Source organism: Phoca vitulina, unplaced genomic scaffold, assembly GCF_004348235.1.
Source record: "Phoca vitulina isolate PV1807 unplaced genomic scaffold, GSC_HSeal_1.0 scaffold57, whole genome shotgun sequence".
Classification (NCBI taxonomy): domain Eukaryota; kingdom Metazoa; phylum Chordata; class Mammalia; order Carnivora; family Phocidae; genus Phoca; species Phoca vitulina.
In genome coordinates this window covers 3,373,397-3,445,485 of record NW_022589760.1, presented here as the reverse complement: position 1 = coordinate 3,445,485, position 72,089 = coordinate 3,373,397, and positions in this window count along the sequence as shown.

Genomic DNA, 72,089 nt, shown 5'->3' with positions numbered 1-72,089 from the left:
TTTCTTTCTTTCTTTCTTTCTTCTTCCTTCTTTCTTTCTTCTTTCTTGCATTTAGTTGTATGAGTGCTTTATATATTTTGTGTTTTAACCCCCTATCAGATAATATGATTTACAAATATTTTTTCCCATTTAGTAAGTTGCTTTTTTTATTTTGTTGATGGCTTCCTTTGCTGTGCAGAGCTTTCTGGTTAGATTCCTTTTTTTTTTTTTTTTATTTCTGCTTTTTGTTGCTTTTATTTTTGGTGCAAGATTAAAAAAATATCATAAAAAAACTATGTCAAGGAACTTACTGCCTATGTTTCCTTCTACAGAAATTACTGCTTTTATTTCCTCTGTTTCAGGTCTTACATTCAAGTCTTTAATACATTTTGAATTGATTTTTGTGTATGGTGTAAGATAGTGGTCCAGTGTCTTTCTTTTGCATATATTGTCCAGTTTTCCCAGTGCTATTTAATTGAAGAAACTGTCCTTTCCTCATCGTATATTCTTGCTTCCTTTGTCATAAATTAATTGACCATATAATTGTGGGTTTATTTCTGGGCTCTGTATTCTGTTTCATTGATCTATGTGTCTGTTTTTATGCCAATATCATACTGTTTTAATTACTATAGCTTGGTAATAGAATTTGAAGTCAGGAAATGTTGATGCCTCCAACTTTGTTCTACTTTCTCAAGATTGCTTTGACTATTTGGGTTCTTTTCTGATTCCATTTCATACAAATTTTAGGATTGTTCTATTTCTGTGAAAAATGCAAGTAGATTGTTAATAGGGATTGTATTGAATCTGTAGATTGCTTTCAGTAATATAGATATTTTAATATTAATTCTTCCAATCCATGAGCACAGAGTATCTTTTCCTGTATTTGTGCTTTTAATTTATTTCCTTAATGTCTTATAGTTTTCATTATACAGGTCTTTCACTATTTTGATTAAATTTGTTCCTAGGTTTCTTTTTCTTTCTTTCTTTCTTTCTTTCTTTCTTTCTTTCTTTCTTTCTTTCTTTCTTTCCTTCTTTCTTTCCTTCTTTTTGGTATTTTATTCTTTTTAATGCAATTGTAAGTGTGGTTGTTTTCTTAATTTCTCTTTCTCATTATTAGTGTATAAAAATGTGATAGATTTTGTGTATTGCTTTCATATCCTGCAACACTACTGAATTTGTTTATTAGTTAAAACAGTTTCTTTTTCTCTTTTTTGTGGAGTCTTTAGGGTTTTCTCTATATAATATTATGCCATCTGCAAATAGTGACAGTTTTACTTCTTCCTTTCTAGTTTGGATGCCTTTTATTTATTTTTCCTAATTACTCTGGCTAGGACTCACAATACTCTGTTGAATAAAAGTGTATTTCTTAATATACTAAACAATATGCATCTGAATGAAAATCTCAAAAGGGTTTTTGTTGTATTTAAAATTTTGATTCTAATATTTATCCTGAAGAAAAATGCACATTAATTGCTAAGATATTTAAAAAAGAATTGAGAGTGGAATTTGCACCAATAGATTTTAAACATGCCATAATGGTATAGTAATTAAAATAGTGTAGTATGACAATAGACCATAAGGATAGACAAATATATAATAAAAAGAAATAGTGAGTCCCAAAACAGACTTATTTATGAAGATTTAATACACCACAACTGTGGCATTTTGAGTCTCCACAGAAAAGATGGACTCTTCAACAAAAGATATTTGATTTTAGATAACTATGTGAGCAAAAATCAAAACAAAACAATTAGAGGCATCTCTCATACCACAAATAGAAATAATTTTAAGATGAAATAAGAAATTTAATATAAAAGAATATTTAAAAATATCTGAAGAAAATCATGGAGAGTAGTTTTTAAATGATATCTTGGAAATGGAAAGCATGTTCTTAAGCAAAATACAAAACTTGGAAGTTATATAACAAAAGTAAGGACAGATAATACTGCAAAAAAAAAATGTAAATGTGAACTCCAAAAGATATCATATTTAAAAGAAGCAATAGACTAGGTAAAAATGTTCATGTTCTATATCACAGACAAAGATTTGAAATCCGGAATAGAGAAAGTGCTATAAATATAAGGTGGGGAGGGGGAAATCAAACAATAAAATAGAAAATAATGACAGAAAATATCAAAAAATAGTTCACACAAAAGGACATGTAAATTGTCAATAAATATATGAAAAGACACTTCATGTCATGAAAATTTATAGAATTAAAATTAGAATTAAAAATTAGAATTAAAACAATGATTACCTTTTGCTGTTTCCATCAGAGATGCAAAAAAAAAAAAAAGAGTAAGAAACAGAAAAAGCAAGGGAAGCAAAGTTCTAGCATTGGTAAGAGTGTGGGGAAACAAATACTATCATACACTATCATACCTACTATTTATACTAGGAGTTTAAGTTGGAACAGCCTTTTTCAAGAGAAATTTATGGTATCTATCAAAACTTTAAATGTGCATGCTCTTCCTTTTCTAGGACTGTATCCAAGATAAATATTTATTGACATATATTCACAAAAAGCTATTTACATCGAGGTTCACTCTAGCATTGTTTATAGAAGAGGAAATATGGAAACACTTAAAAGTCCATGATTATGGAAATGGTTAACTAGAGTAGTATACATTTTTATTACAAATACTTATGCAATAGTTAAGAACAAAGTGAAATAGATCTACAAGCACTGCATGAAATGGTCTTATATTTTATGGAACAAAGCTAGTTTGTAGAATAATACATCAAGCAAGATCATACAATCATGCATATTTGCATGCATATGCATACAAAAAGGGAAGTGATAGCAGTGCTTATTGTCAGGAGTGGAGGGGAGTGGTATGATAAGGAGGCTCAAGAAGGATACATCACAGTTTTTACTCAATGCTTTTCTATAATATTTGACACCTTTATTTGTTCCTTCATTTATTGTTGTGTCATCTAAAAAATTAACTTTTAATTTGCAGACTGTCTTGTAGTCAACATCTTTCCCTCATCTCTAAATTATTATAATTATAGGTAAAATTTCAATAAAATCATTGTTATTATTATAACTAACATTTTGAGCATTATACATTAAAGGAGATACTATGTTAAATGCCTCACTTGCGTTATGCATGTAAATCTTTCAAGGGCCACCTCAGTTTAGTACCATTATTGTATGCCAAGCACTTGCTAAGTTCTTTACTTATATTCTCTCATTTATCCTTCTAACAACTCTAGGATGTGGCTACTGTCATTACCCTCATTCTCAGGTCAGGATCGAAGGGCTTTGAGAGGTTAAATAACTTTCCCAAGGTGGTGCAATTCTTATGTGGTAGAGAAAGGATTTGAAACAACATCAACCCCATACATCACTAGCATTCTCTTTTGTCCTTTTACATTGTGCTAAACTTCTAGCTAAATACTATTTTATAAGATTAAAACACTTCTATTGATCATAGCTTATTTTCATCTACTATACCTTGTTTTACAATCAATTCTTACCAATACATCTTTCCTTATCACAAATTAAGTTTCTTTAATTTTTATTTATTTATTTTTGCCTTAATAGATCAGTTTCCCACCATTTCATTCTATTTTCTAGGTAATGTTTTAATTCTAATACAGTGACATTTCTTGCTTCACTTGGTGAGTTTCCTCATCAATGTTGATCAATTCTCATGCAATAGGTTATTTTTGTATATGCCTTGCTTATACTGATTTGGCATCATAAGCTTTAAGCTTTGTGGTGTAGGTACATTTGTTGCCCTTTATTTCTCTTATGGGTCTTTTTTTTTCTTTCATTAACCTTATTGTCAGGTCTGATTTTCATATTTATCAATGTTTGTCATTTCAAAGGTAAATGTTTTTGTCCTTTCTACCACTGATGTTCACATTTGTCACAACATTGTCAGCCAAAATAATTTTTCTTAACAAATCATTAAATATTATGAACCACAGATCAGATAAGCTCATAAATATTCACCAAACTAACACACATACCCAGGAAGACATGGCAGTGGAGATATCAGCAGTATGTTCAATCAGCAGCAAAATGAACTTGACTGAATAACACAAAAACAAAAGATTTTAGGCATAAAGACATATATGAGTACAGACTATCTTTCCACAAATGAAAATTTAGCAAATTATTAGCCACCCAATTAAACCGAGGGCCAACACTGAGAGATAAGTAAAAAATTCCTAAGAAATTATATCCATGAAATTGGGCTTGAAATCATTCATCTGAATTGTTACATAAGATATCAGCTATGCAAGATTGATGACACTGATTGTCTTTAACCTCAGTAAGGAGACACTATGATATATAAAGTCAGCTTCATTTTGACTCCAGATTGTATTTATGTGAATTGTATTTCCAGAGTAGATTTTTATGTAGTAGGAGTTAAGGGAAAGTCATGCATGTTCCACCAATCCTGCATAAAGCAAATATGAAATACATTTTTAAAACTATATGGCAATTTTGTGACTTGCCAAGATGGATGAGCTTCTGGCCAAAATGAGGTCTCCTACAATTAATGTATTATTATAAATATGACTCTTTATTTTGGTTAACAGTTGACTTATGTAGTTGGCTGCTCCCATGTTGGGGGCATAGATATTTACAATTGTTAGATCTTCTTGTTGGATAGACCCTTTAAAAATGATATAGTGTCCTTCTGTGTCTCTAACTACAGACTTTAGCTTAAAATCTAATTTGTCTCAGAATTGCTACCCCAGCTTTCTTTTGAGGTCCACTGGCATGGATGATGGATCTCCCTCCCTTCACTTTCAGTCTGGATGTATCTTTAGGTTCAAAATGAGTCTCTTGTAGACAGCATATTGACGGGTCCTATCTTTTTTATCCCATCTGCAACCCTGTGCCATTTTATGGGAGGATTTAGGCCGTTCATGTTGAGAGTGATTATTGAAAGATATGAATTTATTTTCATCATGTTGCCTGTGAAGTCCTTGTTTCTATAGACTGTGTCTGTAAATTTCTGTTGTATATCACTCTTGGGGTCTTTCTCCTTTTATAGAACCCCACTTAATATTTCTTGCTGGGCCAGCTTGGTGGTCACATATTCTTTCAGTTTCTGCTGGTCTTGGGATCTCTGCATCTCTCCATCCATTCTAAATGACAGCCTTGCTGGATAAAGTATTCTTGGCTGCATGTTCTTCTCATTTAGTACCCTGGATATGTTTTGCCAGCCCTTTCTGGCTTGCCAGGTCTCTATGGATAGGTCTGGCATTATTCTGATGTTCCTCCCTCTGTATGTAAGGAATCTCTTCCCCCTAACTGCCCTTAAGATGGTTTCCTTGGTTCTAAGATTTGTGAATTCTACTATTACATGCTGGGGCATTGGTCTGTTTTCCCTGATCTTGGGAGGGGTCTTCTCGCCTCTAGGACACGAATGTTTGTTTCATTCCCCAGATAGGGAAGTTCTCAGCTATGATTTGCTCAAATATATCTTCTAGTCCTCTCTCTCTCCCCACCCCCTCAGGGGTCCCAATAATTCTGACACTGGAACGTTTCATGGTGTCACTTATTTCTCTAATTCTGTTTTCATGGATTTTAAGCTGTTTGTTTCAGGCCTTCTCTTGTTCCTTCTTTTCTATCAGTTTGTCTTCTAGATCACTAATTCCTTCTTCTGCTTCATTTACCTTAGCTGTTAGAGTATCTAGATTAGAGTGGATCTCATTGATAGCATTTTTAAGTTCTGCCAGTTCAGCTCTCATTTCTGCCCTTAGAGACTCTATGTTGCCATTAATCTATCTCTCCATTCTAGCTATCATCTTCATAACTGTTACCCTGAAGTCTATTTCTGACATCTTGCTTATATCTATATCCATTTGTAAATCTGTTGCAGAAGACACGGTCTCTGAGTCTTTCCTCTTTTGAGGGTTCCTCCTCTTAGTCATTCTGTTGAGGGGTGGTTGAAGGAATGTACAGAGTCCAAATTATTGGCCACAACCCAAACAAGATGCACCTGTTTTATAGGAACCTTAGGGTTGTTGGCCCCTTGTTCTCCCAGCCTGTCTTTTGGGAGAGGGGCCTTCCGTGCTGTTATTCTGGCAACCCTGTTTGGGCAGACTTGCCCTGCCCCCTGTGGGGGGGAGGGGATAGGCTCAGTAAAAACCGGCTTTGGGGGGCTTTTGTTCTCTAGTGGTTTTCCCTGGCAGCTTTCCACATCTCTTCCAAGAGTCAGAGCAGAAGGGACCATTTCCAACTCTCTGCCTCAGAACAGAGAGATTGCAGTCTGTTCCTCAGTGAGCTCTCCAAGCCACACTGTCTCCATTTCTCTCTGTGCTGCTAAAACCACAGCATCCTGGGTTGTGCATACCACAGCAGCACTCCAAGCCCTTGCGTCCAGGTCCAGATACATCTCTGCCCTTTGTGCTTCTAAAACCACCAGCCACCCTCAGTTCCCATGTGTGCCCCTGTAGCTCCAGGTTTCAGTCTGGGGGACTGCCCTAAAGTTCTTTCCCCACTGCTAATGGTCTGTGAGTTTCTGCCCAGTCCCCAACGTGGGAGGTTTTCATGCTCCAGCAGTGCAGGATCCCAGAGGCTCCCTCCCACTTCCATTTATCTTCTGATATCTGCCTGAGGAATCACAGCTCCCCGCTTCATACCTCAAAACCAACCACTGGAGATATTCTGTTTGTGGAGATCCAGATATATCTTCTTACACCTCAGGCTGATTTCATGGGTGTTCAGAGTGGTCTGGTAGATATCCAGCTCAATTCCAGGGTCCGGTTGAATAGGGTTCCCTACTCCTCTGCCATCTTTGCCCCTCCCATTTCTGGCCAAAATGTACACAACGTTATGAAAACTCCAGAGGCTATGTTCATGATTTGCTGCCATGAAAACTAAGGTTTGGGCCAAAAATGAAATAGTGAATTTTATAATATTGCTTTTCTCTACTAATTTAAAACTTTAACTCAGGATGATTTGCTCCTCCCTTTGATTGGTCTAGCTGGTATCTCCTAAGCTTTAAAAAAGTCTCTCTAGGAAGTGGCATCCTTACAGGACTCAGGAATTTCAAGTTTTTAAATGTATAATAATATACCTGGCAATCAGCAATGCTTGGGAACTCAGGCTTTATTTATTCAAAATCTCAGAAAAGCAATTCAAAATGTCATATATAGGAGAACAAAAAAGTTTAGAAATATGTACACTTTACATTAGAATACTAAAGTTGATCAAATCACAATATTTTTTAATAATTATGAGACAGAAGCTCTTAAAATATTCATAAATTCATATATAGCAATCTAATGGCTTTAGAGAGGGTTTGCAGTTTTTTCATCCAGTTACAACATTCCAGCCATATGTGGTAGGCAGTCTCTAAGATGAATCTTGTTTCTAAACATTCTTGCTTTTGTGTCATCATTCTCCCCATGAGTGTGGGACAGAACTCATGATTCCCTTTTAAACAACAGAATACAGCAAAGTGATGAGATGTCGCTTATGAGAAAAGGTTATCAAGAGATTGCATTCTTGGGGTCCCTCTCTTGCTCTCTTGCTGTCTTCTTTTCCTACTCACTCTGAGGGAGGACATTTGCCTTGTTTTGAACCACCCTGTGGAGAGTTCCACATAGCAAGGGACTGATGTCTCCATCAAACATCCATTGAAGAACTGCAGCTTTTCAATAGTTATGTATGTTTGGAAATGGATTCTCCCCTGTCATCCCCTTGAGATGACTGCAGCTTCTTCCCGTAACTTAACTGAAGTCTTGTGAGAGACCTCGAGTCAGACACACCCAGATGAGGCACCCCTGGATTACTGACCCACAGAAAATGTGAAATAAGAAATGTTTGTTGTTTTAAGCCTCTGCATATTAGGGTTATTTGCTACGTTGCAACAGACAACTAATACAGCATAGTTGCATCATGTATGATTTTATGATTTTTTTGTTTATTATAACTAGGGATCTTCTTATTTATTAGTAATGTAGATGAATAAAACGTAATGTTTTAAGTTAAAAACTCTATTGTTGACTTAGGAAAATATTTTAGACACAAAAACTTTGAATATTCTAGCTCCCTTTTAAAAAGTAGCCTTTTACAGCCACTTCATAGCATTAATATGATCTGGGCATTCACGTAGGGCTTGTGTCACAGAGAGGTTCAAACTGCAGATATGATTATTACAATGATATGTAACAAGGTAAGTATGAAAGTAGAGAAGAAATGATACTACAGTCTTGCTTTACCAGGACATTAAGACAAAATGATCCTTCAGCTTCTCCATTGAAAAATATTTCTCAACATTAAGTATTACGGTATATATCTAACTGATCACAACAGAGCTTAACTCTATACCTTGACCTAAGTAAAAATTAGGGATACTGCCATGCTTTTGTGTTCTCACACAAAGTGAAATTGAAAGGAAAAGCATTAAGAAAAAGAATTCAGTTCAGAGATATGACAAAACAGGGAGGGGAAACATCTTTTTGCAAGTTCACTGTGAGAATGTTATTGTTTTTTCTTTTGTTTTGTTTTGTGAGATACACTACAAGACTGTTAGAAGGCACTTTCAGATATGCAACAGTACCTGAATTGATTTGCAGGAAAGTATCTTTTCTTTGGCAGTCAGTGTGAAAGCTGAGATAGTCTAATCTGCACAGCCTTAAATATTAATTGACATCAAAGAGTAGTGAGTTATCATTAACATCCACTGCTAGTCAATGTAGAATATTCTCAAGTGATAGACCAATGGAAAAGATGAAAATATTGCAAGCATAGACAAGGAGAATTAACTCAAATGAATTAATGAAATTGTTGAATTAAGGAGTTTTCTAAATATATTCATGTCCTAGGATTACTGTAACAAAGTATGACAAGTAGGGTGACTTAACAACAGGAATTTATTCTTTCATAGCTGAAGAGGCTAGAAGTCCAAAATCAAGATATTAGCAAGAGTGGTTCCTTTTTGAGTCTCTGGGAGAGAAACCATCCAATGCCTGTCTCCTAGCTTCTGGTGTTTGCTGATAAGTCTTGGCATTCCTTAACTTATAGATACATCATTCTAGTGTCTGCCTCTGTCTTCACATGATATTTCCCTTTGTGTCTCTGTGTCTTGTCTGCTTCTGATAAGGACACTAGTCATTGGATTTAGAGTCCACCCTAAATCCCAAATGATTCCATGTAGAGATCCTTAACTAATCACATCTGCAAAGACCCTATCCGAATAAGATCCAATGGTCCCCTAAGGATATTTAACAAGCATGTTAGGTATTCTGCAATAAAAATTACATGAACAATGCAAAGGCAGAAATCCTTAATCTTAATCTTTCTACATGCTGTACCATGTTGCTTTTCACTTTATTTCACATATTGACCTCGGTAATGTTTTTTTTATTGGAATTTATATCACATGCCTATACCCTAATAAATTAATATTTAAAAGTTACTAAAACTATTTTGAAAGTATCATTCCAGCAATGAATGAAATGGATGCTCCCACTCATTGCTGGCAAGAATTTTACTCCATAGAGTCTTTCTAGTGACAAGTCTGGAAATATATGCCAGAAGTCTTAAGAATACCCATATTCTTGGGGCACCTGGGTAGCTCGGTTAAGTGTCTGCCTTTGGCTCAGGTCATGATCCTGGAGTCCTGGGATCAATCCCCGCATTGGGGTCCCTGCTCAGTGGGGAGTCAGCTTCTCCCTCTGCCCCTCACCCTACTCGTGCTTTCTCTCTCTCTTTCAAATAAATAAATAAAATCTTAAAAGAAGAATACTCACGTTCTGTATCTCAGAACATCCACTTATAGAAATTTAATTAAAAATAAACATATAAGTACACAAAAATGTGTGTATTAGAATATTCATTGCAGTATTGATTATAACAGTGAAAAATTAGAAATACCCTAACTGTCCCAAATAAGAGTTTGGTTAGATATATTTGAAGACTTTAATAAAAGGAATACTATGCAATCATTAAAAGTGATTTAGTAGTAAAAAATATTTAATGACATGAATGATCTTTTTGACTTGTGAAGTGAAAAAAAAGTAAGATATAGCAAAATGAAAAATGTGATCCCATTTATGTAAAAAATAGAAAAAATAAACACCGAAAAGCAAAAATGAAAGAAACCATGAATATCTACAGATTAAAATGTTAATAGGTCATTTATTTTAAAGGATGTGATTATGAGTATTTATTAGCTTTTTCTTTTTGCTAATTTGTATTTTATAATGAAAAAAATAAACACATTTAAAAAAACATGTCAATAATGGTAACAAGAGTCTTAGTCTAAAATGTGAGTTTATTAGAGCATGTATTTTCTATTTTCTTCTTCTCCTACAGACATTATTTACCAATCCACATCCCAATTTTTAAAAAGTAAAGCAAAGGAAGATTTTTCAAAACTTTAGCTGAACTGAAATCAATTTGTTTTATTGAGAGTTTTCTTTATAGGTCTATTTTGTTTAGGTGATTATGTTTTCCTGAGAAAACTTAAAAACAAAGGTAACTATCAAAAATAATAAAGCTTTCCAAATGCTCTTACATTGTCATTTATCAAACAATCCTTGTGAAACAGCCAGTAAATCTTAAGTCAGACCACTGTGCATTATAAGATCCTTCTCTTCTTTACACCCCAACATTGGATCATTGACTTCTTTATTAGATTATTATTGCAATTAATATTACTATAAGATCCCTAGTACATATAATCATTTTCTATCTACTTCCCAGACCTTTTCTTCCAGCATAAAGAAGGCTATCCTGAATGTAAAGCATGGGACAACAATGCATCAATACTCTAGAAAGCTAACTTATATTTTGTATGATTTGATTTTTAAGACATTATTAGATGACAGGAAGAAATTTAAATGACTAAAAAAAATAAGTCAGGCTACTGGAAAACAATTAGCTTACTTGAAAATAGTTACTAAGGAAAAAGAGTGGATTAGTCTCATATCCAACAAAATTCATATTTCAACAGAGATTTTACTGTAACAGTTTTATGCATTAATTGAACCTTTTCCTAAATGCTGGAGCCATTCTTTTTGGAAAAATTGGAAACACATCTACATTAGAGATTAAGTGCCATACTTTCATTTTTCTCACCGGGAAGGTGTGTAATCAAGCAGTAAAAACATTCATGCAGAACAACAGCTCTAATACTTGAATCATAATTAATTTCACTGTTGTAACTTTTCCAAATACAATATTCATTTTTGAGACATTCCCCAAAAATAATTAAAATATTTAGATTAACACTTGACTAAATTGATGGTTCCATTCTAAGACCTAGTAGGTATGAGTTCAAATTCCTAACAACTTTCCAATACAATAAGAAGTAACTTAGTCCCTCATAGAAGAATGAATGACACTTTCTTGTGTTTAAAACAAAGAACCTGAACATCATCTTTTGTTTCAAATTTCTCAACCACCAAGTGGAAGGGTGTAAAGACCTGTAATGGACAACCCAGGAAATATTCTCAAACAATAATGGGAAAGCAGAGGGTGATCATGACCAAGTTCTTAAGAATACTTCCTCGGGGCACCTGGGTGGCTCAGTGGGTTAAGCATCTGCCTTTGGCTCAGGTCATGATCCCAGGGTCCTGGGATTGAGCCCCACATTGGGTTCTCTGCTGAGTGGGGGGCCTACTTCTGCCTCTCCCTCTGTCTGCTGCTCCCCCTGCTTGTGCTCTCTTTCTCTCTCTCTGCCAAATAAATAAATAAAATTAAAAAAATAAGAATAATTCCTCATATAAAATGTATGTGAGGATACTTCATATGTAGGGTCTTTGTAAAAATTACATGAGATAATATATCCCTGTTTAGTCACAGGCTTAAATTTGGAATATTTTCAGCATGGAGACAGATAGAGACAACAAGTTTAGTCAATATTTATATCTATTTTGTAATTCTGACAGCTTAGAAGCAAGTTGCTCTATGAATCCTGTCAACCAGAAATCTGGCCACTGCTTTGATCTCCAATTCTTTTAACTCTCTACTGGATCACCTTCGACAAGGGAGTGGTATAATAACCTTTCTGTTTCATGGCTTCCTGTGCATAGAGCAAGCTTTCTGTTTCTGAACCTACTGCAAACACAAGAGATTTTATGATCATTAATCCAGGTCTACATAGTGACCACATTTAGATATTGTTTACAATAGAAAAAGAGACTATTTCTGGGGCTGAGCATATCAATGAGTCAAATTATGAATTATGATTATTTTTTCTGTCCTCCATGTTATAATTTTGTTGCTGCTTCTCAGGTTGTTTCCATCAAAGTGCTCTTGTAAAAAGTAGGAAAAGATCATACATACAGCAAGGAAAGGGTAAGAATGGGTGGGGTTAGTTAGGAGCTATTGTGGGATGAGGATTTCTTTTAAGTCATATGTTTTATCTAAGCAATCATATAAACTTTTCATTTCACTGCACAACATATCCAAATTCATTATAATATAAAAAATGTTTCATCACTGAGTAAAATCAAAATCTTCCAAAAGGTATTTTGGCTTTAGATGAAATATCTGAAGCTACAAGTACCTCTCTTCCTGTACACCACTGTATACATCAGTTTGAAAGGCAGTGTTAAAAAATACAATTTATCTGAGGGGCGCCTGGGTGGTTCAGTCAGTTGAGCATCTGCCTTCGGCTCAGGTCGTGATCCCGGGGTCCTGGGATCGAGCCCCACATTGGGCTCTCTGCTCAGCGGGGATCCTGCTTCTCTCTCTCCCTCTGCTGCTCCCCCTGCTTGTGCTCTCCCTCTCTGTCAAATAAATAAATAAAATCTTTAAAAAGATTTAAAAAAATACAGTTTATCTGAGTAAATTTTAAAGATCTTATTGGTTTTACTCAATGATTCATGAATGAGGTAGCATCCATCTAACAGATAGAAGGGAGCTCCAAAGAACTGTACAAAATGAAGACTTTTATAAGCAGAAGGGGATGACACAGGAAGTTACTAGCAAAACGTGTGTTGTTTCAGGCAAAGTCAACTACATTTGGGGGAGAATAGAGGTCTATCAGGTGGATTACTTCACTAGTGCTGACCAGGAAATTCCAGATAAACTGGTTAAGATTACATTTTTGGAAGAGGCTGAAACTGCAATTAAGTTGAGTATTGAGTCTTGATTTGGTGAGGTGGACTCCATTTGGGGTCTTTTGTCTCTTTTTTTTAAACACAGACATTTAGTGTTCCTAAGAAGTTTACTAAATTACATTGGTAAGGATTACATAAAATTTGATGTGTTATCAAAAATGGTTACTCATTAGGAATAGGTCCATTGTTACCTAAATTTTAAGGAATTACTTCTTCATACATGTTCTAAAACAATTTTGGCAAAAATTCTGACTGTAAAGTAGTACCACATGTTTATTAGTGATTAAAATGAGGTGTTGGAGGATAACTCTGAATGTTGTATAGCAAGAAAATCTTAAGGAAAAAAGAACCTTTCCATTTTAGTGTGCCTAGGAAAATGTAAGTATAGCAAATGTGTTTAATTCTCTTTTTATCTTCAAATAGTTTCCATAAGTAGTCAAGATTATAAACCTTTATATCTTGATTCTTTTTTTTTAAAGATTTTATTTATTTATTTGTCAGAGAGAGGGGGGAAGAGACAGAGAGAGAGTACAAGCAGGGGGAGTGGCAGGCAGAGGGAGAAGCAGGCTCCCTGCTAAGCAGGGAGCTCAACGTAAGACTCGATCCCAGGACCCTGGGATCATGACCTGAGCCAAAGGCAACCAATTAACTGACTGAGCCACCCAGGTGCCCCTCCTATATCTTGATTCTTTATATCTCCTGTATCATACAACTCTTTGAAGATATCAATTAAATTTTCATAATATCTCTTGTGCTCTAAGAAATAGTGTCACCACATTTATTTTTGTGGCCACTGATTAAGGTGCTCTTAGAATTATGTGGTAGTTTATGAATCAGTAATGAATAGTCAATAGGAACAGATGATGTTAGCTGGGATACAAGATTATGTTTAAAGGGATCTTCGTTTGAAAACACCAACTTTCCCACTGGGATAGAGTCTATACTTGAAAAGTCTTTCAAGTGGATTATTTTATAGTGTTCACTGCAAGGATTTAAAGCTGTTCTGATTAATACTCAACCCTTTTCAACCATCAGCTTCCCCCCCACACCCAAGTAGGTTACCTATACTTACAGAGAATAGCATTCTCAAGGGTCCAGGGCTGAAAGAGGCACTAGTTCAGTTTTAAATATAATTGTCACTTTAGAAATACAGATTTTTAACAACAGTGAAGTCACAGTAGCTGTAGCTTAACAGCTTCTAGTGGCCTTGGTTTAAACTGGCTCTTTAAAAATTACAATGCTATAAGAATTTACTGAAAGAACCTGCAGAAGGATTGACAATTTCTAAGTTTGTGAAGCAGTTTCATTTGACCCACTAAATTATGTGTCATCACACAGCGATCTGATTTATCAGGATTCATCAAATAGTATAAAAAAGAGAGTTTGGAGTTTTGTAGTCAAAGGTAAATATATTTGAATCATCTATTTTAGAAATAAAACAAAAATAAAAGAGCTGAACTTTGCTCAGGGATTGATTGCAATATCTTTCTATCCAAACTTTATCCTATATTGCCTTGCTTTTAAAGATTTTATGTAGATGCTATTTCTCATAGTAGATAACAAGTTCCTTAAAAGTGTTTGCCATCTTATCATTTTACATATCTCAGAGAAATTACCTCTTGCACGTGGTAACAAAGAGCTTCAGTAAATCATTTTTGAATGATGCAACATTTTTTCCTCATGGAGCTTCCAAATATGTGCACATATTCAAAGGCATTTTGGGAACATATGCTAATGACATAATTTTCTTATACACATACAAGTCATCTGCAACTGTTCAGACTGAATGAACTGAGTTTCAAAAATTACTGAGTAGTTAGAGGGTAATCAAGTTACACTGTATCTCAACAAAACAATTACAATTTCATTTGCTTATAGTTGGAGACTTGATTTTAAAAAAAGGCATTTTTAGAAGTTAATGATACTACGTTTTACTCTACTTTAAAACGTGAGCTTAACAATGTATCTGGGTGTAAAACTAAAACCAGATTCAGTCTTTCAAAAACCTAAAGCAGGTCTAATTGAGGAAGTAGCATCAAAATGGATTTTTCCCAACTTGTTAGACCGTGCTTATCACACAAAGCACCAGAGGAAGCCTGCAATGCATTGATTCTGTCCCACTTTAACTATGGGAAAACAGTCTGAGTCAATGTTCAAACAAAATGTTTTAAGATAAACTGTAACACTTTAGGAAACATTTAATTAGGTGAGTTATACTAAATAACAACAACAACAACAAAATACTTTCACTGCAACTTAGCTGAAATGAATGGATTCCCTTTTAGGATGGAAAAAAAAAAAAAAAGATTCCAAGATTCCTAGCCTCAGTTGAGAAAATTAATTAGGAAATTAATGTGCTAACCGTCTTCTTATCAACAATGGCTTGCATATCATATTTATCTCAATGTTTTAGTTATAGCTGAGTTTAAAAATAGAGATTGGAGCTACCTAAAAACCACTGTGCTGTATATACAATTTAGCTCATTAGACTGACACTAGGATTTTCTTTAAGACAGAATTCTCTCTAAGCTGGCAATTTAGATGCCAAGTTTTAGCCAGAAACAATTTAGACAGTTGTGAAATAGCTCAGAGGGGGAAAAAAAAAGAAACACTGATAATGAAAATGTTGACAGTTTAACCACAGAAAGCTGCCCAATGCCACCCACTAAAATGTAGACCTCCAAGTATGGAAAGATTAATTTCATAATATAAATGATTGTAATGAGAGATTCACTTAATACTCAGAAAAACTACTGCCTGCACTATGAATGTTGTTAGCAAATTGTTAGTTTATTAAAGAAACCATTTCAAGATTAAAATATTTGAAAAGCCCTTGATCTAGTTTTTGGTGTGTTCTCTGGAATAACTTCCAGATTTTATTTTATAAATAATGTCTGATTTTCTGTATGATAGAGTTGACTGGTTGCAATGGGCCTGTTCAGTGTTTCTGTTGGATTGTAATTTGTTCTCCAATGAGATATGCTTAAGCATTAACTTCTATGGTAAAAGAGCATTACTGAAAATAGTTTTCAAAGCTAGTGTAATGCTTTCTACTCACATTATAGGTAGCGTCAATGATGAGAGCAATATTTAATTTCCAGGTTATAGTTATCTTGAAATCAAAGGGGTAGAATGAGATCAAATGTGTTCTGGGATATTAATGTGGTTAGTGCTGTCAACAGTCTTGTCAAATGAGAGAGAGAATCCACTCTGCTTTCTTCCAAGATAGAATATTGTTTTTGCTATTGTCAGATTTCATGTGTCAGTTCTTCCTACTTAGATTGCGTTCAAGCCATCCTAAATTCTTAGTATCAAAGTATAATATTTTATCCATTTATATAAAATTGTACATAGCAAGTGCAATATAAATTATAAGTGCCAAATAATGTAGTAGGAAGAGTACAGGCTTTCAAGCTATATACATCTGCATTGAAATTCCAGCTTATACTCTAATTATGTGCTTATGGAAAAATCATTTAGCCTCTCCGAGCCTAGTTTCTTCATCTGCAAAATGGGGCTAATAATACGTATGTAAGCTTATTGTGAGATTACAGAAAACATGTATAAAAAATGCCTAACATTGCCAGAACTATCTTAGAGCCCATAACATGTCTTTCTCTGCTCCATTTGTGTGCCTTTCCCTCAGGTTCTTTCTCCCATCTGTTTATCCAGGATCCCCAGCTTCAACAAAACTCTAGTCTCAACACAACGCCGGCTTCCTCTCCTGTCCCTCAAAGTTTTTGGAAGGGAAGTTGGATAAGCACAGTACCTGGAATATTATAGTTGTCTGATAAATAGTTCAGATTATTATTATATGTTCATTATATACACTTTTGTATGTGTGTAAAGAACTATCAGTGTATACACATAATATGCATAGTGTATTGTTGAAGCAAGTATCTTTTCTTTTTGCCAGCCCAACATCATTAGTCACATACTTTTTTTTTTTTAACATTACTCTCATTCTCTATGAGGAAACAATCACCCACCAGTTCTATTAATCCATGGGGTCTGAGTGGAGTTTTTGGTCTCAGAAGAAGGAGCATGATCCAGGCTTGATCAGCATCACAGATATTTTTTCACTCACATGAACATGACCAAGGCAATTAAGAGTGAACTCCAGGATTTTTGCTGGGTCACTTATTTATGTTAGGGTTGTTTGCTTGTAGAAGGAATCCTAGGGTTGTTGCCATGAACTAGGAAGAATCTGCCTGCATGAAGAAACGTTGTCACAGAGAAAAGCACCTAAAGCAAGTACATAATAAAAGCTGAGTTAGATGTAGGGAGATCAAGTCTTGATGAAAATGTTTAAGATTCTGGATTTATACCTGCTTGTAGCTAGATATTCTTTCATATTTTAGTTGTGTAAATCAAAATACTTTATTTTTTAAAAGATTTTATTTATTTATTTGAGAGAGAGAGAGAGCATGAGAGAGAGAGAGCACAAGCTCCTCAAGGGGGAGGAGTAGAGGGAGAAGCAGACTCCCCGGTGATCAGGACCCTGGAATCATGATCTGAGCTGAAGACAGAGGCTTAACTGACTGAGCCACCCAAGTGCCCTCAAAATACTTTAAAATGTATTAGTATCATCATCATTATCATCATCACCATCATCATCAATATCATCATCATCATTCATTATTCAAGCTAATTTCACATGGGTCTCTATCACTTGCAATCAAGAGTCTTATTACACTTGTTTTTTTTTTCCACAGAAATACCACCCTGCATATGGGCAGAAGCATACTAGAATTGCTAACTAGAATTCAGCAGAATTGCTAACTAGAATTCAGCAGAAGCATAATTGCTAGCTAGAATTCTTTTCAAATCCCCAACAAACACTGAATGGACACTTTCTAAAGTGTTATCAACAACAATAATAATATAACAGACATTGAATGGACATTTTCTGAAGTGTTATCAACAAAAACAATAATGGTGTAACAAACACATATTTAAAGCACACATACACACCACTAAAAATCAGCATGATTCACTATCATTTCTGAAAACCTCATTTTAAAAATTTCACTACTGAACATTTAAATGGAGAGAAAATAGCTCTATAATAGTTTTGACTGGATCATGTATTCATGGTCTGCTTTGAAATTGTGACACTAAGTATTTGAATTCATGACTTCTACCAACTATTCTGTTTGGCATATTTTTGTAATTTAAAATGAATTAAAAATAATTTTGTTTTGAGAATTATTCGACAGCCCCTGATGTTCTTGGAGACAACTTGAATTTTTACACAACCAAGATTAGGAATCATGGCCTTAGGTTCTCTTTACACAATGGAAATTCAACTGGCAAAAAAAAATCTGTAAATGTGTTTTGGGCTATAAAAAATTGTATCATTTCTTGGGATTTTTTTGCCACTGAATATACTGGATGTTTGAATGAATGGAATAACCTAACCTATGGTTTTAGAATCATATAGACATGCCTTAGTTAAATCCATCATAAAGAGGAGCATGTTTTTTTCTTATTCATTTACAAGGAACCAAGTTCATAGAAGCCAAGTTTAAAGGTTTTAATCATTCCCAGCTGGTTCCCCAGACTGGAAGATGCCACAGAGCATAGATTTACACTGTCCTGCTGAGATGAGGATTCTCTTCTAGTTCAAATATCTCATTGGTTTGCATGTGTGCAACTGCTACTTTCTGTTTTGTTTTGGTTTTATTTTTACAGAAACATTATTGGAATGTGTACTGGGAATGAGATTTGATGTTGTAAACACTAATTTGGTGGAATTAACTTCATATATTCAAAGTGAGATATTGTAATTCATATATTGAATCAAAAATTCTTAACAGCAGGGGTGCCTGGGTGGCTCAGTCAGTTAAGCATCCCACTCTTGATTTCAGCTTAGGTCATGACCTTGGGGTTGTGATATCAAGCCCTGTGTTGGACTCCATGCTTAGTGGGGAGTCTGCTTCTCTCCCTCTGATCCTCCCCCAACTCTCTGTCTTTCTCTCTCAAATAAATAAATAAATCTTTTAAGAAATTCTTAACAGCAAGTTGACAATAGGAGAAAAAAAATTGAATTTAGCTTCTATGATGAGAAAAGCATTGTGCTTACAATTTTTTTTTGCTGTTCACCACAATCTTGAGAGTATTTTCATACTGATTTTTTTTTATTCTGAAAAATTGCCCATAAAAGTTATATTTCAATATCTGGAAAAAGCACATACTTCTTCAATATCTGAAAGACAAAATAAAAATTTAATGCATAACTGATTTATGAAAAAAATATCATACTTTTTGGAATACAGCTCTTTTACATCTTTGATTAGGTTTATTCCTGGCAATCTTATGGTTTTGGTGCAATTGTAAATGGGATTGATTCCTTGATTTCTCTTTCTGCTGCTTCATTATTGATGTATAAAAATGCAAAAAAATTCTGTATGTTGATTTTGTGCCCACACTTTACTGAATTTTTGTATGAGATCAAGCAAATTTTTGGTGGAATCTTTTATGCTTTTCTATGTAAGTATCATGTCATCTGCAAATAGTGAAAGTTTGACTTCTTCCTTGTCCATTTGGATGCCTTTTATTTCTTTTTGTTGTCTGATTGCTGAGTTTAGGTCTTCTAGTACTACATTAATGGACATTCTTGTCTTGTTCTGACCTTAGAAGAAAACTCGCAGTTTTGCCCATTGAGGATGATATTAGTTGTGGGTCTTTTGTATATGGCCTTTATAATGTTGAGGTATGTTCCCTCTATCCCTACTTTGTTGAGGGTTTTTTATCAGGAATCGTTGCTGTACTTTGTCAAATGCTTTTTTTTTTTTTGCATCTACTGAGAGGATCATATGCTTCTTATCCTTTCTTTTATTAATGTGGTATATCACATTGACTGATTAGTGAATATTGAACCAACTCTTGCAGCCCAGGAATAAATCCAACTTGATTGTAGTGAATGATTCTTTTATTGGATTTTTGGATTCAATATATGCTAATCTTTTGTTGAGAATTTTTGCATCCATGTTCATCAGGGATATTGACCTATAATTCCCTTTTTTATGGGGCTTTGTCTTGTTTTGGAATCAAGATAATGCTGGCCTCAGAATGAGTTTGAAAGCTATCCATCCATTTCTATTTTTTGGAACAGTTTAAGAATAGGTATTAACTCTTCTTTAAATATTTGGTAGAATTCCCCTGGAAAGCCATCTGGCCTTGGGCTTTTGTTTGTTGGGAGATTTTCAATTACTGATTTAATTTCTTTGCTAGTTATGGGCCGATTCAAGTTTTTTATTTCTTCCTGTTTCAGTTTTTGTAGTTTATATGTTTCTAGGAATTTATCCATTTCTTCCAGGTTGTCCAATTTGTTAACATATAATTTCTCATAATATTCTCTTATGATTGTATTTCTGTGGTGTTGGTTGTGATCTCTCCTTTCTTATTCATGATTTTATTTACTTGGGTTCTTTCACTTTTCTTTTTGATAACTCTGGCTAAGGGTTTATCAGTTTTATTAATTCTTGAAAAGAACCAGCTCCTGGTTTCATTGATATGTTGTACTGTTTTTTGTTTGTTTGTTTCTAATTCATTAATTTCTGTTCTATTCTTTATTATTTCCCTTCTTCATTTGTTTTTCTTTTTCTAGCTCCTTTAGGTATAAGGTTAGGTTCCATATTTGAGATATTTGAGATTTTTCTTGCTTCTTGAGGTGGGCCCATATTGCTATATACTTCCCTCTCATGACCACTTTTGCTGCATTGCAAAGGTTTTGGACAGTCATGTTTTCATTATCATTTCTCTCTCTCTCTCTCTCTCTCTCTATATATATATATATATATGTATAATATATATATATAATTTCTTCTTTAATTTCCTGGTTGACCCATTTATTCTTTAGTAGGATGTTCTTTAACCTCCATGTATTTTGGTCTTTCCAAGTGTGTGTGTGTATGTGTGTGTGTGTGTGTGTGTGTGTGTGTGTGTGTGTGGTTAATTTCAAGTTTCATAGCATTGTGGTCAGACAATATGCATGGTATGATCTCAGCCTTTTTGTACTTGTTGAAGCCTGATTTGTGACCTGGTAAGTTATCTATTCTGGAGAATGTTCCATGTACACATAAAAAGAATCTGTAGGGGCACCTGGGTGGCTCAGTCGTTAAGCGTCTGCCTTCGGCTCAGGTCATGATCCCAGGGTCCTGGGATTGAGCCCCGCATCAGGCTCCCTGCTCAGCGGGAAGCCTGCTTCTCCCTCTCCCACTCCCCCTGCTTGTGTTCCCTCTCTCGCTGTGTCTCTCTCTGTCAAATAAATAAATAAAATCTTTAAAAAAAAATAAAATAAAAAAAATAAATCTTTAAAAAAAAAAAAAAAAGAATCTGTATTCTGCTGCTTTAGGATGAAATGTTCTTAATATATCTGTTAAGTCCATCTGGTCCAGTGTGTCACTCAAAGCCTTTGTTTCCTTGTTTATTTTCTGCTTAGATGACCTGTCCATTTATGTAAGTGGGGTATTAAAGCCACCTACTCTTATTGTATTATTATCAATGAGTTCCTTTCTATATGTTAATAATTGATTTATATACTTGGGTGCTCCCAAGTTGGGGGTATAAATATTTATATTTGTTAGATCTTGTTGGCTAGACCCCTTTAGTATGATATACTGCCCTACTTTATCTCTTGTTACAGTCTTTGTTTTTTTTTTTTTTTTTTAAGATTTTATTTATTTATTTGAGAGAGAGAGAATGAGAGAGAGAGCATGAGAGGGGGGAGGGTCAGAGGGAGAAGCAGACACCCTGCCGAGCAGGGAGCCCGATGCGGGACTCGATCCAGGGACTCCAGGATCATGACCTGAGCCGAAGGCAGTCGCTTAACCAACTGAGCCACCCAGGCGCCCCAGTCTTTGTCTTAAGATCTAGTTTGTCTGATATAAGTATTGCTATTCTGGCTTTCCTTTGATGTCCATTTGCACGGTAAATATTTCTCCATCCCCTGAATTTCAATCTGCAGGTGTCCTTAAGTCTAAAATGAGTCTCTTGTTGGCAGGATATAGATGGGTCTTGTTCTTTTCATCCAAGACACCTTATGTCTTTTCATTGGAGCATTTAGCCCATTTACATTCAGAATAATTATTAATAGATATGAATTTAGTGCTATTTTGTTACTTGTTTATCATTGTTTCTGGAGATTTTCTTGAGTGGGTTTAGTGGTCATGCACTCCTTCATTTTTGTTTGTCTGGGAAACTCTGATTCACCTTCTATTCTGAATGACAGCCATGCTGGCTAGAGTATTCTTGGCTGGAGATTTTTTCCGTTCAACACATTGAATATATCATGACATTCTCTCTGGCCTGCCAAGTTTCTGTGGAGAGATCTGCTGCTAAACTTATTTGTCTTCCCTTGTAATTTAAGGACTTCTTTTGTCTTGCTGTTTTTAGGATTTATTCTTTATCTCTATATTTTGCAAATTTAGCTACAATATGTATTGGTGTTGGCCTGTTTTTGGTGATTTTGATGGGAGTTCTTTGTTCCTTGTGGATTTGGATGTCTGTTTCCTTCCCCAGATTAAGGTAGTATTCAGGTATAATTTCTTCCAATAAACCTTCTGCCCCTTTTTCCATCTCTTCTTCTGGGACTTCTATGATATGAATGTTACTGCACTGTATGGAGTCACTGAGTTCCCCAAGTCTACATTCCTGATCCAATATTTTTCTTTCCCTCCTTTCTTCAGCTTCATTATTTTCCATAATTTTATCTTCTATATCACTATTCATTCTCCTGTTCCATCCTTGTGGTCATTTTATCCCATCAGTTTTGTATCTCGGCTCTTGCATTTTTCATTTTGGCCTTACTAGTTTTTAGGTCTTTTATCTCAGTGGTAAGGGACTCCCTGGTGTCTATGCTTTTCTCAAGCCCAGCTAGTATCCTTATGATTGTTGCCTTAAATTCTGGATCTGGCATATCACCTATATCTGTTCAATTAGATCCCTGGTCAAGACCTATCCTTTTTCTTTCTTTTGGGATGAATTCTTCTGTCTTGGCATTTTTTATAGGTGTCTGTCTTCTTCTGTGTGTTATGAAAGCCTATTATGTTTCCTGTTCCTGAGTGTGATTGCTTTATAAAGAAGATATCATATATTGTCCAAAGCCTAGTGTTTCAGGAAGTGTCTCTGGTGTATGCTGTGCACACTCTGTTGCTCTATTTTGGCTGCTCTTTCCCTTTGGTCAGTTCTCCTCAGAGTTTTTCATCTCCTCTAGTGTGGAGTGTTTTGATCTTGGCCAGAGTGCAGCTAGTTTTAACTAGGTGTGCTCTGGTCTGCTTGTTAAAGGAAACCTGATGCTGTTTCCACTAGAACTGAAAGTTTGCAGGACTCTATGGTCAGTAGATGGGTGTGTGCTGGGGGGGGGAGGTTGTGCTGGTCTTCTGGGGAGAGGCCTGCTGCACTAGTTTTGAGGCACACTTGCCCCAGAAAATCAGCACCTGCAGAACACAGTGGAGCAGGGTTTGGTGTAAGCAGTTTAAGCTGCCAGTGTTTTGCTGTGCTGTTTACTGATATTAGTTAATGCTGAAGAGTAGAGGAGAGAAATGGCTCCAGCCAGGTCCCTTGTCCTTAGAGGGGAATTCGTGCCCAACATTGTCTGGAAATCCCTCCCAAGAGAACAAACAATTTCTTCTCCTGTATCCCAGGCATCCCTCAGATCCCTGCCTTCACCCTGCGTCTGGGCTGTCTGCCTGCTCAGCAGCACTGTGCGACTCTCTTCCCTCCCAGGCAGTCCAGCTGAGCTTTAAAACTCCAAACTTAAAATAAAAAACAAAACAAAACAAACAAAACAAAAACAAAAAATCCACCCCCCCCAAAAAAAAAACACACCAAAAACTCCAAACTTTAGGGACCTGGTATTGTGCAGACCCATGCTCCTCCTTTGGGGGTGGGTCTCACCATGCTGGGACTGATACAGGTTTGTCCCAGAAGGGCAGTTGCACCAAAGCACAGGGATGTGGAGTTTGGAGTAAAAAGCAGCAAAGAGCTGGCTTCCAGGTTAGCTGCCCTCAGTAGGTGTCTCTGTACCTATGCTGAAGAGGGGAAAGGGTAATGGCATGTGCCAGCTCTTTTGTCTCCAGAGAGGCAATGCCACCTGTCCCAGATGTGGTCCAAGAAGGCAGAACCATCCCTCCCAGTGTGCCTCAGGGGATTCTCAGATTGTGCCATCTGCTCCCAGGCTATCTGTCCTCCTTCTCCACAGTAACACTGTAGTGCCCTCAGGGCTCCACACTGGCCACACCATAAACCTCTAAAACTTCAGTCTTTGAGCCCCAGTGGTTGTAAAAACTCACTAAAATCAGCCCCTCTTGTTCTCCCAGTCAATGGCTTTGGAGAAGTGTTTCCTTGTGTGCTCCTCTCTCTCTCTCTTTTTCTCTCCTCTTTTTGTGACAAGGACTTCCTCCCCTCCACAGCACCAGCAATCCATTTCTCCCCCAAATCACATCTCTCTACCTCCTACCTTCCATGATATGGCCTCTTATCTCCCTCTAGTTGTGCAGTTTGTTATGTCAGTCCTCAGATAGATTTGGGTATTCAGAATGATTTGATATTTAACTAGCTGTGTTCAAGGGATGAAACAAGCCTAGGGTCCTCCTACTACTCCACCTTCTTAGCTCCTTCACCAACACTTCTATTTTAATGCTCTATTTTTTAAGTTTTTGAAGAAACTCTATACTGTTTTCCACAGTACCTGCAGCAGTTTACATTCCTATCTACTAGGAATGCACAAGGTTCCATTTTTTTCCACATCCTTGCCAATACCTGTTGTTTCTTGTGTTGTTAATTTTAGCCATTCTGACAGATGTGAAGTGGTATCTCATTGTAGTTTAGATTTGAATTTCCCTGATGATGAATGATGGTGAGTATCTTTTCATGTGTCTGTTGGTCATTTGGATGTCTTCTTTGGAAAAATGTCTATTCGTGTCTTGTACTCATTTTGTAATTGGATTATTTGTTTTTTGAGTGTTGAGTTGTATGGATTCTTTATATATTTTGGATATTAACTCTTTATTGGATATGTCATTTGCAAATATCTTCTCCCATTCTGTAGGTTGCCTTTAAGTTTTGTTGATTGTTTATTTTGCTGTGTAGAAACTTTTTATTTTAATGTAGTCCCAATAGTTTATTTTTGCTTTTATTTCCCTTGATTCAAAAACCATATCTAGAAAAATGTTCCTATGGCCAATGTCAGAGAAATTTTCTTCCTGTGTTCTCTTCTGAATTTTTTGTGGTTTCAGGTCTTACATTTAGGGTTTTCATCCACTTTGAGTTTATTTTTGTGTATGGTGTAAGAAAGTGGTCCAGTTTCATTCTTCTGAAAGTTGCTGTCCAGTTTTCCCAATACCATTTGTTGAAGGGACTGTCTTTTTCCCATTACATATTCTTTCCTACTTTGTTGAACATTGATTGACCATATAATTGTAGGTTTATTTCTTGTTTTTCTATTCTGTTCCATTGATCTATGTGTCTATTTTTGTGACACTACCATACTGTGTTGATTACTTCAGCTTTGTAACATAATTTGAAGTTTAGAATTGTAATTCCTCCAGTTTTGTTTTTCTTTTTCAAGGCTGCTTTGGCTATTTGAAGTCTTTTGTGGTTCCATACACATTTTAGAATTGTTTGTTCTAGCTCTGTGAAAATTGCTATTAACATTAAGATAGGGATTTCATTAAATGTTTGGGTTCTATAGAAATTTAACAATATTTGTTCTTCCAACTCATGAGCATTAAATGCCCACTTTTTTGCATTGTCTTGAGTATCTTTCATTAATGTTTTATAGTTTTCAGATTTTTTTTCTCCTACTTGGTTAAGTATATTCCTAGATATTTTATTATATTTGGTGCAAGTATAAATGAAATTGTTTTCTTAATTTCACTTTCTGTTGGTTCATTATTAGTGTATAGCAATGCAACAGATTTCTATACATTGATTTTGTATTCTGCAACTTTACTGAATGCAGTTATAAATTCTAGTAGTTTTTTGGTGAAGTCTTTAAAGTTTTCCATAGATAGTACCAAGTCATCTGCAAATAGTGAAAATTTTACTTCTTCCTTACTAATTTGGATGGATTTTATTTCTTTTTGTTGTTGAATACCTGTGGCTAGGACTTCTAGTACTATGTTGAATAAAAGTGGTGAGAGTGGACATCTTTTTCTTATTCCTGACCTTATGGTAAAAGCACTTAGTTTTCCCCCATTGAGTATGATGTTCGTTGTGGGTTTTTCATAGATGGCCTTCATTATGTTGAGGTATGTTCCCTCTAGACCTACTTTGTTGAGGGTTTTTATCATGAATGGATATTGTACTTCATCAAATGCTTTTTCTTTGTTTATCGAAATGGTCATATGATTTTTATCCTTTCTCTTATTGATAGGATGTATCACCTTGATTGATTTTCAGATATTGAACCACACTTGCAATCTGGGAATAAATCACATTTGATCATGGTAAATTTTTTTTTTTTTTTAGATTTCATTTATTTATTTAACAGAGAGAGACACAGCGAGAGAGGGAATACAAGTGGGAGAGGGAGAATCAGGCGTCCTGCTGAGCAGGGAGCCCGATGTGGGGCTCGATTCCAGGACTCTGGGACCATGACCTGAGCAGACGCTTAACGACTGAGCCACCCTGGCACCCGTTTTGTGTGTGTGTGTGTGTGTGTTTAATGTATTGTTGGATTTGGTTTGGCAGTATTTTGTTGAGGATTTTTGCATCTATGTTCATCAGAGATATTGCCTGTAGTTATCTCACTCTATCTATCTCTATCTCTATCTTTTTTTTGTGTGTGTGTGTATGTGTTTTTATATGGTTTTGGTATCCGGGTAATACTGGTCTCATAGAATGAATTTGGAAATTTCCTTCCTCTACTATTTTTTGGAATAGTTTAAGAGGAATAAGTATTAACTTTTCTTTAAATGTTTGATAGAATTTGCTTGTGATTCTGTCTCGTCCTAGGTTTTTGTTTGTTGGGAACTTTTTGATTACTGAGTGAATTTCATTGCTGGTAATTGGTCTGTTCAAATTTTGTATTTCTTTCCTGCTTTGGTTTTGGTAGTTTATATGTTTCTAGGAATTTATCCATTTCTTCTAGGTTGTCCAATTTGTTGGCATATAATTTTAATAACACTCTCTTACAATTATTTGTATTTCTTTTGTGCTGGTTGTTGTCTCTCCTCTTTCATTCAAGATTTTGTTTATTTTGGTCCTCTCTCTATCTCTCTCTTTTTGATGAGTCTGGGTAAAGTTTTATCCATTTTGTTCATCTTTTCAAAGGACCAGCTCCTGGTTTCATTGATCTGTTCTACTATTACTATTTTTTTTTCTTTTAGTTTCTGTATTATTTATTTATGTTTTAATCTTTATCATTCCCTTCTTTCTGCTGGTTTGGAGTTTTGTTTGTTGTTCTTTTTCTAGCTCCTTTAGGTGTAAGGTTAAGTTGTTTATTTGAGATTTTTCTTGCTTCTTGAGTTAGACCTGTATTGCTGTAAACTTCCCTCTTAGAACCACTTTTCCTGCATCCCAAAAGTTTTGGACCATTGTGTTATTAATTTCCATTTGTTTCCATGCAATTTTTAAATTTCTTCTTTGATTCCTTGGTTGACTTATTTGTTGTTTAACAAGCATGTTATTTGTGGTCTTTCCAGATTTTTTCTTGTGTTGTGTCCAGAAAATATGCATGGTATGACTGATCATTTTCAATTTGCTGAGACTTGTTTTGTGGCCTAACATGTGATCTGTTCTGGAGAATGTTCCATGTGTACTTGAAATGAATGTGTATTCTGCCATTTTAAGATGGGATATTCTGAATATAACTGTCAAATCCATGTAGTCCAGTTTATCATTCAAATTCACATTTTCCTTGTTGATTTTTTGTTTGGATGATCTGTACATTGATGTAAGTGTGGTGTTAGAGTCCCCTGGTATTATTGTATTACTATTGATTATTGTATTACTTGAAGTTTTTTATTAACAGTTTTATGTATTTGGGTGCTCCCTTTTTGAGTGCATAATTATTTACAATTGTTAGATATTCTTGTTGGATAGTCCCTTATATTATGATATAGCGACCTTCTTCATCCTACTTTGGAGAATATATTTACAAATAACATATCTGATAAAGGGTTAGTATCCAAAATCTATAAAGAACTTATCAAACTCAACACCTCAAAAACAAATAATCCAGTTAATAAATGGACAGATGTGAATAGCCATTTTTCCAAAGAAGACATACAGATGACTATGTGTTCACAGACACATGAAAAGATGCTCAACATCACTCATTATCAGGTAAATACAAATCAAAACCATGATGAGATAGAACTGCACACCTGTCAGAATGACTAAATTAACAACACAGGAAACAACAGATATTGGTGAGGATTGGAGAAAAGGGAATCCTCTTACACTCTTTGTGGGAATGCAAACTGGTGCAGCCACTCTGGAAAACAGTATGGAGTTTCCTCAGAAAGTTACGAGTAGAACTACCCTACCATCCAACAATTTCACTACCAGGTATTTACCCAAAAGATGTAAAAATGCTAATTCAAAGGGACACATGTACCTTGATGTTTACAGCAGCACTATCAACAATAGCTAAATGATGTAAAGAGCCCAAATGTGTGTGTGTGTGTGTGTGTGTATCTGCCATAAAAAAAGAATGAAATATTGCCATTTGCAAGGACATGAATGGATATAGAGTGTATTATGCTAAGCAAAGTAAGTCAGCCAGAGAAAGACAAATACCGTTTTCACTTATATGTGGAATTTAAGAAACAAAACAGATGAGTATAGTGGAAAGGAAAAAAAAAAAAAAAAAAGAGGGGGAAGCAAACCATAAGAGACTCTCAACTATAGGGAATAATCTGAGGGTTGATGGAAGAGAGATGGGCAGAGGATGGGCTAAGTAGGTGATGGGTATTACAGAAGGCACTTGTGTTGAGCATTGGGTGTTATATGTAAGTGATGAATCACTAAATTCTACTCCTGAAACCAATATTACACTATATGTTAACTAACTAGAATTTAAAGAAAAATCTGAAAAAAATGCAATGAGTCTCTTGTAAGCTAACATAGAGATGGGTCTTGGTTTTTGTTTTTGTTTTTTTCCTACTGTCTCCCTATGTTTTATGATTAGATCACTTAGCCTATTTACTTTCCAAGTAATTATTGTTAAATAAGTATTTATTGCCATTTTATTTGTTTTGTGGTTGGTTTTGTAGTATTTCTCTGATCATTTCTTCTCTTGCTCTCTTTCATGGTTTGTTGGCTTTCTTTAGTGATATACCTGTATGCTTTTTTCTTTATTCTTTCCCTATCAATTCCCGATTTTTTAAAAGATTTTTTATTTATTCATTTGAGAGAGAGAGAGTGAGAGCAAGAGCAGGGGGGAGGGTCAGAGGGAGAAAGAGAGAAGCAGACTCCATGTTGAGCAGGGAGCCCAACACGGGGCTCAATCCCAGGACCCTGGAATCATGACCTGAGCCCAAGGCAGACACTTAACTGACTGAGCCACCCAGGTGTTCCTCTATTACTGTTTTTTGTTTGTTTGTTTTTAATTTGTGGTTACCATTAGGTTTGTGTGTAACATCTTCTGCATATAGCAGTCTATTTTAAGTTGGTTTTCACTTAAGTTGAAATCACTCTTTACTTCTCTCCCCCCAACCAGTTCTAGGTATATGATATCATATTTTGCATCCTTTTATTTTGTAAATCTCTTGACTGATATTAACAAATGCATTTATTTTTACAACTTTTTTTGTTTTTTTACTTTTCATACTCTTACTTATGGTCCTTCTCTTCCACTCAAAGAGTCTTCTTTTACATTTTTGTAAGGCCGGTTTAGTGGTTATAAAACAAAAGCAGAGGTACATATTGGTGGGAAAGGAACTGCTCACCGAAGAAGGTGGTTTATAGAACAGCTACAGCAAATGATAAAACAACAACAACAACAACAAACAAAACAAAACAAAACAAAACTTCAGTTCTCCTTAAAGAAGTTAGGGGGAAACATCATCTCTGATATTGAAGAAGTAAATATGTTCACAAACCAAGGAACAGTGATCCACTTTAACAACCCTAAAGTTCAGGCATTCCTGGCAGTGAACACTTTTACCATTACAGGCCATACCAAGACAAATCACCTGACAGAAATGTTACCCAATATCTTAAACAAACTTGGTGCAGACAGTCTGACTAATTTAAGAAGACTAGCTGAAGCTCTGCCCAAACAATATGTGGATGGAAAAGCACTACTAGTTATCAGAGAAGATGACAATGATGAAGTTCCAAATCTTATGGAGAATTTTGATGAAGCTTCCAAGAATAAAGCAAACTGAATCATGTCAACTTCTGAAGAAGATAATACTTGAAGAAGTTACTGGGAGCTGCTATTTTAGATTATGACTGCTTTTTAAACTTTTGTTTATGGATCTAATAGAATCTACATTTCTAATATTTTTAAGCCAAGCTCCTTGGATACTACAGCTGTTTTCAGTTTTTGCTTATACACAATTCATTTTTGCAGCTAATTAAACTGAAGAAATCTGGGAATAAAATTTGAAACAAGGTTAATAAATTTCTTTGCTTAATATACAGTTTTATTTTTTATTTCATTGAAACTATTGTCACACAGAAAGGAAGTTGTTTATAGAAAGCTAATCATGGCATGTAATATGACTGGTAATCTTTGATGACAGTTGATTAAATATTTTAAATGACAGTATAATTTAAAAAAAGAAAAAAAATAAAAAGAAACACAGAGACCTGATGGGGAGAAAGACTAATGCCTCAGATATGCTGGGCTTGAAGTTGTTTGTGTTATGGCTTTGGGTGGTCTGAACTTAAGGTGAGGGTAGGTGCATTTGGCTATATGTGGGGCAGTGGATCATATAAAATGAAAATTTTATAATCAAAGTAACAATAGAGTGTACGTGTGCATGTACATACACATGCCCACTTTGGAGTGAAGGGGTGGCTATAATGATATTGTTTGCACCTTCAAAGCACCACCTCTTCCTGCTTATCTATTAACAAATCTTACCCTCTCTGACCATGGGGAGGCATTGACCTTGGCAGGGCCAATTATATTTTCCCTCCAGCCAGCCAGTGATTGATTGCTCCAGGGAAGGGCTCATGGCCCACTCTTTGGATTTTTTTTTTTTTTTTTTTTTGAGCGGGAAAGAGGAAGGAGGTGCAGAGAGAGATGGAGAGAAAGAATCTTAAGCAGGCTCCATACCCACTGTGGAGTCCAATGTGGGGCTTGATCTTACAAACCCGAGATCATGACTTAAGTTGAAATCAAGAGTCGGACACTTAATTGACTGAGCCATGCAGGCACCCCTCTTTGGATTCTTATAGAACAAAGTTAAGAGAAAGAAATGTTTCCCCTGGGTTATGACATTGGCAGTCTGTAAGCCCACTCTTACCAATAAACACAATCCCTGGCACCAAAGTCAGTCTGTTTGGAAGAATGAAGCTAAGGCAGAGACAAGCAGAGATGAGAATCAGAGAGAATGAGAACACAAATTACTCATTTGAAACTCCAGTCACTTTTGCAGTTTGGTGACAAGACACAATACATTTTCTTCTTTAGCTTAAGCTGGTTCAAGATGGGTTTTTGTCCCTTTTCACCAGAGGAGCACTGATTAATATGTCAATATGCAAGCTAAGTTCCCTGAATCCACCCAGCTATGAGATATAGACCAAAACCATGCCAAGGCTTATCTATTCCAAAGCTGCCTCTTCCCATGTACTTTAGCAAGTCTTTGCTTGGGAGGAGGACATTTCCATCCCAGCGAGAGAGATCACCCAGGGGAGGATGGGAAAGAGAGGGTCCCTTGGAAGAGAGCTGGAATTTGACCTTAAGTATATCAGTCCCAAAACCTGAGCTTTTAAATGTTGTGTGACCTCCTCTGTGACCTTCCCACTAGGCCATTCGTCAGGCTGAGGTATCTCACAAAACAGGTGTTCAAAGGCTTCTTAGATGAACAGATGATCCGCTGTGTTCTCATCTGTCAACAGGAGGAGGATGAAGATACATAGTCCCTCATTAATGTCCTGGAGAAACTCAGGCATGTTACACTCTCAGACTCGATGAATGGGCTGAGCTCTGTGGGTCAGGAAATGGGCACTAAATGGGTTTCCTCCTTGTCCTGGGCAAGTGTTTGTGCCTCTTTCCCCCACTGACCCTTCAGTGCAGGCTGTGGGAACAACTTCTAGGGTTGGGCACGTTTTGTGGCCCAAAGAAGCTCACCTTGACTTCAGAAAGCTTCCTTTCTCTTGGCTTCAGACAAGCACTGGACTTGGCCTCCTACTCCGGTTTTGGCCATCACCTTCACAGAGGGAATAAGGCAGCAGACCCCCATCTTTGGGAAATCTGATATAAGTATTTCTACTCCAACTTTCATTTTACACCCATATGCACTGAAGGGTCACAGTGTGTAACACATCCATGTTTCTCCAGGGCATTAATGAGTGACTGTATATCTTTTTCCCCCTCCTGTTGACAGTTGAGGAAATGGAGGATCATCTGTTCATCTAACAAGCCTTCTCAGACAAACAAAAACCAAGCTTGGTCGCCAGCTGAGGAAGGGGTCAAAAAACTGCCCTCAGTGAAATAATCCAGCCCCGATAGACCTGATGAACCAAGAAAAAGCAAGAAGTGAGCTGCAGTGCTGGTGACAGGTAGAGTCCTCCTGAGATTGCTATTGTCACTTTCAATCTGCTGGTGTCTTTAGGTCTAAAATGAGTCTCTTATAGAAAGACAGTTATCATATGATCTCACTGATATGAGGAATTTGAGAAACAAGATGGAGGATCATAGGGGAAGGGAGGGAAAAATGAAACAAGATGAAACCAGAGAGGGAGACAAACAATAAGAGACTCTTAATCTCAGGAAACAAACTGAGGGTTGCTGGAGTGGAAGGGGTTGGGAAAGATAGGGTGGCTGAGCGATGGACATTGGGGAGGGTATGTGCTATGGTTAGCACTGTGAATTGTGTAAGACTGATGAATCACAGACCTATACTCCTGAAACAAATAATACATTATACGTTAATAAAAAAAGAGAAAATAAAATAAAATAAAATGAGTCTCTTATAGGCCATACATAGATGGGTCTTGTTTTTTTTTTTTTTTTTTTTTTATCCATTCTGTCACCCTGTATCTTTTGATTGAAGCATTTAGTCCATTTACATTCAAAGATATTTGATAGATATGTGTTTATTGCCATTTTATTACTTGTTTTGTGATTGTTTCTGGAGATTTTCTCTGATACTTTCTTGTCTTTGTCACTTTTTGTATCTCCTTTCCCCTTAAAGAGTTCCATTTAATATATCTTGTCCAGCTGGATTAGCGAGCATGAACTCCTTTAGTTTTTGTTTGTCTGGGAAACTATCTCTCTTTCTATTCTGAACACAAGCCTTACTGAATGGAATATTCTTGGTTACAGGTTGTTTCCTCTCAGCTCTTTGAATATATCATGCCACTCTCTTCTGCCCTGCAATGTTTCCACTGAAAAAGCCACTGATAGCCATATGAGGTTTCCCTTATATGTAACAGTCTTCTTTTCTGTTGCTGCTTTTAATTTTTTTTCTTTATCACTACTTTTTGCCATTTTAATTGCTATGTGTCTTGGTGTGGCCCTCCTTGGGTCGATTTTTTTGGCGGGGGGATCTCTGTGCCTACTGCATCTGAATATTTGTTTCTCTCCCCAAATTAGAGAAGTTTTCAGCTATTATTTCTTCAAATACATTTTTTGCTCCCTTTGCTCTCTCTTCTTCTGGGGTCCTTATCATGAATGTTATTATGCTCATTGGTGCCACTGAGTTCTCTAAGATTATTCTCAGTTTGCATATTTTTCCCTTTCATTTTCCCAGCTTGATTACTTTCCATTACTCTGTCTTCCAAGTCATTAATGTGCTCCTCTGCTTCCTCTAGCCTGCTATTTATTCCATCAAGTGTATATTTAATTTTATTTATTGCATTTTTCATCTTGGATTGGTTCTTTTATGTCTCTTTGTTAAGGGTTTCACTGATGTCCTCCATTGTTTTCTCAAGTCCAGTGAGTATCTTTATGATCATTACTTTAAATTTAAATTCTCTATCAGGAATATTATTTATCTTTGTTTCACTAAGGTCTCTGGCCATGAGTTTGTCCTGTTCTTTCATTTGGGACATACTTCTCTGTCTTCTCAATTTGTCTAACTTTCTGTCTGTTTCTCTGTGTTAAGAAAGTTAAGTATATTTCTTGCTTTTAAAGGTAATGGCCTGATAAAGAAGAGGTACTGTAGTGCCCTGCAATGCCATGTCCCCTGTTCTCTAGGTCCTGGCATTTCAGGGAGTGTCCCCTATGTATGTTGCCTATGCCCTGCTGTTGAGTTCCAACCTCTTTTTCTTTCAGTGCAGTTGTATTCAGAGGCTCTCTTTGCCTGTTGTGGACAGGGTTTTGTCCCCAGCTGGGTGGGGCACTTTTAAGAAATTGTGTACTGGTTTTCTTGGAAATGAAACCTGGCACTGCCACAGCCACCAGAACTGAGGTCCTGTAAAATGTGCAGGTCAGGAGATGAGGTGTTGGTGGGGTTTGTGCAGGTCTTCTATGGCAAGGGGCCTGCAGCACAGGGACTGAGGCAAGTGTGACTGGGAAAGATGGAGCCTCCAAAGTGTGGGGCTTGGTGTAAGAAGTTAAGTAGTGAGTGTTGACACTGTACTGGTTCTGGTGGGTGGCCTTTTGTTTATGGTGAGGGGTAAGGGAGGAAAATGACACCTGCCTCTTTAAGGGTGGGGACTCCACTTCCTAATGCCCCAGGTGCTCCCCCGGAGCCAAGCCAATTTTTAAAATTCCAGGCTTTAATTCCTGCTGGTTGTAAGAACTCATGAAATTCAGCCTATCTCCTTTTCAAAGCAAATGTTATGGGGATTCCTCTAACTTTTGTGGGCTCCCTGGTGTTACAGTCTGTTTTTCACCCTTCTCTGCACTACTGTCTCCCTCCCCACGGTTTTGTCTACTTAGCTCCCAAGTTATGCCTCCTCCCTTCCTACCTTCTTCAATGTGGACCTCCTCTCTGCCTTTGGTTGTGGAGTTTGTCCTGCAAGTCTTCAGATCATTTTCTGGGTTATTTACACTGATCTGTGTGTTACCTGGTAGTATCCATGGGATGAGATGAGCTTAAGGTCTTCCTACTCCACCATATTCTCAGACTGCAATATTGCTACTTTCTAATGGAAGTAAATTGGCTTAAGAACCTAAGCCTTATTTCTCCAAGAAATAATTGCAGTTCTCCATCTATCTCTATTGCATGGATCTACCTTTGGGGATTATAAAATTTAGTAATCTATTTCTTCCTTTTTTGAGGGAGAGAGAGAGAACAAGTGCAAGTGGGGTAGGGGGGGCAGAGGGAGAAGGAAAGAGAGAATCCCAAGCAGGCTCCACACACAGCATGGAGTCCATTGTGGGGCTTGATCCCACAACACTGAGATCGTGACCCAAGCTGAAATCAAGAGCTGGACACCCAACCCACTGAGTCATCCAGACACCCTTACTAGTAATCTAATTCTAACAGTGATTCTAATATTTATGAACCCATGTAATTTTTACTTTGCAAATGGCTGTGACAAAAGGAGAAAATATTTACCACATTGACAACCAGTTCATCATTAAACTGTTACTGAGAGCCATTATTCGAAAAGCTAACACTACAGGAGGTTTGATATCTTCCAAAGGCAATTCCCAAGCAACCTTAGATGGATCAGGAACTTTAACCTGTAAGAAACAAACTTCTCAGAAAATGAAAGTATTTTGACCAACAACCATGTAAATTTTAAACCATTTTCTTAGATTTTATTTTTGCATTTATCTTGACTATAGGAAGTCTCTAATAGAAATGTGTTTCTTCACAGTTGAAACTAATACTAAAAAAGATACACCTCTCACATATCAATTTTAAAAAATCTTATTATGGTTTGTTCTGCATGTATCTCAAAGTGACAGCACCTGTGGTCCTAATCACAGGTGCCTGGAACAAAGGATAACATGGCCTGGTGCTACTGCAGGATGGCAGCCAAAATGCTACCCTGTAGCCTGAGGCAGCTATCAACAGGAAGGGGAAGGAAAAAAAGAACCTTAAGCCTGAGAAAGGTGATGAGAGCTGGAGAAAAGCCAAATGTGGGAAGTCAGGACCAAGAAATATTAGGTAAGGTGGTAGAACCAACTGTGGAATTACTTTAGCAAATAGTAATAGCAAAAGTCAATTTTTAGTATGTAAAAAATTCAGTGAACAGAAGGGGTAGTGATAAAGACAGGAGGAGGAGGGAGGAGAAAGAGAGAATAGGAAACGAGCCCAAAGAGGATTAGAAGTTGTCAATGAAGTGCATTTTAGGAAATATAGCAGAGGATGCCTAAGCTACTGCAGAATGTCTCATCAACTCATGCTAAAGTTTCTTGTGACATCTATATTTATTTATTTAACTAATTATTAATTCTATGCTTTAGGTAATTCATATTTTTCTACAGATCTCATGGAATCATTATATTGCTTTTGAAGTTTTTATCTCTTTAAATCACACATGATTTACAAATATTACCTTCTTTACTCTTCTGTTTCACAACTTGGAGAATGTGGGGTTTTATGGGATTTTTTGGCTGTTTTCTAAGAGCAGCCTTAAAATCTTGGTATACTCTCAGCTCCTGATGTTTTATACTCTTCAATATATACTGCTATTGTGGTGATTCTTCCAGATTTATAATACACTGTTTAAAAAAAATGAAAGTAGATAGTTTTGGGCTTTGATTCACAACAGGAATATTTTTTCTTTTTTTTTTTTTTAAGATTTTATTTATTTATTTTGACAGAGAGAGAGACACAGCGAGAGAGGGAACACAAGCAGGGGGAGTGGGAGAGGGAGAAGCAGGTTTCCCACGGAGCAGGGAGCCCAATGCAGGGCTCGATCCCAGGACCCTGGGATCCTGACCTGAGCCGAAGGCAGATGCTTAACGACTGAGCCACCCAGGTGCCCCAAGAATATTTTTTCTTAATCTTTCATAATTTACAAGTCAATGAACACTTTTGAATGACTGATGGGGGGGGTAAGAGAGAAGAAAAGACTGAGAAAGAAAGCTTTTGGGTTATAATAGAAAAGAAGTATAGCAGTCAGAAAGATCAGCATGGTACTACCTTGATTCTACCTTCCATTAGCGTATGAAATGGCCCCTAGCATCATCAAGGGGAAAAATGCCAGCTTTTCTAACAAGGTCCTTTAGAAGGAAAATGCCAGTGGACTGAATAATAGGGAAAACACTTATATAAACATAATGTATTGTCTGTTAATATTGTTCCCAAGTTCAGATGCTTATATTCTGTAAACCTGTTGATACAAGGCCTAGTAGAAAGCGTTTGAGGAAGGGAGGCAAGCTCCTCTGGAAGACAAGAACATGTGCAGCAGTTCAAAACATGTAACTGCCTTTGAAACATTGGCAAAAGCACACTTACAGGGGCTTCAATTGACCTGATTTGGATGGAAAAGGTATACAAGAACAACAAAAATAAGAATGCTATCAACAAGTGAAAAAAAATCACTTTGCTCATGAACAGAAACATGCATTTTAATTTATTTCTGATATTTCAGCAATCCCTGAGATAGAACATGTTGGTTGACAATGGCCTTTATATACAAAAGGACTCTCTTTGATATACTTCCTCCTCACCAAATCATAACCAAAGAGTCCATTGCCAACCAAGTCATAGCAGATAACTCTCTTAGTTCAGAATGTATAATGCCTGGATTATATTTTAAAAAGTAGAATGAGGATTTGTTGGCTGTGGCAGGCCTTGTTTGCTAATGAGGTCAGAAAGAGAGATTTGCAGTTAATTTTCATAAAAATATTTTTTTACAAAAAATATATGATTTTTGGAAAAAAAGAAATATAAACAGTTAAAAGTATGTTCTTTCCCCTCATTCACACTCTAAAGAAATTAACATCAATATTTTACTGTGCATTCTTTAGCATTTTTATACATACAAGTACATCTACATTTATGTAAACATATGCATCATATATATCAAATGTTTTATATATTTACATATCAAAATGTTTTGATATTTATATATTTTATATATTATATGTGATATATTACATATATTTTATGTATTTATATATATTTAAGGTGTTTCTTCTCACAAAAATTGAATCATATTCTAAACCTCCTGTGCAAATTGCTTTTTTCAGTCAGTATACCAAAGATTAACTTCTATATAAGGACATAAAAATATCCCACATTCTTTGTGATGGATGCAAAGCATTATAATTTATGTATACCATAATTTATTTACTCTCCTGATATGAACATTTTGGTCATTTCCAGTCTGTTGCCATTAAAATTAATGCTGCAATGAATGTCCTTTGGCATATGTCTTTGCATAGTTATGCAATAATTTGGGATAATCGATGCTTTGTAATAATTTCTATGTAGATCAGGTATCATTTGATATGATTAAAATAGCTAACATATATGTAAGATATGAAGCACAGTAACAAAATGAATAACCATGAATCCACCACTCCACTCAAGAAATAAGGTGTTATGATTCCTTTGTATCTCCCTGTGTGCTCCTTTTCTATCCTTATTCTATTCTCCTGACTCCACTGTCTGCTATCCACTTAGAGTTTTTGAATTTTTGTGTTTTGTTTTTTGAGTAGGTTTTCTTTTATTCCTGAATGCATAAATGAAGTACTTGGTTTGCATATTTTTGGTATTTATAAACATTTTATTTTATTATGTGCAGTCTGTCACTTGCTTTTTTCATAAATATTATATTAAGAGTTTATCTACAATTGCTGTGTGTAGCTATGGTTCATTCATTTTCATTTTCAAACATTCCAAATTGTAACTGTCTTACAATTTATTAATCCATTCTCTTGTATTGCAGGATCATATAATATGTGTATGTTCAAATTTCCAAGAGGGTGCAAAATTGTTTTCCAAAATGATTGTAAAATTTCAAGTTTTCATAAGTAGAGTATTAGAATATGAATCTTATGGTTGTTCCACATCTTGGTATCATCACACTTTTTAATTTTAACAGATTTCTGAATTTCTGCCATTTTTTTAGTGTATCTCATTTTGCTAGTAATTTGAATCTCTGATACCTAAGGAAATTTTTAAAAATATTTTCATGGTCCTTTTGTTTTTCCTATGTGAAATGGTTATTCATGCTTCTGCCCAATTTTCTGTTGAGCTGTTTGTTTTGTCCTTATTGATTTATGAGAATTCTTTAAATATTCTAGATACTAAAATTTTGTCCATTTTGTGTGTTTCAAATATCTTTTCCCTGTTTTTAATTTGTTTTCCCACTTTCTTTATTGTGTATTTTCCTAAGCAGACATCCTTAGTTTGATGTAATTAAATTAATCTCATATTTTATGGCAAACACTTTAGTGTTTTGTGTGTCTTTAAAAAAATCCTTCTTTGAGGCCATAATGCTATTCTTCTGTTAAGTTTCTAGGTTTTGTCATTCACTTTTATTCCTTAATCAATCAGAAATTGATTTTGGTGTTGGTGATATAAGGACACAATCTTTTTCTCTTTTAAATATAATTAGTTGTCTTAGCACAACTTATGGAATAGTCTGTCTTTTCCTCACTGATCTGTTATGGCACCTTAGTCATATATTATTTCCATATATGCCACAGCGTGGTGAAGTCTCTATTTTAAAGATGGCTACCTGAATATAGCCCACTTAACCTATTCTTCTTACAATGTGACACGGACACTTAGAGTGCTGAAGTCTATTTTTTTCTCCCTTTACATCTATCCATGTCAATGACTACAATGGAAGTTAACATTGGTTGAATTCTGAGGCTAGAACATAAAAGATAATGCAGCATCCTTCTGCCTGGCTTTCTCAGAATGTGTGCCTTTTGAGCCTTAAGATGCCATGGAATAAAGCTTAACCAAGGAGGTGAAAGATCTGTATTCTGAAAACTATAAAACTTTGATGAAAGAAATTGAAGATAACAGAGCATCTGGGTGGCTCAGTTGGTTAAGTGTCTGCCTTCAGGCCAGGTCATGATCCTGGGGTACTGGGATCGAGCCCCACATCAGGTTCCCTGCTCAGTGGGGAGTCTGCTCCTCCCTCTCCCTCTGCCCCTCCTCTGGCTTGTACTCTCTCTCAAATAAATAAATAAATAAAATCTTTAAAAAATAAATTGAAGATAACACACAAAATATGGAAATATATTCCATGCTTATGGATCAAAAAACCAAATATTATTAAAATATCCATACTATCCAAAGCAATCTACAGATTTAATACAATCTCTATCAAAATACCAACAGCATTTTTCACAGAACTAGAACAAACAATCCTAAAATTTGTATGGAACCATAAAAGACCCTGAATAGCCAAAGCAGTCTTGGAAAAAAAAAAAGAAAAAGCTGGAAATATCACAATCCCAGATTTTAAGACATACTACAAAGCTGTAGTAATCAAAACAGCATGATACCACCACAAAAAGAGACACATAGATCAATAGGACAGAATAGAGTCCAGAAATAAACTCACACATTTATGGTCAATTAATCTATGACAAAGGAGACAAGAATATACAATGGGGAAAAGACAGTCTATTCAACAAACGGTATTGGGAAAACTGGGCAGCTACATGAAAAAGAATGAAATGGGACCACTTTCTTACACCATATGCAAAAATAAACTCAAAATGGATTAAAGACCTAAATGTGAGACCTGAAACCATAAAAATCCTAGGAGATACACATGCAGTAATTTCTCTGACATAGGCCATAGCAACATTTTTATAGATATGTCTCCTGGAATCAAGAGAAATAAAAGCAAAAATAAACTGTTGGGACTACATCAAAATAAAAGGTTTCTGCCCAGCAAAGGAATGGAAGAAGATATTTGCAAATGATATATCAATAAAGGGTTAATATTCAAAATATATAAAGAACTTATAGAAAGAACTTATACAACTTAACACCAAATAATAATAATAATAATCATCATCATCATCATCATCCAATTAAAAAGGGGCAGAAGAGCTGAATAGACATTTTTCCAAAGAGGGCCTACAAATGGCCAACAGACACATGAAAAGATGCTCAACATCATTAATCATCAGGGAAATGCAAATTTAAACCACAATGAGATATCGCTTTACACCTGTCAGAATGTCTAAAATCAAAAACAGAAGGAATAACAAGTGGTGAGGATATGGAGAAAAGGGGACCCATTCACTTAGTGGCAATGTAAACTGGTGCAGCCACTGTGGAAAATATTGAGTTTCCTCAAAAAATTAAAAATAGAATTTTCATATGACCCAGTAATTACATGACTATTTACCCAAAGAAAATGAAAACACTAATTTGAAAAGATATATGCACCCTTTTGTTTACTGCAGCATTATTTACTAGCCAAATTATGAAAGCAAACCAGGTGTGCATCAATAGATGAATGGATAAAGAAGTGATATAGATATAGATATAAATGATCATAAAATATTACTCAGCCATAAAAAATAATGAAATCTTGCCATTTGCAACAACATGGATGAACCTAGAAGGTATAATGCTAAGTGAATGAATTAGAGAAAGACAAATATATATGATTTCACTCATATGTGAAATTTAAGAAACAAAATAAACAACGAAAAAAAAAGAGACAAGAAAACCCAGACAAATATATAGAACAAACTGATGGCTGCCAGAGGGGAAGTGGGTGGGGGATGGGTAAAATAGGTGAAGGGGATTAAGAGTATATTTATTGAGAAATGTAGAGAATTGTTGAATCATTATATTGTACACATGAAGTTAATAGAATATTGTATGTTAATTATACTTGAACAAGAAAAAAAAAACACTGTGGCATAATTATGGCTATGTTGAAGCCACCATGAAGAAGAAAAATTAAAAAAAAAAAAAAAAAAAACACATGTGAAAATAGAAATATCCAAAGTGCCCAAAGTATTTCAGGTCCCAGCTGTTTGAGTATTCCCAATCCAGGCACCAAAGCCTTTAAGATGTCCCCTGCTCTCACTACTATCTGACTGCAACCTAATGAGACCTGGAGCTAGAACCTCCCAGCCAAGCTCCCCAAATTCCTGACTCACAGAGACTGTGACAGATAATAAATGAGTGTTATTGATTCAAGCCACTAAGCTTTGGGATGATTTGTTACACAGCATTATAGAGACAGAACACCAAGTTGTTTTTTTTTTTTTTTTTTTTGGAATCTCTATTTGTTTATTGGTCAGTCTGTTTATTAACTAAACTCTTTGTGATTGTTTTTTTTTTCTTTTTTAATTTGTAAAATGGAGAAAAAGAATACTATCCTCATAAGGTTGTTGTGAAGATTAAAAGGGTTAATTTTTATCAGTGCCCAGTGCATAGTAAGTGCTGTATATGTATTAACTATTACTATTGGTACTGCTACTTATAACAATGATTAAAATGATCATTATTTCTGAGCCCATAGCTTATTGTCATAATTTCCATATCATTATGATAATTCATGACATCCAGTAACGTAATTTCCCCCATCTTTTTCTTCTCAGATTTCTCTTGACTATTCCTGGGTTTGTGCTCTTTCACATAAATTTTGGAATTGCCTGTAAATTTCCTCAAAATAATACCTTAGAATTTTAATTGCATTTGCATTGACTCTCTTATTCAATTTGGAAATGATTAATATCTTTAAGATTTCGAGTCTTCTTAGAATTGTAAATTGAGCAAAATAATATTTCAAGAACAGGGGTCAGGAAACATTTCCTTACTGTAAAAGCCCAGATAGATAGTTAATATTTTAAACTCTGAGGGCTATGCAATCTCACATAGCAGTATTGCAACTACTCAACTGTGCCTTCCTAGAGCAAAAGCAACCAGATACAGTATATAAATGAATGTACATGGTTGGCCACATTTGGCCCACAGGCCATAGTTTGCTGACCTCTGTTCAAGAAGAGACTTGAAATAGTCTTCCTAGGTACCTTGATTGGATAGTAAACTCCTATTTACAGAATAGATTTCTTTCTGAGCTACCTTTTTATTCCATTTGTCTATTTGCGAGTTTACTGCTTAATAATTTAATTTTATTATTTATTTAAACAAGACAATTTTCATTTTATTGTTTTAATTTTTTTTTCAAGTCTACCCACTCACATTTTGTAATTTCTTATTGATTACTCATGTTATACTCCCATCTTTTATTCATTGTGGTTTTTCATTTCATGGTAGTTTTCATATATTTTGTATTTGATAATTGTAGATTCTAGAACCTCTCTGGGTCTAAATCTGTTGGATTTTTGTTGTTGTTTATCTCTGCTGATTCTAACTCATGAGAGTTCATTTTGTTGTGTGCTTTGTGATCTTCATTTATGAGCTTAAAGTTGTTTGTTTCCTTCATCTTTGTGTATTTTGAATGCATTCTTCCAAAGAGGAATTATGTTTGCTTTTTGTGAGAGCCATAGGGTACTATTGACCTGGAACATTTTTATTTTCATCATCCATCCAGGCACCTCCCCTTCATCCAAGATTCTCAGGTTCCAATATGCCCCTTTCTACCTGCAGTGTGTTTTTTAGCATTTATCATTAGGGTAACCATGTCTTTTCATGTATTTTCTGCTCATCTGTTTCTTTTCAGCCCATTTTTTTTTCAATCTTTTGAAGAGTTCCCTTAGTTTACATGTCCCAAGCAATGCAAAAAAATATTACACTATATGCAGGATTTAGTTTTTTCTCCATTAAGAACATGTCCTTAAAAAATTCAATTTGCCATATTGCCAGAAGTGAGTGTCTGATAGATTCTTTAAAATAAAAGTTATAGGGGTGCCTGGGTGGCTCAGTCATCAAGCGTCTGCCTTTGGCTTGGGTCATGGTCCCAGGGTCCTGGGATCGAGCCCTGCATCGGGCTCCCTGCTCAGCAGGGAGCCTGCTTCTCCCTCTCCCACTCCCCCTGCTTGTGTTCACTCTCTCGCTGTGTCTCTCTCAAAAAAATAAAATCTTTAAAAAATAATAATAATATAATAAAATAAAAGTTATAAAGAAAATAAAAGTCATGGTTTTTTTTTGTTCCATATTTCCAATTGCCCTCTCTAAAATGTTTAATCAATTTATGCTCTCAGCAACAGTGAATGAGAGTAAGCGCTATCTCCTACCATTGTCAATAGTGGATATTTTTAGTATTTTTATTTTCCCTTTCAGATATAGATATATGTGGATTTTACCATAAAGAAGAGAGAAATTAAGATACATAGAAACAGGATACATACATAGTTTCACTCCTTATCTGAAGGTCACTAAACTAAAACTCAGTAATCCTCCATTGTGAAGTGACCAGGTTTCTAGGTCTGCTCATGTTCTGCTGTGAATAAATGAAGACACTCAAGGTTTTCTTATCATTTTGAGATAAAATGGTAGTTATTATTTTGCCTGGACAAACAACTGCATAACAAAGTAAAAACCATGCCCACTCCCTAAGTATAGCTGCATTCTCCCTCTGGCACTGTGACCTTGAAGAAATCGTATCTGTTAAATCTTAATTCCCATGTTTAAGGGACAATGTGGAAAAATATATTCTGTTTCACACTCTGAATCAATAAATGTACTCTAAGGTCTTTAGAAAGTGTTACATAAAAGAGGTGTATCATTAGAAAGAAATTTTAATGTATGTTCAGAGATTTTAAGGATAAAATCTTATTAAAATAAATCTTCTATTGCCAGAATATTTTCAATTCTATCAATTTAAGCAATTGACCCAATAAAATAATTTCCACTAACAGACACAGAACTAACCAGGTGTAATGGGAAAAATTAGAAAAAAACTTATGAATAAAATCTGTTTGCTAGGGGCGCCTGGGTGGCTCAGTCGTTAAGCGTCTGCCTTCGGCTCAGGTCATGATCCCAGGGTCCTGGGATCGAGCCCCGCATCGGGCTCCTTGCTCTGCGGGAAGCCTGCTTCTCCCTCTCCCACTCCCCCTGCTTGTGTTCCCTCTCTCTGTCAAATAAATAAAATCTTTAAAAAAAAAAAAAAAAAAAAAAAATCTGTTTGCTATATTCTTCTAAGGGCCCTAGGCCCCAGGTTCCATTATAGAGAGAGTCTAAGTGCACAGATATTCTGACAAGAGGTTTGTAAATTAAATGAAACTTAATAAGAAGGCCGATAGATATCCCAGCATATACCTGAAATTCCTTTCAACAAGTAGACCCTCCAAACACTTTCATGCTGAGGCATTACATCAAGAGGGAAAAAAAAATCCTTCCCAACAACCAATCAAGAGTCATTTAGTATTTGAAAGGCAACATGAACTGACATTCCTATTAGCATAAGAGTGTTTTAGAATGTCAGGGAGACCACAATGTGATCATTAATACTGCATTAAGTCCAATTATAATTCTTAGCTTGAAACGTCATTTTCTAAAATAATAGTATTCAGAGTCTTCCTTAAAGTTGTGCAATTCAAAGAAGTAAGCATTGCTTTTAATTTGATTGACCAAAATTTAAACTTATACACATTTCCAGAGTCCATGCATTACTTTTTATTGAAGTATAATAGCAAATGACACATTTGTATCCTATTTTAATCTCTGTGCTTACTCAACTTTAAAATCAATTAAGACAATTAAAAATGACCTTTGTCTTCTCAGTTGAAAAATACTATCTGAGTAAAATTTAAAAGTATATTTTTGTAATTTGTTGATATTTTAAAAATATGATCTCTTAGAGGATAAGACTTAACACATACATTAATGTTAGTCCAAATGTATATAAGCTTAAGAATAGAACTCAGCCATTTATCCATCACTTTTTTTGGCAATAATCAAGGCTCACTCACTCTACCCCATAACCTGGGACTATATAATTTGGTCTTCCTTGGTCATCTTGAAACAGAATATAAAGGCAATGATTTTCAATCTTAGATAAGGTATAAAAATGGCAATCCTCTGACATAGGTAAGACAGTTTGAAGCTTCCTAAATACTGGAACTTCATGTTATTTTGCAGCATTAGAGATGGCTGCTAAATCAGAAGTAAAGGAGCCAGAGCCAGAGCCAGGGCAGCAGGTAGTAAATAAGGGAGCTATGATGAGGTGGCCTGCCTGTACCTGCTAAAGCTCAGTTGAAGGCTGACCCCATGCCAAACAGAGGTAGTGAAATTTCTTTCTATAGAGGAAAACAAAAGTGCTTTTCTCCTTACTTCTGAACAAAACAAACAAACAAATAAATAAGGTGAATTGCACATCAAAAAGAGAGCTGCTGTAGCAATATACAAGGTGGCTTTGAAGGAAGCACAGATCAAATTAATACATGGGCATCACATCTTTGGAGAACAAGGTTTAATTCCCACAGTTGTCACAAATGAAATGAGTTTGAGGGTCTGTAGTGAACAATAATGCATGACACACCAAACTGCTACACTCCTTGGCAGAAAAAATCAAGAATTTTCTATCCAGAACAAAGTTAATACTATTTGATAAAAAATAACTCAGTGAAATTCCTTTAAGTATCTGGGGAGGAAAATATTTACAGATAGTGAGCACTGTTGATTGCAAGGCATAGGAAACAATCATCCTCCATCTGATTGCTCTGTTTGGTTGGTTGATCAGAAAGGAGTTTCAAGCACCAGAAATATTAATCTTTCATATTTTTATTAGCAAAAATAATATTAGTGTATCATTAACCCATATGTCCTCTCCAAAATAGATAACTGTTCACTAGGAGAAAATTGTCTCAAGGGTGTATTTGTCACTAATGTATCACCATGTGACTCACCTGAGCTTGAGACGCCCAAATTATTGATTTTAAGGCTCATGTAGGAAATCTCAAATGTAATGTAGTATATTTTTGAAGTATGTTTCTGGTTACCAACTTCATAGTTACAATTTCAACCAATTTCTCTGTGCTATCACTTCACAGCTACATATCCTCTGAAAATAATATAATAATGTTTCTCATAATTGCCTTTCTTATATGTAGACTGAATAATTTACTGGATAAAGCATTGTTCAACATGTACAACAATTACAGTTCCAATCTCTCTTTCTAGACTACTCCAATAAGCTACGTGATTTTTAAAGGGTCACTGTGTTCTTGTATCAGTTTCATCATTTGACTCTACACACTAAATCACAGTGATGAAATCCTACAAAGGTTTAGGGATTAACCACATTTTTCATCAGGGATATTGGTCTGTAATTCTCTTTTTCAGTGGGGTCTTTGGTTTTTCAGATCAAGGTAATGTAGGCTTCACAGAAAGAGTTTGGGAGTTTTCCTTCCATTTCTATTTTTTTGAAACACCTTCAGAAGAATAGGTATTAGTTCTTCTTTAAATGTTTGGTAGAGGGCGCTTGGGTGGCTCAGTCGTTGAGCGTCTGCCTTCGGCTCAGGTCATGATCCCAGGGTCCTGGGATCGAGTCCCACATCGAGCTCCCTGCTTGGCAGGAGGCCTGCTTCTCCCTCTCCCACTCCCCCTGCTTGTGTTCCTGCTCTCACTGTCTCTCTCTCTGTCAAATAAATAAACAAAATCTTAAAAAAAAAAAAAAAAATGTTTGGTAGAATTCCAGGGGAGGCCATCTGGCCCTGGACTCTTGTTTGTTGGGAGATTTTTGATTACTGCTTCAATTTCCTTGCTGGTTATAGGTCTGTTCAGGTTTTCTATTTCTTTCTGTTTCAGTTTTGGTAGTTTATACATCTTTAGGAATGCATCCATTTCTTTCAGATTATCTAATTTGCTGGCATATAGTTGCTCATAATATGTTCTTATAATTGTTTGTATTTCTTTGGTGTTGGTTATGATCTCTCCTCTTTCATTCATGATTTTATTTATTTGGGTCCTTTCTTTTTTCTTTTTGACAAGTCTAGCCAGTTTATTGATCTTATCAATTCTTTCAAGGAAATAGCTCCTAGTTTTGTTGATCTGTTCTAGTGTTCTTTTGGTTTCTATTTCATTGATTTCTGCTATAATCTTTATTATTTCTCTTCTCCTGTTGGGTTTAGGCTTTATTTGCTCTTCTTTATCCAACTCTTTTAGGTGTAAAGTTAGGTTGTGTATTTGAAATCTTGTTTCTTGAGAAAGCTTGTGTTGCTACATACTTCCCTCTTAGGACCATCTTTCCTGCATCCCAAAAGTTTTGAACAGTTTTGTTGTCATTTTCATTTGTTTCCATGATTTAAAAAAATTTTTTTTTTAATTTCCTAGTTGACCCATTCATTCTATAGAAATATGCTCTTTAACCTCCATGTATTTGAGTTCTTTCCAAATTTCCTCTTGTGATTGAGTTCATGTTTCAAAACATTTTGTTCCAAAAATATGCAGGGAATTATCCCAATCTTTTGGTACCAGTTGAGACCTAATTTGTGACCCAGGATGTGATCTATTCTGGAGAATGTTCCATGTGCACTCAAGAAGAATGTGTATTCTGTTGCTTTAGGATGGAATGCTCTGTATGTATCTGTGAAATCCATCTGATCCAGTGTGTCATTCAAAGCCCTTGTTTCCTTGTTGATCTTTTGCTCATTGCAATGAGAGGGGTGTTAAAGTCCCCCTACAATACTATTATTGTATTATTTTCAATGTGTTTCTTTGATTTTGTTATTGATTGGCTTATATATATTTGTCTGATCCCATGTTAGGGGCATAAATATTTACAATTGTTAGGTCTTTTTGTTGGATAGACCCTTTAATTATGATATAGTGTCCTCCTCATTTCTTATTACAGTCTTTGGTTTAAAATCTAATTTGTCTGATATAAGGATTGCCACCCCAGCTTTCTTTTGATGCCCATCAGCTTGATAAATGGTTCTCCCCCCAGTTTAAATCTGGAGGTGTCTTTGGGTCTAAAATGAGTCTTTTGCAGACAGCATATCAATTGGTCTTGCTTTTTTTTATCCAATCTGATACCCTGTGTCTTTTGATTGGCGTGTTTAGCCCATTTACATTCAATTTTAGTATATGTGCTGCCGAAGCGAGCACTAGCCCATTTACATTCAGAGTAACTGTTGAAAGATATGAATTTAGTGCCATTGTATTACCTGTAAAGTGGCTGTTACTTTATGTTGTCTCTGTTCCTTTCTGGTCTATGTTACTTTTGGGATCTATCTTCACTTAAAGGATCCCTTTTAATATTTCTTACAGGACTGGTTGGGTGATCACAAATTCTTTAAGTTTCTGTTCATCCTGGAAGCTTTTTATCAACTCCTTCTATTTTGAATGCCATCCGAGCTGAATAAAGTATTCTTGGCTGCATATTTTTCTCATTTAGCACCCTGAATTTATCATGCCAGTCCTTCCTGACCTGCCAGGTCTCTGTGGTTAGGTCGGCTGCCAATCTAATATTTTTACCCTTCTAGGTTACCAACCTCTTATCCTGAGCTGCTTTCAAGGCTTTCTCTTTGTCTCTGAGATTTGTCAGCTTTCACTATTATATATTGGGGTGTTGACCTGTTTGTATTGATTTTGAGAGGGGTTCTCTGTGCCTCCTGGACTTTGATGCTTATTCCCTTCTCCAGATTAAGGAAGTTCTATGCTATAATTTGCTCCAATATAGCTTTTGCCCCTCTCTCTCTCTTCTCTCTTCTTCTGTGATCTTAATTATTCTAATATTGTTTCACTTTATGGTTTCACTTATCTCTCAAATCCTCCCCTCATGATCCAGTAGTTGTTTATCTCTCTTTTTCTCAGCCTCTTTATTCTCCATCATTTTGTTTTCTATATCACTAATTCTCTCTTCTGCCTCATTCATCCTAGAAGTTAGAGCCTCTATTTTTTATTTCATTTCATTAATAGTCTTTTTTTTATTTTGACTTGATTAGATTTTTGTTCTTATATTTCTCCAGAAAGGGATTCTTTAGTGTCTTCTATACTTTTTTCAAGCCTCAGCTAGTATCTTTTAATTATTATTCTGAACTCTAGTTCTGACATCTTACTTATATCCATACTGATTAGGTCCCTGACAGTCAGTACTGCCTCTTGTTCTCTTTTTTGAAGTGAGTTTTTCCTTCTTTCATTCTGTCCAGAGAAGGATAGATGAATAAGAGAACAAAATACTAAAATGGCAACAAAGACCCCAGAAAAATATATGCTGAACACATCAGGTGTGATCTAAAACCAAAAAATAAAAAAATAAAAAAAAATAATAGAGAGAATATATTCAGACAGGTGAACAGAACAGAGCAATACACCAGATCCTGTGTGTATTTTGATGTTTGTTAGAAAACTAGATCCCAAAATTGTTAAGAAAGATAAACTTACATATGTTCAAAAATAAAATTAAATACAGTGAAAGGATAGAATGTAACTGTAAAAATGAAAATTTAAAAAAAGACAACAAAAGTTGATAAAATAAGAAACTGGTTGAAAAGGAAAGAGAAAAAAATTAAAATTGAAAGACTAAAGAATCGTGAGAAAAAGAAAAAAAAAAAACATGAATTCTATATACTATTTTCTCCTAGTGCTGGAGTTTTGCAGGTCTGTGTGATTGGTAAACTTGGTCTTAGCTGGATGTTGTTGCTGATCTTCTGGGGGAAGGGCCTGTTGTACAGATTCTCAGGTGTCTTTGCCCCAAGTGGAATTGCACCGCTCTTGCCAGGGGCCCAAGCTAAGTAAGAGGCTCTGATTGTTCTATGTGGCTTTTGTTCCCTGAAGGTTTTCTTTGCCACTTTAGAGGATGAGAATGAAAATGGTGGCCTCTCAATCTCCAGCCCTGGAGCTGAAAGCTTGCCTCCTTACTCCTCAGTGTGCCTTCAGGGAAAAGCAGTCCATCACTCCTCTCTCCCCGGTCTCCATGTACACTCTGTGCTCACCCAGCCTGTGACCAAGCTTTTCTATCTCAAGCACACGGCACCACTTTGAGTCTCCAAACCCTGAAGACTCCAGCATCACACCCATGCCAATAGTCCTGGGGGAGAAAAGGGGGCCTCCCTGCAGTTCTGCCGCTTGCTGGGCTCCTGCTTGGAGAACAGTTGTCTAACCATGCCATGGTTCAAGGTTTATGGGAATACCGAGCTGAAACTCTACTCCTGGGCTCACTGATTGCAGTCGGCTTCCTCGCTCTGATGCCTGGGAGCTCTGCTGCACTCAGGCACCCCTGTTCTTTCTGTGACCCTGGGGATCCTGAGACCACACTGTCCCACCTAGGTTTCTGCCCCACCTCACCACCTGAGGGCCTGTCAGGCAGGGATGTCCCTCACTGGAGCAGACTTCTAAAAGTTCTGATTTTGTGCTCCACTGCTATGTCACTTTCTGGTAGCTAGCTTATGAAGATTCCCTCTCCCCAGGGTTTATCTTCTGATATATCACCTCGGATTCACTTCTCCATACCTCCTACCTTGCAGAAAGTGGTTGCTTTTTTATTTGTAGAATTGTAGCAATTATTTTCTTAGATTTCCAGTTGAGTTTGCAGGTGTTCAGAATGATTTGATAGCTATCTATCTGAATTCCTGGGATCAGACAAATCCAAGGTCTGCTACTCCTCTACCATCTTAGACTCTCTGGGTTAATTAAATTTTGTAAACAGGTGGGATTGATGTCACTTGGAAACAATTGAATGAAAAAATTCAGTTCAATAATACAGTAGTAAACAATCTCTAATGAGTGTGATAAAAAGGCTATGAAAGAACCCTTATTAAGTACCACACTGTATTTCAAGCCCATGCAAGATGATATACATCCATTGTCTTACCAGATTCTCACAACCACACCATGAGTAGATATTGGCACTACTATTTTGTAGATGAGGAAATAAAGTCATATGGTTTAAATAAATTGTCAATGTCATATATAATATAGAGCTAGAATTTCTAGGTCTGACTGACCTGCAAAGCCATTATTTTCTCTACACTGCAGCATGTTACACTAGTGCAATATTTAGGGTATAGTTTAAACTGCTATAACAAAGAAACCCCAAAATACAGTGGCTTAAGTAAGATATTTAAGATATCTATTTATTAACTTGTTTACTAATTTATTTTTTAAATTAGTTTGCTTTTTCTCCCATATAATGGTCTTGTAGGTCTCTGTAGATATCATTAATTCTGGGAATTGAGTATATGGATCTTCACTGTGCAATGCTTTCTATTTTTATATGTTTGAAAATTTACATCATAAAAATTTTAAAACATATTATTAAGGGAAAAAAAAAGAACCAAGAAGAAAAGGGTCAACTATGCTTAAGTGAATACAGACTGATAAGTGGAAACAAACGGAAGTGAAAGTCAAACCACTTTGTTTCCTAATTATTATTATTATTATTATTTTTGTGTGTGTGTGTGTAGGAGTTTCAGATAGTATACATTCACAGTAATGATCTGGCATTTAGGCCATATATAGTAACTTTAATTTCAATGTCATTGTCCTTATAGTGTCTTTCAGGTGGAATGCTTTCTTGTGTGTCTGCATTTTTCTTCATAAAACTTTCCCTAATACTCTAACTTAAATTGATTTCTCTGTCTAAAATTTTTCAGTGATGACAGACCAGAGCACTCATCTTAGCACTCCATCAGATATTGCCAGTTATTATTATTCAGTGTCTTGTAGTCTTAGAAGCTTTATGTCAAAATATTCCCTATCATAAAATTTTCAGTAGGGTTTTTATTTTATTTTATTTTATTATGTTATGTTAATCATCATACATTACATCATTAGTTTTTGATGTAGTGTTCCATGATTCACTGCTTGCATACAACACCCAGTGCTCCATTCAGTACATGCCCTCTTTAATACCCATCACCGGGCTAACCCATCCCCCACCCCCCCTCCCCTCTAGAACCCTCAGTTTGTTTCTCAGAGTCCATAATCTCTCATGGTTCGTCTCCCCCTCCGATTTCCCCCCCTTCATTTTTCCCTTCCTACTATCTTCTTTTTTTTTTTAACATATAATATATTATTTGTTTCAGAGGTACAGGTCTGTGCTAGAGTGGTGGAGGGTGGGAAGGATGGGGTGGCTGGGTGTAAGACTGATGAATTTCAGTAGGGTTTTAAAGACAACTTTTTATTAGACAAAATTTACATTTACTCTGGGTTTCTGTTCTCACTATATTATACTTTTGAAAGACCTCAATTTGTCACCCATTCTTACTTAAATGACCTTAGGTAAGTAACTCAACCTCTTCATGCTTCGGTTTCTTCATTTGTAAAATGGAGGGAATGGTGCTTACTATGTAGGATGTTGTGAGTATAAAATGGGATACCTTAAGTTAAAGCACTTAGCAGATGATTGGCATGTTAGATGTTTAATAAATTTCAGTTCTCTGTTCTCCTTTTTCTAAACATGACATAAGGAATATGTGTTAATTCCAAAAACTGACTTTAAATGTTTTTTTAAAAAACTTTATTGAGGTACTTTTTAATATCATAAAATTCACCCACTTCAGGTATACAATTTAATGGGTTTTAGTAACTTTATCGAGTGGCACAATCATCACCATAAATTAGTTTTAGAACATTTTCATCCTGCCCAATAAGATCCCTCCTGCCAATATGCTTTATACTACTTAAACTTTGTTTCATTGGATATCGCCTAGAGTAAGACTTGTGTACTTCTAGTACAAATTTCTAATGTCTTCCCAAACTTCATCAAGCCTCACAGTACCACTATCTTACCTGATCCCCAGGCTATTGTTTTGCCTCCTTTGTCACTATAATGCCCAATAAAGTTGAATCGGAGCAACTTGGGCAAAAGAGTCTCTAATAGTGATGATGCTCAACTACTAATTATCTAGGAAGAGTTCTTCAAGCCATAGAAATACTGAATATGACCCTTTCTTTGAGCCTCTCTCTTATGCTGAAGTTTATAATGTGTAGTTACTATTAAGTCTCTTTTTAACCTTCCAAGTTAGTGAGAATCTGACATAAGGCACTGATGTTGACTGCTTGTATTCACATTTGTTTTAGCGAGAGTGCTCTGAGAAGTTTATGCTAATTAAACTTTCTATTATTATTATTACTATTATTATTATTTATTGAGTGCTTATTATATGCTAGGAATCATGTTAAATACTTATGCATCGGGGCGCCTGGGTGGCTCAGTCGTTAAGCGTCTGCCTTCGGCTCAGGTCATGATCTCCAGGATCGAGCCCCGCATCAGGCTCCCTGCTCAGTGGGGAGTCTGCTTCTCCCTCTCCCTCCACCTTTCCCCACTGCTCCTACTCTCTCTCTCTCTCTCTCTGTATCTCTCTGTCTCAAATGAATAAAAAAAAAAAAATACTTATGCATCATCTCGTTTGATCTTCCTGATAACCTTACTAAAAAGCTATTAATATCTTTATTTTGAAGATGAGGAAATGTGTTTCTCATTTTACAAATAAGGAAACTGAGGTCTAGAGATATAAAATACTTTCCCAGCATCATTTAATAAGTAAGTAACGAAGTCTGACTTTTCCAAGAGTAAAGATCATGAACCACATGCTCAATAAATATCAACATTATTATTATTTACAATTATTAACCCATAAATATCTGTGTGGTAGGCATTACTAACCCCATTTAATTGAAGAGGAAACTCAGGGTTGGAGAGTTTAAATGACTTGCTTATAGGAACACAAATACTAAGTGGCAAATGTGGGACTTAAACCTCTTAAACTCTCTTGAACCTCTCTGCGTCTGAGTTCAAATACTTGTTCTGTTACCTACAAGCTTTTTGACCATGGGTGAATTATTCAATCTTTCTGTGCCTTAGTTTCCTTATCTATATAATATGAGGTTAAGATTGTAGCAACTTAATAGATTACTGTGAAGATAAAGTTAGTTGAGATATAAAAAGCACTTAGAACCAGGATCTGGTACATAATAAGTGCTATATAAAAGCTAGCTAGCTAGTAGTAGTAGAAGTAATATTTTTTATTATTATGCTAGACTGCCTCTGGGACATGTATTATTTGTCATTTTAAGGGCACTGTTTTCCAGCCTCATTTTCTGCATAGTCCTCTCTGTTTCCTTACAATTATTTTCTAAAGATGTTTCAAATCTATTTTTTCAATAGTACACAAAACCAATCAAAACTATTTTTAAAGATGTAAGACTGGGTTTCTTCACAATGTACATTTATAATTAATATGCTTTCCAATGTGAGAATAGTGTAAGAAAACAGAAATTCACTCGTGTGTGTGTGTGTGTATGTGTGTGTGTGTGTGGTAAGGGCAGAGTTTCCTACTGTTCTCAAAAATCTCTATAGTCTTGTTTCTCACATGCAGTGGGGAAATAATGCCCTTATCAAAGTTAATGAAATGAGAGGTCCATATCAGTATTATCAGCAGTGAGCCCAAAGGAAAAAGGTCCAACCCTCCTGGCCAGGGCAAATATCAGCTGGAGCCCTGGGGAGGCTTTTTACAAATTTCAAACACTACTTAGGGGGTTAGAGTCATTTCTAAAATGCAAAAGGTGCCTTTCTGATAAGTAGACTTGCCAGCTGATATTTCTTGAAAGTGAAAAGACTAACTAGAAATCAAATATCAACCTAAAATATAGTCATATTTCTCACAACCAGAGATTTACATGTGAATCCACCTGGATGGTTACATACAAAAACTGCTTTAAAAAAAGGCATTGATTTTATGAATCATTTATTATGTGTGTCAAATATATGATTGTGATTAAAACTTATGTGTAGTTCGCCCATTCATTAATTTATAAGATGCTTCTCAAAAACCTGCTACAAACCATGTACTCTATGTTTGTTCTTTGATATTGAAAATGTGTAATAACATTAAGTCCAGAAAATGCCCTTATTTTGACTTAGCTCTGGATACAAATGACCAAGTCAATAGAATTCTGGAATATATTTATCCCAGGATATCTTAGATCTTGCCATCATGGTACAATGTTTGAAATTAATTTACTTTGTTTAAGAGAAAATCAACATCTTGTCTGTGATCAATTTAATAGAGGCTAAATGACTAGTAAACATGTTAGTCATTTTTTTTAATATTTACCTTAAAATATATTTAGTCTGGCAAAACTTACATTCCAAAAATTGTTATAAAAATTAGATTAACTGGTTCCAAGAACACATACACAAAAGGGGAAATTAATTCAATCTCTACTGTATTGTGATTCTATTTCTTTAATTATCTAAATCTAAATATTTCAGTAATGATCAAAGTAATTTTTTAAAATGTTCTATAGGTTTAAATATCCTCTTAAGCAATGGTAAAAAGCATTCATATAAGGTGTTTTTTTATTCTCCAAATACAAAACTGATGAGAATGAAATCTAAGTTCTAAGTCCACACCACCCATTTAATGACAATTTTGTCCAGTCTCTCTTTATAGATATAGATATAAATGATATAAAGATATAGATATTTATCTTGTCCTAACAATACTGAAAAGGTATTTATGATGTATACTACTTGCATCATAAGAGTTGATTCAAGATGGGAACAATGAACCATAACTGTTGTCCTTTTTTTTTTAAGTGACTTTAAAAAGACCTTTATAGGGCGCCTGGGTGGCTCAGTCGTTAAGCGTCTGCCTTCAGCTCAGGTCATGATCCCAGGGTCCTGGGATCGAGCCCTGCATCGGGCTCCCTGTTCTGCGGGAGGCCTGCTTCTCCCTCTCCCACTCCCCCTGCTTGTGCTCCCTCTCTCTGTGTGTCTCTCTCTGTCAAATAAATAAAATCTTTAAAAAAAAAAAAAAAAAGACCTTTATAACTTGTAATTAATTGGCCAGCTAGGGAAATCTACTGCAGAAATAAATGCAGTTCAAATAGTATTCCAAAGTAGATAGCATTTGTTCAAAAACCTTTTTTCTAAAGACTATTAAAACATGCATGAGAAACCATCAATTACTTAGCCCAGAAAGAGTTCCTTACAGAAAAAGCTGGGGGAATTATCATACAATAATAATAAAAACACTGAATGTGTTACCTCAGGCATGAGATCATATACTCTTGGTGACTTTAGGCACCAGGGGTTTTTTAATTGTTATGTTAATCACCATACATTACGTCATTAGTTTTTGATGTAGTGTTCCATGATTCATTGTTTAGGCACCAGGTTTTATATATAGTTAGGTCGATCAATGTATTTCAGCATCAGTTTAAAGAGTTGACCCCTTATTGAAAAATTGAAATTTATTTGCATAAAATGTGCAGAGAAATGCAAGTCTTAATGTGACATTGGATGTTTTTCTCACAAGAATACTTTTCATTGCTATGTAACATTTTTGATATTCATCTTAAAGTACAACAGAAAATGAGAAGATATTAGTTCTTACATTTCCCTAAGCACTATAACAACCTCAATTTATTGCAGAAGAAAATGCCTGGAACACATGATGCAAATGTAGGTTTTTAAAAATTGCTCTCTTCTTTTGAACTGAAGTCTACAGTTGAACTTCACTCACTGGAGTCTTGCTTAACCCAAACTAGTCACTTTAATGAGATTATTTTGCAAGACACAAATATTTACATGAAATGCTTTTAATTTTTCCTCTCATCTGTCAGTTTGTTCAAATTAATTCCATTTAGATAACTAAAATTTGACTGTATGAGTCAGATAATTGTCAATACTAAAATGTGTGTCAAGATATCATTTCACCTTGCTTTTCTTTAACCAGTTTCTGACTTAAAGTGGAACATTCCTAGTAATATTTGATCTAGAGCCTCATTTTAGGTCTTTAGTTGCCAGTTATCTAGTACATAATAACACAGGAATTTTTTAAAAAGTTTGAAGAAGCCCTGAAGATTATTTAGCCTTTGTCTTTCTTAAAGTAGAATGATTAGTAACCAAGAACGATTAGAGATTTAATAGTCATAGGTGTTTTGGTGATGATTCATAGCTCAGAAAGTATAATTTTTTATTGAAGTTCAATGTGTTTTGAATTGTATACTAAGGATTATGATCATGGTTACTGACTTCCAAGTGGGTGTGGAGTTGTGCCCACTCAATATCCTTAGATGGTTTTGATGTCGGTTTATTCAATACAGATGTTGATAAATCTCTCTCAGACAAAAGAGCAAGAACAATAAAACTCAGGCTGGAAAAACAAAATGAATACACTTTCATTACACAGATATTTTTCCTGTTTGTTGCCTGAACAAGCAATGAGTCAACAAATCATTTCGCACTGGAGAGCAAATTCTAGTCAGATTTGGAATGCAGTAATTTGACAAGATAGTAAGAATAATTGAGGATATTACCACTAAGCATGTTAATGTGAAAAATAAATTTCTCCTTCATCATTCATTAAAGTTGTTCTATTTGATCTTAAGATGATATTGAAACACATTCAGTAGAGTATTATTTTTAAGATGCAGTTTTTTGAACTTCTCATTCATGTTTGAAAGGGATCTATAAACCAGGTTTATTTAAATACTCTAAACAATGGCAGCTGAAATTGAATAGCTCTTGTAAAAGGTCATTTCTATATAGATAAGCTACATTTACATAAAATTAAGAATTTTCAATTTTTATTTGTAGGGTTGTGACAAATATCTTCTTTATTAAAGAATAATACTGATGCAGGTAATAGTTCCAAGCTAATATGAGAGATTTATTTTTAGAAGAATTACTGACCACACTAAAAACTGGTCAACATAACAACTAGTAATTACTGATAGATTTCACACTGAGAAATTTGTGTACACCACTTTGGTGTCTGAAAATAATAGAAAAAAATTTAAAAATATTTTTGAGAGTCATTACAACAGAATCATTAGTAAGTATGGAAGAATCATTATGTAAGAACCAAAAATATGAAAAGTAATGTTAGGAAACTGAGAAAGATGAAATAGAGCAAAACCCTACCAGTTAAAAACAACACTAATAACAACTATTCCCTTAAGTATGCCCCAAGACAACTAACTTTTAGAATTTTGATTGATAACTATGTTTTCTAAATTTACAGTCATATTTTTAATCCCACAAGACAACTGCTACATTTGCTGTTAAAGTCATATGAGTTTCCATCTGCACAACTTAGTGACCTCCGTTTTGGGTATTGAATGTTACATCTGTGTGAGTCTCACAGATTTCAAGTGAGAAATGAAATCATTGAGTTGAATTGGCAACTACAAAATGGACACAATTAGATTAGTTGTGAAATTCCAAAGATGAAACTTTGCTAGATGGGGCTGAAGTTCTTTGCAGTGCCAAAGCAGCTAGTTTTGATACCAAATTATATTTGGAGCAATTTCTTATAAAGAGCTTTCCCAACTAAAATTATATCAACTCTAGAAACTGAAGTATTCTTTCTCTGAATCTTGAGGAATTTTTTTTAACATAGCCAATTAATATTTGCCACCTTTAGACATATCTTTTTACTTTCCCTGAACCCACTGACCTGGAGGAGGTCATATATTTTGCTCAACTCTCATTCAAGAAGATGATTCAAAAAGAAATTGGATGGTATTAGTAGCACTTTAATTTTGCAATCTAACATTATGGAGTGCAAAAACACAGCCATTGGCAACGCTGAATTGGATATTACATATACATTAAAGGAAGAAAACAACACTTTAAAATCCACATAGAAAAAGCAGTGAGAGATTAGAAATAATTCCTGAAAATGTAAAATTTTTTATAAAAAATTTTTAAAAAATGATTACAGCAAACAAAGAGTTTTACTTAGTTGACACTATTATCCAAACAGAAATAATACATTGTTATTTGACAGTAAAATTACTTTTCTCATTTTCATTCTTGATTTATAACTTCAATTTTACATTCAGTTGTTAAAAATCTTACAGTCAGTGCAAATCTAGATATACCGAAAAATAAATGACACTACAAGGTCTAGTCAAAATTAACACTAGACCATTAAGATGTCAAGTTACAATGGTTAATTTCACCAGGTATACCATTTTGTAGTACAGTATTGGGCAACTACAGGGAGAATAAATTATTCAGACTCTCTACTCCTTTTAGGATTCTACTGAACAACTTATGCAAGCAGCTTCTGTCTCCTGCTCTGCCAGAGTATGGGAAATAATTCAGGCTTTATTGTTGTAAACTCTGAATGGGTGTTTGTGATGATTTTAATGTCTCTTTTTAAAAATTTCAGTATATTTTAATGACTTCGTGAATGATGAGTGTTGTTGAAAGGTTTCATTACTCATTGTATGAAGTTGAAATGCTCCATTACTCGTTATATCAGGTTCAAATAAGATCTAACTACTTTGTAACTTAATGCTTATTTATTAAATTGTATTTATCTTGTCTGGTGTATTAATACATGTTTTTTATAAGAGATGTAAATTTGGTTAAAAATTTCCCATAAAATTAGAAGAGTTATCTGAAATCTTTGAGACAATTTAGCAGAATATTAATCTTCCAAAATTGCTATGCTAATAATACTCTTCTAAGTAAATACAGTGAAGCTTCATTATAGCATTCCTGAAATGATCTATAATTCACTACCTCTAGTCACTAAAAATTGTGCATTCCTTAACATCAATGTTACCTTGGCATTTATAACTCACCCATCTTTATCTGCTGAAAGTTAATTTCAGATTTTCTTTTGAATCAGTTCTAAATAAAGGGACATGTTCTATCACAGAAGTACAGTCTATTGGTTGTCTGCCTTAATTACTCTAATTTATGAAACTAGGATGAGAATAATTAATAGTTTATCAACAGCAATTTTTATCTTCACTGTAAATAAACAAAAAAGTAAAATGGTGTCTTGTTTCCTCAAAGACCTGGAGGGAAAAAAAGAGTGTCAAAGTAAAAATTAGCCCAATTATTATGGAGTAGATAAAATCAAATAGTATTGAGAAGAGCCTGGAAATCTAAATTGATAGGGATATGTATTTTGTACCAGTCAAATAGTAAACAGTAAGAAGAGTATATTTTTCAAATATATAAAGAAGATGAGAAAACTGCCAATTTCCTCTTTAAAGGGCCTGGTTGATAATTGTCTTTTGATGTAAGATTGAGAAGTCAAACAGAAATAGAAAGAATGGTTAATGATTCTTTTGAAAGGCTGGTGATACACATTCTTAAGTACTTATGTCACTGGGAGATATTACTTTAATTACCAATTCATTTTTAAGGCTTAGTTGAGAAAAAGTGGAAAGGCTAAAGAAATAGGTGAAAGATGAAGGAAAGGAATACTTAGTGAATGCTAATAAAGCTACGAGCTAAGAATTATTATGTCAATTTTATAGATGAACAAACTGAAGCTCATAAAGTAAAAGTAATTTATTCAATGTCACACTGGTAGTAAGTGGCACCATGAAGATTCTAACATGTGTATCTGGCTCTTTGTTCTACACAAAACATGCTGCCTAGATAAATGGAGGGAAGTTATGAAAACTGCAAAAGGAATGTAATCTTTTCACCAAGAAAAGAATATATAAATATTGAAAATCATCTGTTTACATGGCATCAGACATGTAATTTCTATTGTTCTCTTCCCATTTTTAATCAATTGCCCAGCGTCACATATACACAATCATGTTTGCTTTGAGAATATTTTAATTTACTACAAGGACACTGACATTTTGTCAGAAAGGCAGATGAGGAAAATGTAGTCTCAAAAGGCACCAAGACAGTGTTTAGGTATAAAGAAGAAATTATTTACTGGGGTGCCTGGATGGCTCAGTCCGTCAAGCATCTGCCTTCGGCTCAGATCATGATCCCAGGTTTCTGGAATCGAGTCCCGCATCAGATTCCCTGCTCGGCGGGGAGCCTGCTTCTCCCTCTGCCTCCTGCTCCCCCTGCTTGTACTCTCTCTCCCTCTCCCTCTCTGTCAAATAAATAAAATCTTTTAAAAAATTATTTACCTTAAAATATATTAAGCAGTATATAAAAGTGGATCATAGGTTCCCTCTATGTGGAAGTAGCAATAGATGGCAAAGTTCTCTGTGTATAAAAGATTTCATTTACCAACAGCTGTTTGCTACCTTTGACTGAGGTCACGAGAAGCCTTTGTTACCTTGGATCTCTTTAAAAACAAACAGAAAAATAAAACAACCCAGAAAGTAGATATACCACTTTCTTTCTGAACATTATCTTGACTGGATATAAAGGCTCGAACTGTTGTAGCCATTTCAATATTAACCTGAGAATGTAGCCAATATCACCCAGATGAGAGCAGAGATAAGGGAATCACAGAAAAGTGGAGCTAAAACTTCTGAATTAAATCAACCCTGAAAACTGCTGTCTTGGACTTCTAGTTGTTTGAAGCAATTTATTTCCTTTATTATTTCAGAAAAATATACCCACAAAAAGGAAATCTATACTTATTGAGCAAAGTATTTCATCATGTAGCATTTTATAGATGATAACTAGCTACTTAAATTAACCCTGAGCAGCAGGTGAAATGTAGACAATCTGCTAAAAAAAAATAATAATAATAACCAATCACCATTTTACTAGAAAGTCTGTTCTAAATTTCATATTTCTTCCAAAATCAAATGAATAAAAATAAAACATTATTCTAGTGCCAAATTTTGAGTAGATGATAGTAATAGAATGTACAAATGACAGCAAAATTATTTCCTTAAATCTTTATTGAGATAAGCCCCTTTAAGACGGTAAAATTCTATAGTTTCATAGCTGATGGAATGATAGCAAAACAATATCCATCTACCTTACTGGAATCATAAACAGATAGTGCTGAGCTTTTCTGGAAATATTAACATAAGTAAAATGAGCATTTGTACCATTTCACTGCATAAGAGCTCTTAATTTGTTCAATTTTTAATTATATTTTGGAAATTGCAAAAGTACATAAACTTTGCCAAAAATATTCAGACTATTTCTATCCTGAATATATTCCTGGTATAATCAATCTCATCCACATGTATAAATTCAAAGAACTGTTAAAGGGATCCACACTACCCAAAATGGAAACATAAGCACAATTTGTATTTTGGTGCCTTATTTTTATTGACAAATTATTACTCCTTCTTCATTCTACATTTTAAAGCAAAAATATTATTACCAACATTTTAGTTAAAAATATTGTTGAACAGAAGGGTCAAGTCATTTGTGTAAAGGCACAGGGCTACTGACAGAGCTGGGACACTAGCTCAGTTTTGTCTGATCCCAAACCACTATACCACATTGCTATCCAAAATAAAAAGAATCCATTTTATTTCTGATAGGAAAAGAAAGAAGGAACAAAAGAAAAGAGAATGAAAGAAGGAGGAAGAAATGAAAGAAAAGGAGTGGTTCTCATGTGGCAATATAGTGGAGATAATAGTATTTGGGCAGGTCTATATGCAGGGTTGTAGTTACTGATAATATCTGCTACACAGTAGGTAAAACTAAATGAGAAGTAAGATAAAGTTCAAGTGACAAAAGGAGGCTTGAGAAAGTTTTGGTGCTCTTTTATGATTTCCATCATAAATATACACAGACTAAGTAGAATAGTATACATGGTATGCAAATGCAGCTTGCTAGGGTACAGCCCCTCCCCTATTCCCATCCTTCTGAATGCCACCTTAATTCCTTCTTATATAGAGATTCTGAGACTGTGATGACTGACACATAGTCCTTTCTCTCAAAGGTCTTATAGCCCAGTAGGGAAAAATAAGAGAAGGCACAAATGATGCATTGTGCAAGCTAGAGAAAAATGTTCCATAACAGATCTAAGGCCCAAATGTAATTGGAGTTCAAAGGTAAGAGCGTAGGCAGGAATTCAGAGATACCCATCCCAGAGATAGCTACTTGGTTTAACGTTTCTCTAATAAAAGCTCTAGGATTAATTGTGCCCCAGACTAGAGTCACAAGAGCAAAAGGTTGTCTTGTATCTACCATGAATGTAAAAAAAAAAAAAAAAAAAGGACAGGTAGAATGCCTACCAGCTATTGGCCATACCCGATGAAGCCCAACCTGTTTGCTCTTATCCTTTGAATGATTATTCATATAGAGTATTTTTCTATGTAACACTTAAAGATTACTTCTTGAGCTTCAGTACAATCTACACCAACTTCATAGTGTTGACCTACATTTCCTCCATGCTGCCTTTTTAAAATGACATTTTTTTACATTGAAATGTCCTTAATAAGTAGGTACAAAAGACTTCAGGAAAGAAGTGAATTTGAGATGGATCTTGGAGGATGACTAGTATTTCTACATGGGGAGAGGAGGAGAAACGCAGGTCAGAGAGAATGTACAACATGACTAAAACAGACGGTAGGGTAGCATAGGTCATTTTCAAAAAGTCAGCAGCCTAGTTTCATTGAAACATATGTTGAATGTAAAGGAATCATAGGAGATGAAATTGATCACCACATCATAGACAAACCGAAATGCCAGAATCAGTGAGTAATACTTTGTGGGCTAGTGTAGGGGCCCAGGGCAGGTTGCCCCAAAATATGCCACTTTTGCATAAAGATTACTTTGAGATAAAAGTAATAAAAACCCAGCAGATGCAAGAAAGGCATTCTGCCTTCCCATAACTGCCTAAATTTACATTGAAAAGTAAAGCCTACAACAGGAAAAGTATTAAAAGAGGACCCTTTTACTGAAGGAACTCATCTGCATAATAGAACAATCTTGTTTTTTTCTAAACATCTCCTTTCACCTTCTTGATAATGAGTTTTCTCCCTTACCCCTTTCCTTAGCTCATATAAGCTTCATGTTGCTTCATTATCTTTGGGATTTCATGTCTATGTGGATTCCCTGTACATATGTCTGTTAACTTTGATTTTCTCCTGTTAATCTGTCTCATGTCAATTTGATTCTAAGTCTAGCTAGAAGAACCATAGGGCAAAGGGAAGTCCTCCTCCTTGACACTGGCAATGACAAGGTATTGAAAGTTTTTTAGCATGGTGGTTGGTAACTTGATCAGAGTTGGCTTAAGGAAGACTTCTCTAACAGTGTGTATAGCATGCAATGGAGTGAAGTGGGGTAAGTGGTAAGAGACCAATTAGGAGGCTATCTGAGTAGTTCAAGATGTAAAGCAATGAGAGCATTAACCAAGGTGTTGGCAGTGAAAACAGAGAAGAGGGGACAGATGCAAGAGATATTGAGGGATTAAAATCAAGAACACTTGGAAATTAATTGCATGTGAAGGGTGAGGGGGAGAAAGGAGTCTGGCGTGACTGAAGTTCTCAAGCCTGAGTGACTGGGAAAGAGCCTGTACTACTGATAGAAAAAGGAAAGTCAGGAATTATAGTTTAATAAGGATGTATGTTGAAAGAACAAAGGGGATACCCAGTTAGAGATATGAATCCTGCATTTGGAAACATGGATCTGGAGTTGAGACTATAGTTGAGGGTCATGAATTTAAGGGTTGACTGAAAAGAAGTAACAGCAGAAGTTCCTGGATTAGGCAAAATAAATGGCAATCTATTATATACAGTGAGAGGGAAGATAGTCTTCCAGACTTTGTGTAAATGGAGGTGAGAGTGGGAAAGATGAACTAAGGCAGCTCAATAAATAGTGCTGTGGAAAAAAAAAAAATTAGAGCCTGAAAGAGAGACTCTTGTTGCTACTAGACAGAGAAATAATGTAAACCTCTGTTAAAGTATCCCCAGAGGTGAACATAAGAAAGTGAAGATCTCCCCAAGAGAAGAATAATAAGACATTGTTAACGTTATACCCACAACACACAAAAGTAGGCTTAGCAACCTAGAATGTCTTTGAAGGTATATAGATATCTTTATTATAAATAGGCAGTTCTGTTATATATTAGGCTATTGATTCATGTAAAAGTACAGCAGGTTAGCCTTAAACTGAACTTGAATAATCAATGAATAAAGATTTTGACATATGTTCCTTTTACTTTAATTCAAAGCATCAAAGCATCATTAAATTAAATATAGGATGTATTTTTACTGTCCTTTGATCTATGACTTCTGGGGATTTAAAAATAACATTTCTAGCCAGTCAAGGCTGCATTTAAATTGTATATTAAGGGTCTGACTTAACTTCATAAAAACAAGTACATTCAGAGTTAATGCTGAAAACATTGGCCTTAACTTACCCCATCAAAACCCTTGAGAAAAGTTTTTTTTTCCTTTTTGTGTGTTTTTCATACTTTTAGATAAAATGCAAATGTAAAGAAATCAAAGTATGAACTTGACAACCCAAAAAGAAAGGGCTAATGGAAGAGAATAAATGAACTATGAATTGAAAATAGGGAATTGCTGCAACTCCTATACATATTACCCTAAGACTTTCTTTGCATCTTTTTTTTTAAGTTTTTTTTTTTTTTTAAAGACTTTATTTATTTATTTGACAGAGAGAGAATGAGAGAGAGCGAGTACATGAGAGGGGGGAGGGTCAGAGGGAGAAGAAGACTCCCCGCTGAGCAGGGAGCCCGATGCGGGACTCGATCCAGGGACTCCAGGATCATGACCTGAGCCGAAGGCAGTCGCCCAACCAACTGAGCCACCCAGGCGCCCTTAAGTTTTTATTTAAATTCCCGTTAGCTAACATTCAGTGTAATATTAGTTTCAGGTATACAACTTAGTGATTCAACACTTACATATAACACGCAGTGCTCATCACAAGTGCACCCCTTAATCCCCTCACCTATTTAACCCATCCCCCAAACCTTCTCCCCTCTGGCAACCTTCAGTTTGTTCTCCATAGTTAAGAGTCTGTTTCTTGGTTTGCCTCTCTCTCTTTTTTCCCTCTGCTCATTTGTTTTGTTTCTTAAATTCCACATATGAGTGAAATCATATAGTATTTGTCTTTCTCTGACTGACTTATTTTGCTTAGCATAATATGCTCTACTCCATCTTCATCATAGCAAAATGGCAAGATTCCATCCTTTTTTTTTTTTTGCTGAGTAATATTCTCTTAGATAGATAGATGATAAAAAGATGATAGATAGATAGATATAGATATATCACATCTTCTTTATCCATTCATTAGTCCGTGGACATTTGGGCTCTTTCCATCATTTTGCTCTTGTAGATAATGTTGCTATAAACATTGGGGTGTATGTATACTTTTGAATTAGTATTTTTGCATTCTTTGGGTAAATACCTAATAGTGTGATTGCTGGATTGTAGGGTAGTTCTATTTTTAACTTTTTGAGGGACCTCCATACTGGTTCCCAGAATGGCTGCGCCAGTTTGCATTCCCACCAACAGTGCAAGAAGTTTCTCCTTTCACCACATCCTTGCCAATACCTGTTGCTTCTTGTGTTGTTGATTTTACTCATTCTGACTGATGTGAGGTGATATCTCATTGTAGTTTTTATTTGTATGTCCCTGATGATAAGTGATGTTGAGCATCTTTTCATGTGTCTGTTGGCCATCTGTATGTCTTGTATGTCTTCTTTGGAAAAATGTCTATTCATGTCTTCTGCATCTTTAAATTAGCATCGAGATTTTTTTCTTACTAGAGGAAAATAATTATACATTTAGCTCCTACTCCTCTCTTTTTGAATCAGGAGTCTAGACAACATTGTCAAGCTGACCATCATTGTTTGAATTCTCTTTCTCTGATTGGTGTCTTCCATCTTATTCCTTTGTCACTACACCCTTCTCCTGAGACTGCATTTTATGTCTCCCAGTTTACATTCTAATCAATCTCCTCAAAACTTAGCTGTCTTGTTCTCTTTTGTTTGTCCTCCTTTCTGTCCTTTAGGAATATTTTTTTCTCCTTTAACACAAAAACTAGTTAATCAGATAAACTTGTGGGAGCTACTGTATTATTGATTTTTGTTGTGTTCTTGAGAGTGGCTAGAACTTTCTATAGCATATGTTATCTTTCCTCACAGGTAACACGTCCATTTGGTGGAATTTGGGCAATTCAGTTTTGGTCTCTGGGATTTAGTTCTTCCATTTGTGAAATGAAGAAATTGATGAACTATTAGCTCAGTATTCCTGTGGTTTCTAAATCTTTCCTTTTCCTTTAAAAAGTTGACTTTAAAGATATTTCTCTTATACTCTTAGTTAAAGATATTCTAAAAGTGTCAATTTCAGGTCAGACAGGAAAACAAGTTGAGAAGCCCCTAGAGGAAGAGGATATTTTTCCACCTTTTATATCATACTCTCTAGATATTTGCAGATTCTGCTTACCTGTAAAGCTGTCCCTGGAAGGAAACTATGTATTTACTTTTGCAGAAATTTGAAACTAAAAGTCAATTGTCTTTAAAAATGTGGCTTTTTGTTGAGTGAAATATTTTAAAGTGAAAAATGGTTGGAGGGCACCTGGGTGGCTCAGTCAGTTAAGCATCTGCTTTTGCCTCAGGTCATGATCCCAGGGTCCTGGGATTGAGCCCTGCATTGGGCTTTCCAATTCGTGGGGAGTCTGCTTCTCCTTCTCACTCTCCCTCTGTGCTGTCTCTCTCTCTCAAATAAATAAATAAAATCTTTAAAAAAAAATGATTGGGATTGAAATGGCTCTTTAGTAGGTACAGTTGACCCTTGAACAATGCAGAGGTTCCTCCTGCACAGTAAAAAAGCTGGCAATAACTATTGACTACCTTAAAACTTAATTACTAACAGCCCACTGTTACTATAACCAGAACCCTTATCAATAACAAAGAGATGATTAGCACATATTTTGTGTGTTGTATGTATTATAAACTATATTCTCATAAAAAGTAGCCAGAAAAAAGAAAATGTTAATGAAGTCATAAGGAAGAGAAAATACATTTGCAGTACTGCACTGTATTTATTGAAAAAAAAAAAAAAATCCATGTGTAAGTGGACCCATGCAGTTCAAACCCATGTTTAAGTGTCAACTGCATTTCCTTTCCCTCCTGTATTTGCCTCATCCTGTCTCTACTATCTTATCCTGATCAATCCCAGTGCCAGTGGGAACTGAATTTGGTTGTGGAGCATGAGAAAGTTACACATTTATGACTGGTCAGCAAATTGAAGAATAATACAATCTGTGGGTTTCTAATAAAGGCCAAAATGGAAACTAAAGGATCTGGCAGTATTTTATTTATTATTTCCACATGTATCATTTTCTTGTCACAATGATTTTTTTTTCAATTTCAGCATAGAGTGTGGCTGCTTTTCAGACTGAGTTCTTTCAGAATCCCACAATTGTTCTAGCTACAGATTGACCTATTCAAAAACATATTCACTTAGCAAATGTTTTTACTTCTGCTCCTAATAAAGTTTTGCAGTGGTTTGCTTTGCATAGCTGTTATCCTTCTCTGAGTTGTTGCTAACAACCATAGTCTACACAGGTCCTCCACTGGTTTTTTTCTACATTAAATAAAGGTTCTTATCAGATAAGAGTTATTTTGTACCTTTATGTTATCAGTCATTCAGCCATTATGATTGGAAGGTAAATAGAGTTGCCTTGCTATTTATAAAAAATAAGTAACAAATAACACTCTTAACTTAGATTACAGGTCAGATTTCTTACCCTATCTGAGCTTTACCCATAAACACATTCTGAAATGATTCTTTCTGGTAGAAAAAATCCTTTCTGATGCTCACCTAAAGAAACAACAGATTTTTTCCAGACCCATAGTGGCAGTCAGTGGAAGCTTGCAAACATATGAGATATAATCCAGTACCCCAAACCCCTGCAATAGTCATAGCTTTCTTGAGAATGCTGGCATAACTTCATGAAACCTCCATTTTCTAGCTTGCAAAATCTTAAGAACTTTTATTAGGTTAATTCTAAATGAACAGCAGGGAATTAACAAATGCAACATCTCAACTCAGCTCAAAAGTTTAAGTTTTCATAAATTTTATATGGACATTTCATTACAAATGTATCTCTCTATTCAGTTCTCACTCATCATCATCCCTTAATAAGTAGACATGGTTATATCATGAAAGGTAAGAGAAATGGCTTTACATAGTAAGCTTAACCCATAATTTAGAGCAGTTGGTTCTCACAATTCCTATCTGATAAACTTATTTCCTCTTTTGGATCCTTGATGTTCTATGATAAGCATTCCACTCAATGAGAATTTCAATGTTTCCATCTGGATCAACCTGCTCCCTCTGGTTTTTGATGCTGAGAGTACTTAGATGAACTCTGCACGTCCTTCTCTATGTCTAGCATTATCAGATTACACTTGATCTTATCCAAAACACTAAGAATTGATAGCATTATTGGATTACATAAGAAGCAGACTACAAAAATATCTGGAGAAACCAATAGAGATAAGGTACAAATATCCTAATAAACAAGTAGAATATAAAACATTATAAGGTAAAAAAGAATGCATATTGTCACCATGTAATACTTTAACCTTAATTGAAGAAGTGGAGGTACTATAGAACAGAAATACAGAAATTTAAAATGTTGTAGTGGGTATTTACTACAAGATACCTACTCCCTTGGTTTAGTATCTAGCACATGTCATCCAATTTTCTTCTGAGTGTCCCTAATATTAGTCCTGTCCCATGTATATTCTCAATATAAAATAAGTTTTTATCAGTCAATAAAAATAGTGTTAGTATCAATAAGTCAGAGGATGAATGGCATGAATGAGTATATTACAAAAGAAAATTATAGAAAAAAATGGTTGAACTTTACTATTTACACTGACAAAGGAAGTAAAACATGGTAATCTTCAAGGTTTATAAGGGTACAGAAACAGCAAGTCCCATATAATTAAAGGAGAAGTGTTAATTACTACAACTTTTCTATAAGGTAATTTGTCAAAGTTTACTAGTTACTTTAAAGCAATAATTCTAGACCTAAGAATTTATCCTAAGGAAAAAAAGATCAGAAAGGCAGTCCAAGACTAATCCATAAGTATGGTCATCACAAATAATTGCCATAATAGTTCTAAAAAATGGCAACAGTTTAGAGGCTCAATAATGGGGGATTGATTAAATAAATGGTTGTATATTTATGTAATGGGATAATATGAGGCCAAGAAAATTATTTATTTATTTATTTTTTAATTTTATTATGTTATGTTAGTCACCATACATCATTAGTTTTTGATGTGGTGATCCACGATCCATTGTTTTCATATAACACCCAGTGCTCCATGCAGTACATGCCCTCCTTAATACCCATCACCAGGCTAACCCATCCCCCCTTCCCTCCCCAAAACCCTGTTTGTTTCTCAGAGTCCATAGTCTCTCATGGTTCATCTCTCCCTCCGATTTCCCCCCTTCATTTTTCCCTTCCTTCTCCTAATGTCCTCCATGCTATTCCTTATGTTCCACAAATAAGTGAAACCATATGATAATTGACTTTCTCTGCTTGACTTATTTCACTTAGAATAATCTCCTCCAGTCCCATCCATGTCGATGGAAAAGTTGGGTATTCATCCTTTCTGATGGCTGAGTAATATTCCATTGTATATATGGACCACATCTTCTTTATCCATTCATCTGTTGAATGGTATCTTGGCTCTTTCCACAGTTTGGCTATGAGGTAAAGGATCTATACTCTAGGAACTACAGAACCCTCATGAAAGAAATTGAAGAAGACACAAAAAGATGGAAAAATATTCCATGCTCATGGATTGGAAGAATAAACATTGTTAAAATGGCTATGCTACCCAGAGCAATCTGTACCTTCAATGCCATCCCAATCAAAATTCCAATGACATTTTTCAAAGAAAATTATTTTTTAAGATTTTATTTATTTATTTGACACAGAGAGACAGCGAGAGAGGGGACACAAGCAAGAGGAGTGGAAGAGGGAGAAGCAGGCATCCTTCCAAGCAGGGAGCTCGATGCGGGGCTCAATCCCAAGACCCTGGGATCATGACCTGAGCTGAAGGCAGACGCTTAATGACTGAGCCACCCAGGCACCCCCAAAATTATTTTTAATGCACTTAAAGAAGGGTTTGTGATATACTGTTAAGTAGAAAAACAAGTTATAAATATACATGTACCAAAGAAAAATAAAGACATTATGTACCTATAAATTTATATTTCTGTATTAAAAAGTGTATATGCTAAAATATTAACAATGGTAATCCCTGGTTCCTGGGACAGATGTTTTTCATTTTCTTCTTTATGTATTTCTGTAATTAATATCTGCAAATCCATTCTATGCTATTACACCTTTAAAATAAACTTTAGAGATTTTGTTTCAATTTAATTCATTTCATCTTTTATGTATTTTTTTTCTTTCACTTCAGTATGTGGTATGTTGCATTTTCCAGTTTGTTCAATGCTTTAAAGCTCAAGGATGCCTCTGCTTTCAATTGTACATGGGCCTGAAATATCCTAGCTTTTGGCACAGGCAGGAGACTCAACAAATAT